The sequence below is a fragment of the Diabrotica virgifera genome, chromosome 4 (assembly GCF_917563875.1).
Source record: "Diabrotica virgifera virgifera chromosome 4, PGI_DIABVI_V3a".
Classification (NCBI taxonomy): Eukaryota; Metazoa; Arthropoda; class Insecta; order Coleoptera; family Chrysomelidae; genus Diabrotica; species Diabrotica virgifera.
In genome coordinates this window covers 59621049-59693137 of record NC_065446.1, presented here as the reverse complement: position 1 = coordinate 59693137, position 72089 = coordinate 59621049, and the positions used below count along the sequence as shown (strand labels likewise).

General features: G+C 32.7%; 1 protein-coding gene across 1 annotated transcript; it reads right to left on the bottom strand.

Annotated features, from left to right (window-relative positions):
- Window positions 1-49014: 49014 nt before the first annotated feature.
- On the bottom strand, window positions 49015-49653 carry LOC126883579 (uncharacterized). The gene has a single exon (XM_050649227.1). It carries the CDS (start codon window positions 49651-49653, stop codon window positions 49015-49017), a length of 639 nt encoding a protein of 212 aa, XP_050505184.1.
- Window positions 49654-72089: the final 22436 nt, after the last annotated feature.

Genomic DNA, 72089 nt, shown 5'->3' with positions numbered 1-72089 from the left:
AGGTTATACCATTGTAATACTAAATAGGTTTTTTGTATGTATCAAACACAAGGTATGTTGTTTGGTTGTCTATTTAATTGTCTATATTGAATCACAAATAGAACATTATTATTAATCAACCAATATGTATTTATTGACTCTTGAAAGAAAACAGATATAATGACGACTAAATATTGTCGATTTGTTCTTGTCATATTGTGGCTCAACAAAATAATAACATTTAATAGTACTTTAATTCTTTCAATTTTAATACACTTTACACAAACACAAACTTTAATACACAGAAAAGCTTTTTTTTCTTACCAATCACAACTGTAAACCGCATACCGCTAATAGGCTTAGTTTTATAGTAACTTTTGATAAAACGTTTTAGCATTATCTACCTTTTTTTATATAAAACTTTGTTTTAAAATCTAATTAATGGTTCCCTTAATAAACTGGGAAACGTATATCCATGCATAAAAACTATTAGCTAGTCTATTAATCCCTAACGGGCCAAAATTTTAGCATTCAATTTTGAAATCGATTTTGCTACCATTTTGTCAAATGTTAGTTACCGCCTTTGGGCCTAGTACTACAGTATATTTTACATCAAAATCAGAAAAGAGAAAATATTTTATTCTGTTCTTGCGCTGGCTGATGTTCAAATTGTTTAAATGCTAAGTGTATACCGCTTAATTTTATAAAAATTTAATATATTTTTATCCCACTTCTAGCTTTAAGCGTTTTTCAAACGCTATAGATGTTTTTTTTTCAGGCGTAGACTCTAGATGCATTGTCAGAATAAAAGGTTATTCCCAACATCGTACAATAGCTTCGTGTAAGCCGAGGAATATAAGCTCTACTTGTTATAAAAATTGTTGCAAAAATAGATATAATAAGGAAGGACTCCCAATCCATAGTAGATAGTTGAAGCACAGCTTTACTAGAAGGGATCAAAAGGTAAACATAACAGAATGAAATGTCTACCCGGGGGCAGTCGCGCGCACTTCTGTTACGTAAGTAGTCGCTCGATGAGAAAAAATCTAACAATACGAATTTAAATACGGATTTAAAACAAATATCTATTTTATAATATTTTTATTTACTTGTTATGTTCAAAATACCTATTTCTAACAATTCGAAAGCTAATTGATTCTCACAAAATCCCTAAATTCCACAAAAAAAAATAAAATAAAGAAAAAAAAATAAAAAGAAATAAAAAAATCCCACGCATTACTACAATCTTATTCAAGGCACTTACGAGTGTTAAGTTATGTTGCAAAATTTTTCATCGAGCTATCACGGAAAAGGATAAAATGTTAGATTTTTTCTAATGGCGCGACTGCTTCCGGGTTAAAAAAGAGATGATGATTATAATATGCAAAGGTATTAAAAAACTCAATTATTATGTCATTGTTGATACATTTAGCAATAGGAGTCCCAAATTCGTAAATAAAAATGCGAGTGAAAATTGTAATGTTTTTCCTAGCTAGACAGGTGGGGTTGAATGGGTAGGGACTTGTATATATTCAAGAGCCAATCTGGTCGGAAACAATAGACCATGTTCAAACAATAGCGACGTAATACAAAGTTTTTTGGTATGGGTAAAACGGTCCAAAACCATGTATGTAGGTATTTCGTTAATCACCGGCGGAAAGCAAATACACCCCTTGGATTAGTGTAATTAGAGTGGTCGGCTTATGAAGATTATTGACATGTGTATGTGAAAGGAGGATATTGTACAATAAGAATATACAGAGCGTCCATAAAGTAACGCGTAAATTCATTATCTCGTAAACCGGCGATTTGAAGGAAAAATCCCGAAACAGATAGATTTTTATTTTTAAATTACAATTTTTTGGCACAAATATCATACCAGTAACGGCATACGTCATCCATCTGGGCGAGATGACATTATCGATGATTTTTTTAAATGAGAATGGTCGTCATGTGATAGCTCATTGGAAAGGGTACTACATTCTCTATTCACTATTATAAACATAAATATAATTATTTATGCACTGTGTCCAATTTTTTTTAATTAACTTAATTGACACAAAAAGTTGAACGCATTCCAAACACGTGTTATATTTATTTAATTCCAAACACATTTTACTGCAATCAGAAAACAGAGAAAAATTTATTTGAAAAATGAACATTGATTTTTGTTTAACCGAAATGTTCAAACCGTCTAGAGGCAGGTGGGTGGCAGCTTTAACATTGCAATATTTATTTGTTAAATAAAAATTTTTTTCTTGTTTTCTGACAATAGTAAAACGTATTTTAAATTAAATAAAGTACGCACATCCTTCTTTTTGTCTCAATTACTTTAATTAAAAATTTTCTTTGAACATTATATTAATAATTGATCACTGAACTTTATTAATGATTATGTTATTGTTTATATTAGCAAATAGAGAATTGAATACCCTTACAAATTACGCACAAATTCGCACTGTATTTATTTGCTTCTATGAAATTATATTGGGAATAATAAATTTTTTCAAATATAAATCAGATAATAAAAATTTAAATTCTAATTCAAAAATAAATAGTTTAAAAATGTTAACCATTTGAAAATAAGGAGAAAACGTTAAATTTATCCTTAATATGAAATATTTGAGATCTATATACAAAATATAATTGATAATCTGGGGCAACGTTGACATGACGCGTTTAACACCTGTTTTGATAACGCGGGATTACAACTACACACATTTTACATACATTTGATTCAGGCCTCAGGCGTTAGCATGTCATCATAATCATCAATTAGCCCTTTGCATCCACTGCTGGATATAGGCCTCTCCTATTTCCCTACACTGTCTTCTGTCATGGGAGGTTAGAATCCAATTATCCGTTAGCATGTGGCTAATCTTTAATGGCACCCTTATAAAAGTTTTTAAAAAAGTGTGTTCGTTGAAATTAGTGTTTGTAATGTCCATAGTTTTAAAAATATTGTAAAATTCCAACCATTTTGACAAAACAATAATATACTCCATCACCAGAATTAAGAAAAAATAGACAAAATCAGTTATAACATAAGAAATAAATACATAAAAATCAACCACTATATCAGATATCCTGCAGCCGTAAATTAGTTTGACACATATTATAACAAAACAAACACACAAAATAATAAAATAATAAGATTCCCAACTTAACAACTAAGTGAACATGGTCCTGTTTTAAGAACGTGATAACATTGGATATATCTGCACATGTTAGCTTGCAACCCCCTTGTAAAACTGATATTTTATAGTATATCAGTTTTCAAGGGGGTTGCAAGCTAACATGTGCAGATATATAATTAAACGTTTATAATAACAAACAATTAAAACCCTCTTTTTTGGCCTGAGGATGGGACATAAATTATAAGCCCTGAACCGGTAGCCACTTTTTAACATCCAAATAAAAATTGTGAATATTGACTATTTTCTTTACCTAACCACTGCATTAAAATAAAGTATATTTAAAGCTTATTACCTTATATTCCGTCAGTCTACCATAGTCATTATAATCAGTTAAATGAAGTTTCTGACAATGAAACAATGAAGAAGTGTAAATTGTAACTACTACATAATTTCATTATTTTTCAAAATAATGTTACGTCTTTTTAGATTCAAGAAAATGTTAAGCCACATTTTTTTAAATCCCATTTTCAACGAAAACTTTTCGTTTATAAATTTGCAAAAGTCTGTGTGTTATTGCGTTGCCGCTCCTGCAATACTCAGAGCAGACGTATCGATGGATTCTTATGTAGTTTTGTCCTCTGAATCCAAATCTGAAAACGGCATTTCGATATCTCTAACCGTCTTCGAGATAATCGACCTCAAAATCTAAAATGTGACGTCACAATCCGGTTATCTCCTACCAGGCACTAAACGTCAGCTGAAATCTTTGATTAGGAAGTAGGCTACTTTTTTAATCTGAATTTGTTAAGCAAAGCAAATGTTATTATTTATATTTGAGTTTGACACTTCGTGAATGTCAAACTAAATTTTAAATTATTTAGCTATTAATAAAATATAAATGACATTTTATAGTGAATTTAATTATTATATAAAATAATATGTGTAATAAATGTATAAAAATACAATTTGAGTATATTTTGAAAGCAATAATACATATTATACTATATTAATAATGAATCAGTAGAAACGATTATACAGTGCGTCCATGAAGTAACGCATACATTCATTATTTCGTAAACCGGCGACTTTATGGAAAAATCCCGAAACAAGTCGATTTTTACTTTTAATTTCCGATTCTTTGGCATATACATCATACTAGTGACGTCATCCATCTAAGCGTGATGACGTAATCGATGATTTTTTTAAATGAGAATAGGGATCATGTGACAGCTCATTTGAAAGGGTATTTAATTCTCTATTCCCTAATATAAACTTTAACATCATTATTTATACAAGGTGTTCAAAAAAACATTTTTTAATTAAAATAATTGAGACAAAAAGAAGAATCTATGTAATTTATCTAATTCAAAATACGTTTTAATGTTGTCAGAAAACAGGAAAAAAATGTTTATTTGACAAATAAATATTGTTTTTCTCTTATATTCAATGTTAAAGCTGCCACCCACCTGCCTCTTGCCAGTTTGATCATTTCGTTTAAGCGGAAATCAATGTTTATTTGTCAAATAAATTTTTTTTCTGTTTTCTGACAGTAGTAAAACGCATTTTAAATTAAATAAATTACATACATTCTTCTTTTTGTCTCAAATATTTTAATTAAAAAATGTTTTTTTGAACACCCTGTATAAATATTTATGTTAATGTTTATATTAGTAAATAGAGAATTGAATACCCTTTCAAATGAGCTATCACATAACCCCTATTCTCATTTAAAAAAATCATCGATTACGTCATCACGCCCAGATGGATGACGTCACTAGTATGATATATATGTCAAAAAATCGGAAATTAAAAATAAAAATCGACCTGTTTCGGGATTTTTCCTTAAATTCGCCGGTTTACGAAATAATGAATGTATGCATTACTTTATGGACGCACTGTATTTAAATTTGGTAAATTAGATATAACTCCACTCGACCAGCGACCAGCGCACACAACTCAAAACACAAGTACGCAAATACGATTGCGTGAAGCGTGGCGCAAAGCCGTGGAATTTACGAGACTCGCTAGGTCTGTAGATCCAAGTAAAGTTGTTCATCAGTAAAAAGTATCTTTATCATGTATGTATTATTTATTTTACAATATTGGAAAATTGTTATTTAAAATGTGGTTTGGAATAAAAAAGTATGTTCTGATATATGAAATTACATCCTTCTAATGGAAAAAAATATTTGACGAATTTTCTCAAATTATGGATACCAACATCATTTTCATGTATAACTCTTGTATTTTTAATTTGACGAAGAAAAGTTATTCTTCATAAAAATCTCTTCTTGGTCCAATATTTAGGATGCAACCATCATGAATCAAATTTTATTAATTTTATACGAGGTATGTAAAAAAATATGAATTTCGAGTAAAGTATCTTTATAGTTCACAACATTTAAATTATAATGATGTACTTGCACATTAAAACATAATTTTTAATTCTAAACAAATTTTCGTAATAGCAATTTTCTATATTATGAATTTAAATAGGTATATAAACAAAGTTTTCGTTATGGTAATGCTCGCATTTTCAGCTTGTTTCTTATAAGTATGTGTATATTTCAGTAAAATAATAATTAATACTTATCCATTTTAAGAGGCTACAATAACGCATCATCAAAATGGAAAACGCGTTCCAAGATTGCGGCTTTAATTTTGAATATTTTGTCGAGATATTTGGCACACATATTCGTAATATAATAAAGAATGGCGGTACAGAGCCTAATTTCAGAAATATATTAGTATGTGGAAATTACTCTATAACAAAAGGAAATATTGAAAAAGGAGCCTGTACCGCCATTAAGAAAGACAAAAAAATACACTTTCTTCAAATAAACTTTTTTATCCCATGCCTAGATTTTGTGTCATATTGGAACTACTAAGATTTTTTATCTCTAACAGGATATCAAACATATTATAACTAAATAACCGATAGTCAACATAGAGAAATAGTCACTGTCATTTTGACAAACCCGCGTCAGGTTTCACCCTTCAGAGTTCCCAAAGCCTCATATACTTGGGTAGAGAGCTAAACAGTCAACTAGAGCACTCAAAAGAAATTAGAAGACGCGCTGAAATAACCAGGTCTGGCTTCATAAACATGCGTAAAATGCTCTGTAACCCCAAGCTATCAGTCACAATAAGATTGAAAACGCTAAAGTGTTATGCGTGGTCTCTATTACTATATGGCTGTGAGATCTGGACAATAAAACAGTATGACGTCAACAAACTGAATTCACTCGAAATGTGGATGTACCGCTGAATGCATCAGAGATTGGACCCCCACAACAGGGAATTAATTCATCAAGCCCAGAACAGAGAGAAATTTGCCATATTGATCGCCAACCTCAATACTGCAGTCCTAAGCCCAAAGGCGGTAACTGATTTTTTTATCGAAAATGAGATTTTTCTATTTCTAGGTAGAACGGGGTAGTTAGTATATATTTACAAAGTCTTTGGAGTTGTAGAAGCATTATAATTTAAATAAAATTGCAATTTTGTTAGCGGTATCTACACTTTTCAATTAAAATACTAAGCCATTTGGCGGCAAATGTTAAATACTATGGCGTTTTTACGGTATCTGCTACAGTTGACGTCCATATACCTTAGCATATTGCACTTACCGCTAATATATTTTCAAGAATGCTACGCCTACATTTAGAAATCGCCTTAGTATTACAAAGTAAATTCGGCCTAACTTAACATGATTAGATTATTGTGTTAGTTAACACTTTCGCTGCTGGCTTCTATGCATGGAGTTGCCGGGTGCGGCATTTTTTTTCTAAAAATTTTCATTTTTGGGGCTTAATAATTGCTTTAGTACTAAACTGAAGCTCATATATAGGGAGTTTAGTTGTTTTTTAGCAATGTCACGCATGCGTGTCGGGCGCACCTAGGTATAATTTTTTTGCCAAGTGCTGACTGACACGCATGTGTGTCAATATATTTTTTACTACGTTAAAGTTTATTGAAGACAATTTTAATAAAACTCAGTAAAAACAATTAGAATACAACTGTTTCAATACATTCGCACTGCTCGAATTATTTGAACGTGTGTCCGACTTGACTTCGCTAATTTGTATCCCTACTCCAGCATGCCGCATGCTCGATTGCCGAATGCCACTTCATTGGGAAATTCTGAAAGCGGCAAACATATTTTAAATACTTTGTGCCTTAGTAACACGCTAACAAGATCTGAATTATCTGCTGCATACGCTGTATTTAAAATGCTCTGTTAAATATAACTGGTCAGATGTCACGCAAGTATGTCGTCAGCACCTGACAAAATAACTCAAGGTCACGCATGCGTGACATCCGCAGTGAAAGTGTTAAAAGAGTTGTGTTAGTAAAAGAAATAATTAGAGAGGATGGCAAGAACTTTTCAAGATTATTATATCTATTGAAATTTATTTTCATTTTTGTTTACAGTACTTCAAGAATTAACCAATTATGTTGTCCTAAAAAATATGACTCTGCGCCAAGCGGATGATTTATATCTTGAATTAGGCGGTAAGAGATTTTCATATTTAAAAAATATTTCTTTTTTTTTATAGGTTTTAAAATCTTAATAATATATCCACACGCTGTCCACAAACATTTTTAGAAAAAGTGACTTAAAATATTTTATGTTTTTTAGAATATCAAGTAGATTCGAGTAAGAGTTGTGAAACACTAGGTGAAACCACTGAAGACAATATTATAGAAAGAGAACAATTTATTGTAAAGCAATGACAAGAGGTAAAAAAAGTATGTTCAGCCTATACATGCGCAAGGTTTGTTTCATACTTAAAGTTTTCTGTAATTAACCCTTTGTTGGTCGTACATGGGATTAGCAGTCCCATTGATTGCATTTTTTTTGTTTAAATACAAGCTATTATCATTGTTTAACTAAACAATATCTAGTTATCCAATGCTATTATAGATACAGGATTGTAGATTTGGTAAATCTTTAATTAATCTTTTGAGAATCCTTTACCTAAATTCGACTTTACACTGCTGATTTATCATATGATTTTGCCCATGATGAGTCGCATGACAATGCTTATGATAAAACAAAATACCTATGACACAATCATAAATATGAAAAATCACACAGTGTAAACATGTAAATTTCACTCCATGACGAAATCGTAATATATGACAAATCACATGATAAATCATGTAATGTAAAGTCGACATAAGTTTTATACAGAAATGCCGGTTTTATTCCTTTATACATTTTCTAAGCATGCGTCAGGTACCGGGATAATGATACAAAAATTGGTTTGAATATTTTAAAAATCTTATATATCCCATAATTAGGTATCTGTCGGTGTAAAAGTCAATGCGATCATATTTTAAACATAACATTTAACTAGTTTGTACAATACAACTAATAAAATGTTAAAATTGTCCCTAATTACTGTAAGTAATAGTATTTTACCGAATATAATATTGTCAAGTACCCAACACTATTGTATTCCTTATCATATTTATCTAAAATGAGATTAAAAATAACCTGCATAATATTATTAGGGTCGGTGTCGGCCATCATAAAAATCTTAAAGCTCTATAATAACATGTCGTAAAATAGGAAACCTTTGTCGCTAAGAAACAAAATAAAAATATAATAGCTGAGAAAGTGAAAAGTATGGTTAACATTCATTGTTGAAGAATTCTTTAAAACGCTTAACATCGGCACATCAGCAGATGTTTAAACAGCTGATAACAATCTGAACAGATTCTGTTTTTTCGTAGTATAAGTACGGTTTCTGGACAAATTATTAGACGCACTATAAAAGATTTGATAAAAAATGTTAATTATGAGGTTATACCATTGTAATACTAAATAGGTTTTTTGTAAGTACCAGACACAAGGTATGTTGTTTGGTTGTCTATTTAATTGTCTATATTGAATCACAAATGGAACATTATTATTAATCAACCAATATGTATTTATTGACTTTTGAAAGAAAACAGATATAACGACAACTAAATATTGTCGATTTGTTGTTGTCATATTGTGGCTCAACAAAATAATAACATTTAATAGTACTTTAATTCTTTCAATTTTAATACACTTTACACAAACACAAACTTTAATACACAGAAAAGCTTTTTTTTTCTTACCAATCACAACTGTAAACCACATACCGCTAATAAGCTTAGTTTTATAGTAATTTTTGATATAACGTTTTAGCGGTATCAACCTTTTTTTATATAAAACTTTGTTTTAAAATATAATTAATGGTTTCCTTAATAAACTGGGGCATATTTCAATGCATAAAAACTATTAGCTAGTCTATAAATCCCTAACGGGTTAAAATTTTAGCATTCAACTTTGAAATCGATTTTGCCACCATTTTGTCAAATGTTAGTTACCGCCTTTGGGCCTAGCACGGCAGAATAGAGAAGGCACTTAGGAGGAGGAGCGTCAGATTTCTAAGTGTAACTGTATCGATATATTTTCAGTGCAGTAGTGTATTATTTTAAGAATTCGTTGGTGTTGATCGATAGTGTATATTTTATAATTAATGTATTATATTTTTGTGTAATAGAACTAAGTTGTTGGACTATTTGCAGAAACTGATTATTCTTAATTGTGAGTTTTACTCATAGGTAAGTATATTTACGTAAAAATAATGTGAATTCTAATGCGAGTATATAAATTTAATAAGGAGGTATATATTTTAGGAGGATTTTTTATTCTAAAAATATTATCAGTAGTTAAAAAAAAATGGGACCACTTCATTTAAAGTTCTATTTAAAAAAAAAAAGGGTTGAAACTAGTTAGAGCTATGAACTAAATAAAATAAGACGGCTCTTGTTTCGCTTCCCAACGAAATGACTATTTATTATTGTTTTATAATTATTTCGTGCCAATACCCATGTTAACATAAAATTTTCATAAATAAATTTTTATTTTAATTTATATTTATAAATATAATTTTATTTTTATAAATATTTATTTACTTATATTAACATTGTTTTCTGTTACTTTCATTTAGCGCGCCTATGAGTATTATGTCAAAATATTGATCTTAGATAATGTCCAATATTGCCACAGTTGCCAAAGTTTCGCAGAACTTTTGAAAAATTGTATGGTACTACCTCCCGATGTTATATTGATGACGCACTACTGTGGGCTCTTAATGAACAACACATTCAAATAATGAGAGTTATTGTTGTCTAAAGTTAAATAAATATTTTTGAGATTTTTTAAAAACTTTTAACTTTAATATCTCAGCATTCTTATTTTGAGGCTTACCATGATGTTGCAATAAGACCTTTAATTATCAAATTCGAGAAAAAAACCAAAACAAAATCAGTATCCATTGCATTTATTCCGTTATCTAAATAAATTGAATTTTAGTAACTCCTGGGCCATCTAACTCCAGGGAACTATAAAAGTCACCCTCGTATCATAAATCGTAAGAAACGTAGGTACGAGAAACCCGTTAACATTTCCATTCCCTTTGTGGATGTATGAGGAAGGACTACATTCTAGAATTCTTGCCCAAAGGCAGCGAAATCAACAAGTTTGATAATTAACAAACAATTAAAACTAGCGCTCTGTTGCGTAAACATTCGGTTTTCAAAATTAGTTGCCCAACACCTCATTAAAAGGGTTTAATGTGCCATGTGGAAAAGGACAATTTTATACATCCGGCTAACAACAAAAGGTGGGTTAATTTTGTTGGGCCTAAAACCGTTGACATTGTTTGTAGCACCTTTAAAAAGAGAAAGGGCGCGTTTAATTAATTTAAAGTGTCCTTTTTTGAAACTTAATAGAAAGATTGAACATTCCGATTGTGAATTATTAAGCATAAATGGTTTATAAGAGGTTCGTCAATAATATACTCTTCATTATAATATTAGTCCAGAGGCCCGGGACTGCTTTGTGTCATTTCAAAGTCCACGATGTTTCAGAATGTATTTGACCCCCTGAATTCAAATTTTAAACTTGGTCTTAATTGTATAGCAAGTGACAGGTATTTCTTATAGGTACATTAAATTGTTAAATGATTTTGATTCGTAAACTAACAAATATATATATATCAGTATTAGAAAATGCTACTTGTCCCTTTAAAAAAAATACAAAATAATATAATTTGGTAAACCTTGATCCAATAATTAGAACCGGAGATATTGCAAAATTATGGCATTTAGGCGATTTTTCACTTATAACTCTAGGCTGAATTTTGAGTAACATAACTTTATAAACCAAGAGAAAAGGCAGGATTCCGAAAAAGTTACGGAACAAATGACCATCTACAAAGTATAAAAACCCTAATAGAGAAAATAATGGAAGACAATAAACCTCTAGTTCTAGTTTTTATCGATTTTCATAAAGCCTTTGACACAGTTGAGCTTAGCAAAATATTACAGGCGCTTAAAGAATGCAGGCTAGATTATAGGTATACAAAATTATTACACAAAATATACTTACAGGCATCAACCACTGTCAAATTACATACTAACAGTAATCGCATAAAAATAGAACAAGGGGTTCGACAAGGAGACCCAATGTCACCTAAACTTTTTAATACGGTCTTAGAACATGCTTTTAAGGTGAAGCAGTAGCGATCAACAGGTAGCCAAAACGCGTTCCAAGATTGCGGCTGTAATTTTGAATATTTTTTCGAGATATTTGGCACACTTATTCGTAATATAATAAACAATGGCGGTACAGAGCCCAATTTGAAAAATATATTAATATGTGGAAATTACTCTGTAATTAAATACAATATTAAAAAAACGAGCCTGTGCCGCCATTAAGAAGAACAAAAAAATACACTTTCTTCAAATAAACTTTTTTATCCGATGCCTAGATTTTGTGTCATTTTGGAACTACTAATGAAATAAAAAATTTTAGTAGTTCCAAAATGACACAAAATCTAGGCATCGGATAAAAAAGTTTATTTGAAGAAAGTGTATTTTTTTGTTCTTCTTAATGGCGGTACAGGCTCGTTTTTTTAATATTGTATTTAATTACAGAGTAATTTCCATATATTAATATATTTTTCAAATTGGGCTCTGTACCGCCATTCTTTATTATATTACGAATACGTGTGCCAAATATCTCGAAAAAATATTCAAAATTACAGCCGCAATCTTGGAACGCGTTTTTGCCACCTGTTGATCGCTACTGTTTCCTCTTAAAAGCTTGGATTGGATGACAAAGGGAATAAAAATAGATGGAGAATACCTAAACAACTTACACTTCGCCGATGATATAGTCATAGTAGCTGAGGATCTAGGTATGGCAAGAGAGATGGTACAAGAACTCGTTGTGGCTACAGAAAATGTAGGTTTAATTATAAACATCTCGAAAACAAAAATAATGACAAATTTGGTACCCAACCAGAACATCAGTATTGTTGGGAAGGAAATAGAACTCGTAGATAGATATAAATATTTGGGACATGAAATTACGATTGGCAGGGATAACCAGACTCATGAACTGAAGAGAAGGATAGGTCTTGGGTGGGAAACATTTGGAAAACTGAGAGAAACTTTTAAAAGTGAGTTGCCCACATGCCTAAAGAGAAAGGTATTTGATCAGTGCGTCCTCCCAGTCTTGACGTACGGATCAGAAACACTCACCTTAATAAAAGCCTCGGCTACCAAACTCAGCGCCACGCAGAGAAGAATGGAGCGGTCAATGTTAGGAATAACTCTGCGAGCCAAAATTAAAAACGAAGAAATCAGGAGAAGAACAAAGGTGACTGACGTCATCGAGAGGATAGCCAGGTTGAAGTGGAGATGGGCAGGACACATAGCCAGAATGACAGATGGACGATGGATGAAGAGGTTATTGGAATGGAGGCCAAGAGAAGGCAAGAGAAGCGTCGGTCGACCGCCTACAAGATAGACTGACGACTTAAGAAAGGTAAATAAAAACTGGATGAGAGCGGCGCAGGATAGATGGGGTTGGAAACGCGGGGAGGAGGCCTATGTTCAGCAGTGCACTTTTGAGGCTGGATGATGATGAAGATGATAACTTTATAATAGCTCAGATTGAAGGAAAAACTGTCAGCACTAAAACTAAACCTTAAGGCCATGGGTACATAATTCGCAAATATTTTACGGCTATCCCTACGTTTATGTAAACATAACTAGAATTTCATTCTACTTGAAAATATCATCATTTACTTAAAGAGATGGCTTTTGAGTGTACTTGGATAACTGTTATTTGATAATATTTTGGATTTTGATATTGGATAATTTTTTCACTAACTAGGAATTCAGTGATTGTAATAATTTATATGTACAACAAAAACTAATACTCAATCGAGAAAAGAGGAAAAGTGTTAAAGTGATTTTTTAATAATATATTGTTACTATGGAACGCTTACAATTTTGAACATCTTTAACAACAAAATACTTGGATCACAGAATATATTATCCTGATGTATTCTCTTCCAAAAATACTACACAATAAACAACTTTTTATTAAGTTCACGTCTTAAATCAATTATTTATCAAATACACTATACAGGGTGATTGATTAGTAGGTTAAAGCTCAATACCTCCGCTATAGTAATAGATATCAATAAAAGTTAATAACAAAAATTTTAGCCACTATTGAGCTTCATATTACAAAATTAGTTAGAATGTTACAGGGTGTTCGATAACACAGTGGCAGACCTAACATATGTTTTTTTAAAGGGAACACCCTATATTTTATTTTATATTCGAAATTCTGTTAACTTCTCCATCACAAAAATATAAAGATTTCTAATGTTATACAGGGCATTTACAAAGTTATAACCAATTTTGTATGAAAATCGTAACAAGTTCAACTCCCTGTATAAATAAAAATAAGCACAACAGCGATGGTCTATTAATGCCATATTTTTTTATTTATTGTCAAAATTTTTAAGAATTAATGATATTGCTAATTTTCTTTATATCAAATACAGCGTGAGTCAAAACGCAAGTACATTATTTTCTCAGTAATGTTAAATGGAACACCGTATATTTTATATCATTATTGAAAAGTAACATTAACGTACTTTAATTTTTATATAACATTCCCTATGCCCAAATTTATTATTGTTCGAGATAGTTTCATTTTTCAGAGCCAATTATTTTAGGTGTTTAAATTTATCTAAATTTTAAGTAAGCCATGACTGAATTGACAATTGAAGATTACCGATTATCAATCCGGTAATCAATGTAACACTGTAGCAAATGAAGAAATAAAAATAATTTATTAGTAATACATTTTACAAACAAAAACACAACCACTATATGCAACATTTTTGAAACAATTAAAAACTATCTTTTGATGTAAATGCAACAAATAAAAATAAATTTGTAATAAATTTTACAAAAAAACACACAAACACAAAATACAATATTTTGTGAAGACAATTAAACACTATTTTTGTATGTAAATGTAACAATGTAACAAATAAAGAACGAAACATAATTTATCAGTAATACATTTTGCAAAAAAAGCATGTTTGAAAAAATTAGAAGCTACTTTTAATAAAATATTTTTAATATTTAATTACATAAGGTGTTCAAAATTATCTCCTAACACATTTATGTAAGCCTAAAAACGATCATTGAATGATCTATTTACTCTACGGGGCATTTGTAAATTAACACATCGAAATACACTTCGTATTCTATTTTTCATCTCATCCCTTGTTGTTGGAGGTATTTTATAAACTTCATTATTAGAGTGCCAAAAAACTCAGTCCAGTTTATTAAATTCTTGTGATTTGAGTGGCCACGCTACTGGTCCATTGAAAAATGAAAATATCTCGAAAACTAATAAATTTAGACATAGGGAATGTTTTCCAAAAATTTTAGTACGGTAATGGTACTTTTCAATAGTGATATAAAATACAGGGTGTTCCATTTAAAATTACTGAGAAAATAATGTACTTGCGTTTTGACTCACCCTGTATTTGATATAAAGAAAATTAGCAATATCGACCATTCTTGAAAATTTTGACAAACCATTGTTGTTTTGCTTATTTTTATTTATACAGGAAGTTGAACTTGTTACGATTTTCATATAAAATTGGTTATAACTTTGTAAATACCCTTATAACATAACAAACCTCAAACCTTTATATTTTTGTGATGGAGAAATTAACAGGATTTCGAATTTAAAATAAAATATAGGGTGTTCCATTTAAAAAACAAAAGTTTGGTCTGCCACTGTGTTATCAAACACCGTGTAACATTCTAACTAATTTTGTAATGTGAAGCTCAAAGGTGGCTAACATTTTGTTATTAACTTTTATTGCTATCTATTACTATAGTGGGGCTATTGAGCTTTACCCTACTAATCAATCACCCTGTATGTATATCAATATTATTTAATCAACAACTCAAAATATTCCCGATGCCATGTCAAATATTTAAATTTGTCACTGATTGTCACTGTCTGACTGACAATATGCTGACAATATTCTATTCGACTCAGTACGTGGTAAGACAAAGATAGATTTAGAAAATATTACCACAGACATAGTGTCCATTTTTTTCGAATCCTGAAAAAACTAATAAATACTTTTAAAAATTTAAACGCAGAATGAAAGACTAAATTATTACCGAGGGCAGAAAGTCCCCTAGAATAAATAAAAATTTATTTTGAATGAGATATTTGAAATTAAAAATCACACAAAATCGTTTCTTAGTTTTTCACTTCTGTAACTTATTAAAATAAATATTATAGAAGTTCTCAGGGACTTTCGCACCTCACTAATAACGTAATCTTTCATTCTGCGTTTAAATTTTTCAAAAATACTTATTGGTTTTCTCAGGATTCGAAAAAAATGAATCCTTATTTGAATAGCATTGCAGCCGAAAATACGTACCCATCCCTTTAATTATATTCGAAATATCATTTATAATAAAGTAATAACAATTATAAGCGCATTTTTTTCATTAAAAAAGACATATAATTTATTTATAAGGTTTGTTATTTAATATTATATTATTAATATTATATTTATATGGGATTGAGCTACAAATGTTGATGTAATCAAAATTACATTTTTTATTAACTGCTGTTTTGATTTTTTGACGTTTGACGTTTTGATTTCCACTCCGGTAGTCTTTCTCAAAATGAAAAAGAAAATAAGCTTGAAAAAGGTTTTAATGTGGCATGTGGAAGAGGACAATTTTATACGTCCGGCTTACAACCAAAAGTAGGTTAAATTTTGTTGGGCTTAAAACTGTTGCCATTGATTATAGTACTTTTAACCCTTAAACACTAACCTGCGGGATCCTATACCGCACCGAAAATATATTCTGTTTTAAAACGTGATTTATAAGATTCCTAAAACACCATCTGTGTACCTTCAAGTGATGTGTATGTACCTGTTACCAACTGTTGCAGTTCACGTTTGGTTTAGTCTTTGAGCTACGTTTACGTAGAGTTTTCTTGTGGTATCACGTACCGCAGATCAGAGAGAGAGAGAGAGAGAGAGAGAGAGAGAGAGAGAGAGAGAGAGAGAGAGAGAGAGAGAGAGAGAGAGAGAGAGAGAGAGAGAGAGAGAGAGAGAGAGAGAGAGAGAGAGAGAGAGAGAGAGAGAGAATCTTGAGTTAAGTAGCTGACAGGTTTGTCAAATATATGTGTCTACCAAAGAAATTACAAACAATTTTTAAATGTATCTATATCTATTGTTACATTTCGTTTAAATTAAATTATTGAAATACATATAAAAACACTCAATATATATTTTATACGTCCGTTGCACTTTAAATCTTAGCTAATGCAGTAATTTATAAAATTGCGGTATATGTTAATGCGTGGAAAATATTTTACGTAATATTAATCCACTTGCATTCGGAACGCTGAAATTTAATTCCAAATTTTGCTGGACTGTAGAATTACAATTAGAGGTAATCACATGAACTTGCAATCACATGGTTTTGGTTGAATGTATATTTTATCCAATTAAAAACCACAGTTGCTTTGATTTGAATATTACTGCTAATTTATGGTCCTAACTTATGACAAAAATATTAATACAAACTTAATATGTACGTGCCCTGAATAGCACATATTAAATAATTAGTAAGGTATTACTACTATAAATATTAAATATATACCCCAAAGAGTTATTTACACAAGCACCTGAAAACTGTATAGAAAGGAAAGGTAAATGATAAAAATATAATTAACATCCGTTATGCTGACGATACAGTTATTATCGCTGAAAGGAAGAAAGACCTGCGTATATTTTACTACTAAACACAATTTGTGATGCTGGGAAAGAGTTTGGTTTGACAATAAACATAACGAAAACAAAAATCATGGTTATCAGTATCAGGGGCAAAGTCATTAAAAGAATCCCGAGAAAAAATGAAGATATTGAGCAAGTGGACAAAAGGAAATACTTAGGAGTCTGGATTACGGAAGATATAAATCCAAAATCAGAAATTCGATCAATAATAGAGCAATCAAGAGTAGCCTTATTGAAGATTAGGAAATTTCTGAGTATTAACCAAAGACTCAGTCTGCAACAGTGGCGTACTGAGCATGGTTCCGCAGGTTCCGCGGAACCAGGGCCCGGGCCCCGCAGGGGCCCGCTCAAATACGCTTTTTGTTTCTTTTTTTTTTTCTAATTTGATGGGGACATTTTGAACTTCACAAGTAAAAACTAGGAAATATAACTGCCTAATAAATTTTTTATTTTTGTGTAGTTACTTATAAATAGAGCCTGGATTATATGCAAAATGCATGTGCATAAACATGCAGCATATTTGTGGGTTTCTTTATAAATGCATATGCATATTTACTTGATAAGGGGAATATTGCGGCATATTTTGATGTATTAGAAAATATTGCATAAATAGAATAGTTTCCTATTATTTAGACAATACTTTCTTGAAAATATTCATAGCAGGTATATTCTTGGGGTATCTACTATAAATAACTTTATTCCAAATGTATCTACTAAATGGCTTTATACAAGTTTTATTGTTTGGGAAAACCCATCTGGAACTGTTTAGCAGTAGAATAGGGCCAACAGGTAAATAGATAGGTATAGTAAATTCGTTTTTAAATCCTCTTTACGGCAAAATGTCCTTAAAATGTCAACAATTTTTAGTGGAGAATTCAGTTCAGAATGAACCGTCCTATATAAAATCGAATTTTGACATAATTGTAAATTCTATTATAAAACTAGAGAGTCAAAGATACAAAGATAGAAGGAGAACCTTAGAGATAGCATTTGCAAATAAATCTTGTAGGGACAATTGAAAAAAAAAATTAAAGATAAATTTAGTGACGTTTTAAACAGAAATTAAGGCTGTCATATGTTATAGATTTATTCTTTAAGAGGAAACAGTAGCGATCAACAGATAGCTAAAACGCGTTCCAAGATTGCGGCTGTAATTTTGAATATTTTTTCGAGATATTTGGCACACGTATTCGTAATATAATAAAGAATGGCGGTACAGAGCCCAATTTGAAAAATATATTAATATGTGGAAATTACTCTGTAATTAACTACAATATTAAAAAAACGAGCCTGTACCGCCATTAAGAAGAACAAAAAAATACACTTTCTTCAAATAAACTTTTTTATCCGATGCCTAGATTTTGTGTCATTTTGGAACTACTAATGAAATAAAAATTTTTAGTAGTTGCAAAATGACACAAAATCTAGGCATCGGATAAAAAAGTTTATTTGAAGAAAGTATATTTTTATGTTCTTCTTAATGGCGTTACAGGCTCGTTTTTTAATACTGTATTTAATTACAGAGTAATTTCCACATATTAATATATTTTTCAAATTGGGCTATGTACCGCCATTCTTTATTATGGTAGGGGAGCCCAAACGGGGATTTTTGCAGTAACTCGAGCGCGTTAGATTATCATATGGAGAGAAACCTGGTACCCTGCAGATGTACCTCTACCATATATTGGCTCTTAACACAGGGGCGCCCGTTAAGGGGGGCTCGAAAAAAAATCTAGCCTTAAAAAAACTCGAAATTGTCAGATTAAGATAAGGTAAGTTAAGTGCATGCAAAAGAGTGTATATTTCAAAAATCTGACGATTTGAGCTGGGCGTAAGGAAATGGGTGAGTCCCAAAATTTCACAAGAAAAAAGCAAATATTTCGCGAAATGAATGACAGATCGAAAAACTAAAAGATATGTGCTCAATATTTTTTAAAAATCTATCGAATAATATCAAACACTACTTCCCACGGAAAGGGGTGGGGGTAAATTTAATATTTTAAATAGAAATCCCGCGTTATTTCGCGAAATGAACATCAGATCGAAAAACTGTAAAATACACTTATTCAATATTTTTGAAAAATCTATCGAATGGTATTAAATACGACCCCCCCCCCCGAGGTGGGTTGGGGGTTACTTTAAAATCTTAAATAGGAGCCCCCATTTTTTATTTCAGATTTGGATTCCTTACGTAAAAATAAGTAACTTTTATTCGAAACATTTTTTTTAATTATTGATAGATGGCGTTATAATCCGAAAAAACGATTGTTGGAAATGGAAAATTTAATTAAAAAATGGCAAGCGCCCACTAAAATGGAAAACTTTACTTAACTTTTTTTGGTTTAAGGACCTACTCTTCATAACCCAATAGGTCCCCAGAGCGCTCGAGTTACTGCACATTTAGCATACTTTGCTCCCCTACCATTATATTACGAATACGTGTGCCAAATATCTCGAAAAAATATTTAAAATTACAGCCGCAATCTTGGAACGCGTTTTTGCTACTTGTTGATCGCTACTGTTTCCTCTTAACAATATCCTTGTAACAATCCCTATTGTTGCTAGACAGGCAAGTTGTCATTGTACACCGGGTGTACCAATTATACTGTGATTTTTTTCTAAAAGTTCGGATCACCCTGCGGAATATACTTCATCTTCTTCTTCTTGCAGTACCGTCTCCTATCGTAGGTTGGCTACCATCACAGCAATCTTAACTTTTTTGGCTCCAGTTCTGAACAATTGTATTGAACTGCACCCGTACTTACCACTCCCTTAAATTTCGCAACCAGGAAATCCTCCTACGTCTGACATTTCTTTTTCCCGAGAGTTTCCCTTATATTATGAGTCTTAGCAGGGACTACTTTTCCTCTCTCATTATGTTCCATTCCAGTTTTCTCGTTTTTGTTATTTTTGTTTTTTGGTTCATTCGCTTATGTTCTATAATAAAAGAGATATGTCCTTTTATACATATTACAAATGAGGTTTGCTAGTTGGTCTTTAATAACAATATCATTCCAAATCTCGAGAGCTGCTGTTTCTACATCTAGTAAGGTTCTAGGATGTGGCAAACGCTGTCATAGTCTTCTGCCAATTATGTCCCACAAATGTTCGAACGAAAATCCGAAGATTTACATGTTGTAAATTTTCGGTTACAGTTCGAGCAAAGTCAGGTCTTGCAGTATCGTGCATTAGCAAAAAATTGTTACTAATATAAGGAGCCGATAGCATGGTAGCTAAGTTCTTCGCTATGTAAGGTGACTGCTTGAACGCACTCATTGCGGATCAAATTCCTTGTAGCGCGTTCCATTTTCACCACACAACAAAAAAAAATTACGGACATAAATAATACCTACATCTACTAATTTTTACAGCAAACCAGGCACTTTCTGACTGTTAACAATTTGATATTTACCAAATTGTTAATTTATTATAGCCTACTTTAGGCCTGTTTATTAAACTAAGCAAAAATAAGAATTTATTGACGAAAAACCTGACTAGTTGTTAAAATATTTAACTTTATTATTTTTTAATAAAAGCGAATGAATTAAAAAACAACATGTTATGAAAACGTGATGCTATAGTTGGGTTTTAATTTTAGTATTTTATAAATACTAGAATTCTCCACAGGGTGTTGCGAATTTTGAGAGAAAAACACCATTTTGAGAGAGTAAAATGATTTCCACTCTATTTTTTTATGGTGTCGAAGGCTGGACTGTTAATGTTGACTTAACGAGAATGCTGGTAGATTTTGAGATGTAGCTTTTTAGGAAAATTTTGAAAATACCACGGACCGATCATATTATGAACGAAATGGTGTTGCACAGAATGGGAAGAGACAGAGAACTTTTGACTATCATTACAAGGCGAAAGACAGCATATTAGGGGCACATACCTAGAAATGAAAAGTACGAGTTATTTCAGCTGATTAGGAAGGGTAAAATCGAATAAAAGGAAGGTCTTGGTCAGTGGCAGCTCGTGATTTTTACAATAGGGGAGGCTATACCTAACTGTAAAATATCTAGACAAATTGGCACTAGCAAAAAAAATCCGCCAAAAAAAATCTAATTTAAGGCCCCATTTTTTTGACCATTTTTTATTTACATTTTATTATATCATAATTCACAATTTCATAATATCATTTTAAAAATAGTTAGTCTAATTGTAAAAGTGTATTACCAAAGTTTGTGTCGTTTATTTGTTAACAATTCTATGTCTGTAAGTAGATACGCATATCAAAAAAAATACAGATTTGAAGTTTTGCAGTCCATACAGGTTGAAGTTTCACATTTTTTAATATACTCAACTAAATTTTTTTAATTCTAAAAGCGGCCTACTGCGAATCCAAAAACACGGTAAATTACCGTTATTTTGGTTTGCATTACAGATATCGGAAAAAGTTATTTGAACAAGTTGTTCCAAATATTAATCTAATCCCACATACCAAATTTCATCACACAATTCGCACTTTTAGTTTTTTTATTATTTATAGTCAGGATCCTAAAATCGCAGAGGAGGCTGCTGGCCGATTAGCCGCCCTTGTCCAATCTCCGAGCAGCGTGTGCGTTAAGCGATAATGCAGTTTATTACTTTTAAAATTCTCAGTCACAAAAAGAGGTAGCATTGAAAGGGTTGGTAAAGGTGGTTTTTGCATGATATTACAAGTTTTACTTGTCAATAGCTCACTCAATTTTTGCCGTAAAAAAATTTTTGCAAACCAAGTTCTTGTGAATTAAATAAGCAATAACTTCATATTTAAATATTTCTTCGAATCTCTGATGCTAATCTTTCTATTCTGAAGAAAAGGGCATTTTTTACCAAACTACAAAAACTCGTTATTGGCTTTTAACTCAATTTTTTTAAAACTAATCATTCTAAGCCGATCAAACTTCTAGAACCTATTACCAATACATAAATCAAGAAAACCAAATCAGGTCAATGACAAATTTTAGTGGGGTGGTGATTAGGGGGTTGTTTACGATCACTTTTTTGCTGAAAAAATAGCGACTGACATTCTTTTCAGTAAGTATGTCACTTAATTTTTTTAGCTAGAGGTTTTTTTTTATTTCTGGAGGTACATATTTTTAAATACTTTAAATTAGTTTCAACAAGTAATCCTCGAAAAATGCATAGTTTCCGGTCTTTTGACTTTGAAACTACAATATTTAGCATGTGACGAAGAAAAGCCAACATATAATAAAGTATAATAGCTCGATTACTATTAGTCTTAAAGAAAATAAAAAAAAACTGTTTTGTTTATTTTTTCAAAAGGTACATTTTTGTTAAGTAAAGTTGTTTTGATAAAACGAAAACTTATTGAAGTATTAGCACAAAACTGATTAAAAACATTGATTTTTTCGATATAAAACTAACAATTTCATAGCGAATAAATCGAAAACTATATAATGTTTTAACCACCTCTTCCGGTCAAAATATAATAAAAATTTCCACCCCCGAGATGGGGCGGCCACCACCCCCATGGTAAAAGTGCCTTTTGGCATGATATATATTTTGATCCTTGGACATAATATAAGATTTATACATAATACAGAGTGTAACCAGGGTGCACCTAAAAAAAGTTACAGCCCTTTGAACTTACAAAATAAAAATCGATTTTTTTCAATAGATAACACTGTTTGAGATTTCTTATTGAAAACGGACATTTGACATTCCTATGATAGGAACATCTGAAAAAAAATTATAGTGAAATTTGTGTACCCCATAAATATTTTATGGGAGTATTGTTCCCTTAACCCCCCCCCCCCAAAACTTTTGTGTACGTTCCAATTAAATTATCATTGTGGCACAATTAGTTAAACACAATGTTTTTAAAACTTTTTTGCATCTTAGTACTTTTTCGAAAAGTTAGTTTTTTTTGAGATATTTTGAATATTTTGTCAAATCCACCACATATTTGTGTACTGTTAAGTACGATTTTAGAGGCTTGGTAATAATATGAAAATTTATTTATAAATAACAGTTTGAGGTATACTTTGAACCATATTAAAAAAGAAGCCACATCTCGATAAAAGGTGCCTTATCTAAAAAGTACTAAGAGGCAAAAAGTTTTAAAAACACTATGTTGAACTAATGGTACAGCAATAATAATTTAGTTGGAACGTACACAGACATTTGGAGGGTTTAAAGGCACAAAACCCCCATAAAATTTTTGTGTAAACATATTAAAAAAGGAGCCGCATCTCGATTAAAATTGGTTTATCGAAAAAGTAATAAGAGGCAAAAAAGTTTTAAAAACATTGTGTTTAACCAATGGTACTACGAAAATAATTTAATTGGGACGCACATAAATTAGAGGGGGGGGGGGTTTAATGGAACAAAACCCCCATAAAATTTTTATGGGCTGCACAAATTTCAATATAATTTCTTTTTAGGATATTCATGCCATAAGAATGCCACATGTCCATTTTCATTAAAAAATCTCTAATAGTTTTCGATATATCGGAAAAAATCGATTTTCATTTTGTAACTTCAAAGGGCTGTAACTTTTTTTGTGTGCATATTTTACTAAGGTAAGTTAGGTGCAATCGAACTATTTTGTTCCCAGAATATGCGATTTAATTTACGACCTGTATTTTTGTTACACCCTGTATATTTGAGCTAATGTTCTGATTTAATTCGTTTACATTGAATTGTGATAGACGTGCAAACAACTATAGGACTGATGTTATAAAATAACACATAAATTCCTATTATTATAGAATACTGATTGCTACTAAAATATACTAATGCTACTAAAAAATAAATAAAACTAAGGGTAGAATTTTATTTTCATCGATTCCCATTCCATTACAAGCGATGTTTATGTGTTTGTGTGGGATAAAAGCAAAGACTGAATGCCGAGAGAAAATAAATCATGTTATTATTTTTACTTTTACCTCGACGATTCTGACCAAAAAAAGAAACTTGGTTAATATCTTTTCAACATTTGAGTGGTTTTACAGAAGAGTCTGATTTATTGACAAGATGCTCCAGAGTATTGTTAGAATATGAACCACGAAATAGCACATACTCTTAATCATACACATTACTATTAATCGACACTATTTATATGTAGTATTTCTTTTGTTTATACATATTTACTGTTTTTCAGGAGCGTAGCTACCGCCGTATAAGCCGTATGAATTATACGGGGCCCCCGACATTTCGAAACAAGAATTCAATTTATAAAAAATTGAGAAAATTATCGAAAACAAATAATAACTTTAAAACCAAGTTATATCATTGTCAATAAAATGTTAGCATTGAAAAATACTTACGAAGGCCAATCTAATGATATCTAAGCATATATTCGCGAAAAGAAAAAACTGCGCCTTAACACGTTCGGTGACCATCTTGAACAAGCGCCACTTGGCTTGTACCATGTACTTAACCCATTAGCGCTCAGCGTCCTCGTTTGCGGATGGTTTGTTTAGGTGGGGATAAAACAATTTTTGGGTGAATATTTTGTGATTGCCTACCTCAATGGTTTAGTAGAAGCACTACCGTAGGCATAAGTCTATGTATTCGTGCTTTATTTTTATTTTACGAAATACTAGCCCAAGGCGAAAAGTACGATTTTTAAGTTTACTGAAATATAATTTCATCGGTGTGCATAAGTTTTTTGTATACAAAGGTGAGTTCTAAAAATTTGTATTTTTTATTAGGTTAGATCTACAATTTGCACAAAAAATACAAATATGACTACCTAGTAAAGAAAATGTTAAAAGAATTATAAGAGTATTATGTGTCCTCAAATGAGGACGATGGGCAAATTCATATATTTTGTGTAAATAGTCTTCATTGGCATTTTTAGTAACTAATTATTTTCTTCGATTCTAGGATGAAACAAAAATATTTATTACAGAAAACCAAACTGCAAAGTGTCCTACCACATGATAAAAATACCTAGAACAGAAGCCTTGAGGTGCATATGACTGGCGCTTTGACAACAACAATACAGTAAATGTGTTTCTGTTTGAACCAATTATGATACGGGTTTTCTCACCAACCAAGTTCAACAATGTAGTAAAAAAGAAAAAAATAGAAAGTAGAAGTTTCCCAACTATACGCTATTTCCAATATATGGGTGGCGAGGATCACCATGACTGGTTGTAAAAAAACACCATATATCTGAAAGAGGAAAAAAATGTTATTGGTGTCTTATTACACAAAAATAGATATATATGTCCTAATCATACGCAAGGGAAAAGTATAGTGCGTGCTATACAATATGATACACAAGGGAAAAATATATCCATCAAGGAATTTAGGCCACAAGTAGCTTATTCAAATTTAAAAATTGGACATGACGTAAGAATAAACAAAGGTCGTCCATTAAGTCTTCCAAGTACATCAAGAAGCAATATTTTTGAAGACATTAGATATGATAGTAAAAACCACATTGTAGCAAAACGGGAAAAACAACGAATATGTCAAAATCAAAAGTGTACGTCAAAACCGCAAACATATTGCCAGAAATGTAATGTAAAGCTTTGCGTGTCGATTTGTTTTAGTCCTGTCGCCAGGGGGGGTACAACGGCCTCCTTAATTCAGATGGACTTATCCAAGTTTTTTTTATGTATTTTGACCCGTAGAACACGAATTTTTTGGGTAACAGTTGATCCGGATGTCGATAAGTTTGTTATAAAAAAGAACTTGAAGAATTACATAACAGCGATTTTTCGCAAAACGAAACATTTTTTTGTATTTTTTGGGTAATTCTCAGCAAAAAAATTGTCTTACGAGTTTTTCAGTAGGATGCACAGTTTTCGAGATAAACGCGGTTCAACTTTCAAAAAATCGAAAAAGTGCAATTTTTGAACCCGAATAACTTTTAATTAAAAAATAAAATATCCATTCTGCTTACTGCATGTGAAAGCTCAAGTCAAATTCTATCGGTTTTGATTATTTGCATTGCTAAAAATTAAGTTTTTATTTGTTAAACAGAGCTATAAACACACAGTGTTTCCCGTGCCCAATGCATGCGTTTTAATGTACGTAATCTACGTAGAAATTGTATGTATGCGCGCCTAATCGTTCGATTTCAAATGAGAAATGCATTGAAAACATCATTCAATCACTATGTGTTTATAGCTTTTGTTTAACAATAAAAAAAATTAATTTTTAGCAATGAAAATAAACAAAACCGATAGAATTTGACTTGAACTTTCAAATGCGGTAAGCAGAATTGCTATTTTATTTTTCAAACAAAAGTTATTCGGGTTCAAAAATTGAAATTTTTCGACTTTTTGAAAGTTCAACCGCGTTTATGTCGAAAACTATGCATCCTACGAAAAACTTGTAAAAACATGTTTTGCTTAGAATGATTCAAACAATACAAAAAAATGTTTTGTTTTGCGAAAAATCGCTGTTATATGATTCCTCAAGTTCTTTGTTTATAACAATCTTATCGACATCCGGATCGACTGTGACCCAAAAAATTCGTATTCTACGGGTCAAAATACATAAGAAACTTGGGTAAGTCAATCTGAATTAAGGAGGCCGTTGTACCCCCACTGGCGACAGGACTTTTTTGAACAATTTCATAAAAAAATAAGATTTATATAAACATTTTTTTACTCCATAGTATATAGTATGAATATAATTTGAAAAACTACTAAATAAACTTATTTTGCTAAACTAAATTCTGTCATTAATTTCAGAGTAATTGAGCCCAGCGTATATTATATATACGAAACAATATATTACGAAACAAAAAATTACGTTAAAAATGCAAAAAAAAATAATTTGCGCGTTAATGGGTTAAATCGTTCATTTAGTAACACAGTACTACTGACGCCACTTGCGTCATCGGTATCTTTGATAAAACCTTCGTGACGCTACTCGTACGTCATGGGCATTGAACGTGTAAAGCTTAGCAGACTTTACTGGTTACTACGTAAACTAAAACGACACTCATCTTAGCCGAAAATATTGGCGATTTTTAGAGGCTGGTGACCAGAATAGCAGAGTCTAATGTGGGCTCGAATGCAACCTAACAATGAACGTCAAGACGACTCAAAGGAATAACAAGAATCTTTTTATCAAGGGATCCAATGTCGAACGAGTCGACCAATATGCAAATATTGAACCAACGACCAACTCCACAGGTGCTTACTTCCAGGAAATCAAAATCAAAACAGAAAAGGCTAGAGCAAATTTTAACAAAATGAGGAAAGTGCTCTGCACAAGAGATGAACTTGAATGAAGCTTTAACCCTTAACCCTTAAACGCCCAAGGGTGGGTAAAAAATGTCCACCTAATGCGTATTCCCTTGTAACATATTTATTACGTGTTTAAACATTTTCCAAAAATTATTTATTGTTAAAAAGACAGCCTTGTATCGAATGTTAAATTGGTTCTACCGATATTTTTGAAAATAAAAGTAATATCTTGAGTTAAATATGGGTGGGCATAAAAAGTACAACTTTGGTAAAACTTGTTACTAAAGGTTTCTATATAATTTCTGGTTGGTAGGAACATAATCCATATAATTATCGACGTATAATTACATAATCGACATAATTATCCACCAATGACGAGGCTTAAAGGAAGAATGTGGAGAAAATCGACACATCTGAATTACTGGCTTTTACTGGTATGTTAATTTTGATATACATTGTAATTTTGTTGTAAGGTTTGTAAATTGTTTATATTAATGTTTTAGATGATGCTGTATTTATTAAGCATAAGATTCTTAAGTTTAATCAATTTCCAACAACTCTCAATAAATATATTAGCTATTTTCGAGGTGGACATTTTTTACCCACCCTTGGGCGTACATGGAACCTAAAAAAGGTTGGGCGTTTAAGGGTTAAACGCCCAAGGGTGCGTAAAAATGTACACCTAATGCGTATTCCCTTTAATTTAAAAAAAAATTTAAAATTAAAAAAAAATTATCTATTGTTAAAAAGACAGCCCTTTATCGAATGTTAATTTGGTTCTACCGATATTTTTGAAAGTAAAAATAGCATCTTGAGTTAAATATAGATGGGCATAAAAAGTACACCCTTGGTAAAACTTGTTATGGGCCATTCCACGAACATACGCCTCTTTTGGATTACTTCGACAACGAATTTTTAGTGTGCAACATAAGAAGTACGAAAGTAAATGGCGTTAATAATTATTCCAATAAACAACAATGTAATTTGCAATTTACTTTCGTTCTTCTTATTTTGCACAGTAAAATATTCGTTGTCGAAGTAATCCAAAACAGGCGTATGTTCGTGGAATAGGGTATACTAAAGGTTTCTATATAATTTCTCGTTGGTAGAAAGATAATTCATATAATTTTCGACGTATAATTACATAATCTACATAACTATCCGCCAATGAGGAGGTTGAAAGTAAGAATGTGGAGAAAATCGACAAATCTGAATTACTGGCTTTTACTGGTATGTTAATAATTTTGATGTACATTGTAATTTTGTTGTAAGGTTTGTAAATTGTTTATATTAATTTTTTAGAAGGTTCTGTGTTTATTAACAATAAGGCTCTTAAGTTTAATCCATTTCCAACAACTCTCAATAAATATATTAGCTTTTTTCGAGGTGGACATTCTTTATCCACCCTTGGGCGTACATGGAACCTATAAAAGGTTGGGCGTTTAAGGGTTAATGACAAAACTGGAATCATTTGAGCTATAGGTCTACAGAAGAATTCTGAAAATATCGTGGGCAGAATACGTTACAAATAAAGAGGCTCTGAGAAAGGTGACTAAAGCAATGGAAATCTTAAATACCATCAAAACAAGAAAATTAAAATATGTCGGACATATTACACGTGGAGAGAGATACAACTTGCTCAAATTTATTATGCAGGGAAATATTCAAAGATAAAAAAGAAGCATAAGGAGGCGCAGAACATCGTGACTGCGCAACCTGAGAGAATGGTACGGATGTACATGAAATGAGCTTTTCAGGGCAGTCGTCTCTAAAGTCCGAATAGCTATGATGATTACCGACCTCTGTCGCGTAGACAGCACTTAAAGAAAAAGAAGGTAGGTAAACTAGGTTACAACTATCTTTATATAACAAGGAATTAGTATAGAGGTTTCCAAAGTCCTACGTGTCATTACACATGCACGATGATATATTATACCCAATCAGTTCACTACGCCTGACCTTAAATGCTCCCAAACATATGCTCTCGGCTTGAAAACCTTCCTATCTTTCAACGAACCATATGAGGCCATTACCGAATCGAAGACTACAATGATGACAAACTCCCAGTGATATTTCAACAAGATTTCTAAACTAAAAATATAACTCTACTAGAGTTATTTTTTTAATTTTGTGTAGATTCAAAATTTACAAATATTTTTAGTTAAAATTAAAATATAATAAGAAATTGTCATGGGGCAATTTCTTACATTTTACTTGTAAAATAATTACACAATTTACTTATTGTAATATTATTGCAGATTTTAAATAAATGGGAAGTTAATAGTATATTATTCAACGAGCATGTAATGATGGCTATTACTTACGATGATGAAGTTTGCGACACGAGCCGTAGGCCAGTGTCGTAATTCGTCACAGTGAGTAATAGCCTTTACATGCGAGTAGAATACTATACTTTTTCTACGACTTTTTTTATTTTAATTAGTAAAATATATAATCGTCAACTACTCGAGATATAATTTATAATAATTTACAAAAATACCTAAATGCGTACCCCTAGTACGTGGCTAAATAATTGGTTGCATACTATTACCAAATTCTTATTTATTGTAAAAATACAACAAGAAATATTCAATCCAAGTTCTATTAGTTTCCGAAAAATTATAAACATTTTGTACCTACTGTCAGTGAATCTAATAAATAGGAAATGGCTATTGTCGGTGGACGTATTACGTATTTCATATGGTTATAATGTTTATTTACATTTAACTATATATACCTAATATAATAATATAACAATATATATTATGTTATAACATATTTAACACAATATAACTTGAAAAATAAACACAATATTATATTAGTTATAAATTAAAATTAACACAAACAAATTGCGCTAATGTCACTGTCACTAAAATAAATGATAAACGTCAAAATTTTTAGTAAAAAATATATAAACGTCAAAAATATACTGACATTGTTACAGTTAAAATTCCTTTAAAAATTTTTCGAAGGATTCCTTTAAAATAAGGATTAGGCTAAAATAATAACTATTGTTTATTACAAATATAATTTTAAGGTAGAGAATAATAATAAATAATCATTATATTTTTCATTTACTCATTTTATTTTTTACCGTGATTTTTTACCTACTGCTTTCCATGTGATAGGGTAATGTCTGTCTGTGGATCGCATGCTTCATTATTTTCTCCTTATATTCTTCTTGTACGACGCTATACGGTATGGTATAAATGTCTGGAATAAATTCGATATTTCGTAAGCCGGCAACTTTAAGGAAAAATCCTGAAATAGGTCGAGTTTTATTTTTAAATTATAATTTTTTGTCATACATATCATACTGGTGACGTCATCCATCTGGGCGTGATGACGTAATCGAGGATTCTTTTAAATTAACGTAGGAGTCGTGTGCTAGCTCATTTGAAAAGTTATTTAATTTTCTATTCAGTAATATAAACATTAACATAATTATTTTTAGAGGGTGTCTCAAAATTATTTTTTAATTAAATAATTGACACAAAAAAGAGTATATGTAATTTATTTAATTCAAAATACATTCTACTGCTGTCAGAAAACAGAAAAAAATATTTATCGGTCAAATGAACATTGTTTTTCGCTTCAGTTAAAGCTAGGTACCACCCATTTGCCTGTTGGCAGATTGAACATTGAATTTAAGCAAAAAGCAATGTTTATTTTTTAATTAAATATTTTTTTTTTGTTTTTTGACAGCCCTATAATGTATTTTTAATAAAATAAACTGCATAAATTTTTCTTTTTGTGTCAATTAATTTAATTAAAAAAAAATTTGGATAACCTGTATAAATAATTATGTTAGAGTTTACATTACCGAATAGAGAATTAAATAACCTTTCCTATAAGCACACGACCCCTTTAATCATTTAAAAAAATCGTCGATTAGGTCATCAGGCCCAGATGGATGACGACACCAGTATGATATATATGTCAAAAAATCATAATTTAATAATAAAAATCGACCTGTTTCAGCATTTTTTCTTAAAGTTGCCGGCTTACGAAATATTGAATTTCTTCCAGACATTTGCACCATACTGTATATTTTGTCTCTTGCATATTTAAAGTTTTAAGGACTTTGTTTTTATTTAGATTTTTTATCTATGTCTAGATTATTTAGTTTTCATCCTGATTTCTCCTCGTTCTTGTATTCTATTAAATTAAAAAGCAGTGAAATTTTGATTTTTTTGTAAGTAATAAGATAATACTAAAACGGTCCTGGTAAAGGGAGAGTGAGGTCGATTTGAATCTGCTCCGCAATTTAGCTTCAAAATTACTGAGGTATTGCGAACAGATAAATCACCAAAGTCTTACAACGTGTAAATAAGTGAATTAAGTAATTTAGAGTGTAAACTAAACAAGAATTTTAAAAGTAAGATCCAACCATTATTAACCTAACCTAGTTTTAATAAAAATATATTTTAAATTACTAACAGTAAAACAATAATTATCATTAAGTTTTTGGCACTGATAAGAGGTCACGGTCCGCTGGGGCGACTAGCCGTTGCTTCTTTTCGCAGTGTTAATGACTAATAGATAAATTCAAGTTTTTTGCACCTATCGAAAAATGCAGAGTCGAAATATTATTGTTGATTTAAATAAATAACCGATAATTAAACAATTTTTAAATAATTTTAAAAGTAAAATAAAAATTTAAAAATTAAATAATTAATAAATAAAATAACAATAATATTAATACATAGTAATAAGTAAATACAGAATTAGGTCTCTAAATAAAAACACAATGAGTGAGCATAGAAGCGAAACTGGAAGCGAGGTAGAAACAGACGAAGAAACTAAACGGAAGAGAACGGAAGGAAACGATGACAGTTTTGAAAGAAGTAAAAAAGCAAAGAGAACACAACAGAAAAATGAAGCAGACAAAGATACAAATGCAGTCGTGATTAGAATGATGAAAGGACTTATAGAGAAAAATGAAGAAATAATCAATGAAATAAAACAGGTCAGGAATTAATGGAAATGAGGCAAGAGAATCAGAACTTGAAAAGAGAAGTAAAGCAACTACAGGAAAGAATCGAATACATAGAAAAATACAGTAAGAAGAAAAACCTGATAATATCAGGATTAAAAATGGACACAAAAGACGATAAAAACATTAGAGAAGAAATGGAAAATTTCCTAGTTAGAGAACTGCAAGTTAAAGTGAAATTAAGGAACGCCACAAAAATTGGAAAGAATCTCTGTGTTATAGAAACGGAAACAATGACTGAAAAAATGGAGATATTGAAAAACAAGAGAAAGTTAAAAAACCACAACGAACGCATTTACATAAACAGTGACCTAACGATGAAAGAAAAAGAAATACAGAAACAATTAAGCAAGGTGGCGAAAGAAGAAAGAGAAAAAGGAAAAATGGCAAGAATTGGATACAAAAAGTTAATAGTAGATGGTAGAGAATGGAGATGGGATGAAGAGAAGGAGCAGCTATACGAAATAAAAAAAGGAGAAGCTGCACCAGGGGGGTCAAAAAGTAAAAAATAATAATCAACATGAGAAAAATGGTAGCGACATGGCTACAATAAGGACGATGAATTCGGAGAAAGGAAAAGAAGATAAAAAAGGAAATAAACAAATTGAAAATGTACTGAAAGTGGGCACATGGAATGTAAGAGGGATCTACGATGAAGGAGCATTAAGAAATTTAGATAAAATAATGGCCTTGCAAGAGACCAAGCAACTAGGAAGTGAGATAGTAAAAGTTGGGAAAAGTAACCTTTTTAAAATCGGTGGGCCAAATAGATACCTGGGGACTGGTTTTATAGTATCAGACAGAATAAGACGAGTAGTAACTGACTTCCAAGCAATATCAGAAAGACTGTGCTATTTAAGATTTCGCGGGAAGTATAGAAAAATTAGCATAATTAATTCACATGCTCCTACAGAAGAGAAAGACATGAAAACAAAAAATGAGTTCTATGAACAACTCGGTGAGCTAATTGGGAAAATACCAAAATATGATATAAAAATAATTGTGGGAGATATGAATGCGAAAGTAGGAAGAGAAGAAATTTATATGAATATAACAGGAGGTAAAAGCCTACATAAAGAAAGTAATGACAATGGCAAAAAACTAATAGAACTTTCAATGCAACATAACCTTAAGGTAGTAAGTACACAATTTGATCATAAAGATATACACAAAATAACCTGGATCTCTCCTGATGGAAAAACGAGAAATTAAATAGAACATGTCCTCATTGAAAGAAAACACAACAAATCTGTGACTGATTGTAGAAGTTACAGAGGAGCAGACGCGGATAGCGATCATATATTGACAATAGTCAAACTTAAGCAAGAAATTCCCAAGCTAAGAAGAAAAGGGACACAACGGAAAAATACCAATTAGAGCTACTCCAAGATAAAGAGGTAGCAAAAAGAACAGAGGAAGAGATAAACAAGAGATTGGAAAGAATCACGACCTGGAACCTAGAAGAGGAATGGGAACAAATACAAGCAGCTGTGATAGAAGCGGCAGACCTTAGCATTGGGAAGGAAGAAAAAGAAAATAGAGAACAATGGTTTGATGAGGACTGCAAAAGAATTCTAGAGCAGAGAAACAACGCAAAAATGGAAAATATTAGAAACAACACAGAAAAAAGTAACGAGTATTATAAAGAAAAGAGAAGAGAAGCTAAGCGATTATGTAGGCAAAAGAAGAGAAAAGCACTGGAAAAGCAACTAGAAATAATAGAAGATAACTATGTCCAAAAAGAAGTTAAAAATTTTTATCAAGGAGTAAAAAAAAACACGAGGGACTCAAAATAAATGCACAATGTTTTGCAGAAATAAAGATGGTATGTTGCTGGGACACAAGACAGAAAAATTTAATAGATGGGCAGAATACTTTGGAGAATTATTAAACGATAAAGCCCAAACAGAAACAGAAATGCAACAGCGAGGGCAAGAAATCGAACAACACCAAATACAAGAAGCGGAACCACAACAAACACAAGCACCGACAGAAAGGGAGATAATAACAGTAATAAAGGACCTAAAAAATAATAAAAGTGCCGGAGAAAGCGGAGTTCCAGCAGAGATATTAAAGGTAGGAGGAAATATACTGCAGCAAAAAATAGCTGGACTTATAAACAAAATATGGGACAACGAAAAAATGCCGGAGCAATGGAACACAGCACTCATCTGCCCAATTCACAGGAAAGGTGATAAGACCATATGTGAAAATTACAGAGGAATCGCACTGTTAGAAGTGGTGTATAAGGTATTAGCAAAAATTATAAGAACTAGATTGAAAGCTTATGAATCAGAGATAATAGGAGAATACCAGGCTGGTTTCAGACAGGGAAGAGGAACAACCGATCAAATTTTTTTGCTAAAGTTATTGCAAAACAATAGTTATGAACAAAATCTAGGCTTACATATGCTCTTTATCGATTTTAAACAGGCTTACGACTCAATCTCACGAAACGGGCTATAGGAAACAATGAGAGCACTAGGAATATCAGAGAAACTGATACGATTAGTTAAAATGACGTTAACCAACACAGTCAATAAAGTCATGATAGAAGGCAGTTTTTCAAATCAGTTTAACGTCAACAGAGGATTAAAACAAGGGGACCCCCTGTCAACAGACTTATTCAATCTAGTACTAGAAAATATAATTAGAGGAGCCAATATCCAGACAAGCGGCACGATTCTTAACAGAAGACAACAGTGTATAGGTTTTGCAGATGACTTGGTGTTTCTGACGCGTTCAAGAATAGAACTTCAAAAAATGTTCAAGCAATTTGAAGAAGAAGCAAAAAAATATGGCCTGACTATAAATCAAGGAAAAACCAAGTATATGGAAATGAGAGGAGAAAATGCTGAAGAAAATAAGTGGATTACTCTAAGGACAAATGACAAAGATTATAAATTTGAGAAGGTAACTGAATTTGAGTACCTTGGAATCACAGTTACAAATAGAGGAGATGAAGAGAGAGATAGATAAACGGTTGTTAAAAGGTAGCAAAGCAGTAGGTTCATTAAACGCACTGTTGAAGGCAAAAAACGTGTCCAGGGCAGCCAAGATCCGAGCGTATGAAGCAATAGTGAGACCAACAGTGCTGTATGCATGTGAAACTTGGACAATGAACCAGAAAGTAGAAAAGAAGCTAGAGATTTGGGAGAGAAAAATATTGAGAAAAGCTTTTGGTGGTATAAATGAGGATAACGGGGAATGGCGCAGAAGAACAAACCAGGAGCTAATGGAGATGTATAATAAACCTAAAATAACTCAGAAAATCAAGGCACAGAGAGTTAGATGGTTGGGCCATGTTTTACGAATGCCACAAGAAAGAAACGTCCTAAGAGTTTTATCAGCAGGAGAAAAAGGGAAGAAAATAAGAGGGAGACCACCAAGGGAGTGGTTTGATGCCGTCCGGACTGACCTAGAAGAAATGGGTACAAGAGACTGGAGAGGACAAGTACAGGACCGCAAAAAGTGGAAGAAATTAGTCAAGACTATCGAAGCCAAGGGCCTCTAAGGCCTGTAGGGCTGTTATATATATAAGATAATACTTACTTACTTAGTCATAAGCCTTTCTACCTTTAGGTGTAAGACTGGTAGAGTTAGTTTGGCATTATAGCCTCCATGCTTTCCGATCTTGTGTTTCTTGAGTTTCTTTTACTTTCCAATGTCAATCCTTGACTGCTAGTACTTTTCCTTGATCCAAACTTGTACATGTTGCCAGACAACCAATAACTCAGGGAATTAGAATACCCAGTAAATCTTATAATTTTCCGAGTTTGTTTGTTTATTTTCTTGAAAAACCTTCATACGATTGAGTTGTGCCCATGAGAACTTTTTATCAGGATGCTTCAAAGATTATTTCCCAAAGTATGAACAAAATCCACTGGGACCTAATTTCCATAAAGTTTGTGCGAGTTACTTTTGACAGCTCTTTGAACTAAAAAATAAATCAATACCCGTTGTCATTTATAAACAAGTAATTAGGCGAGGAAACGACGCATTACACCTAGAAATTTTGTACAGTAGGATGAATCGTCATGCAGCTTTTTGCATTCCATTCAGGAGATTGTGATTCAGGAAATTTTGTAAATTAAATTGATCTCCGGCAGATGACAATTTCCATAAGAAAAATGCATTTAAAGAGCATCTCGAAGAGATGGAAAATTAAAAATTGATAACTCTGATATAGATGGAAATACTGAATTCAATTTTTAAATACGGGGGCTTTGGAGGTTGCTAAACACGAATTTCATTTCGGAAATGGGCTCCAAGATACCTGGTGCCCAGAGTAGAACTCGTTGCCTGGAGTTTTATGTTAAAATCATTCAAAATCAATCGATAACTATTACTCAGGGGTTTTGGGAGTCGCTGGGCACGAACTTCATGTCTCGATGACATCGACAGAGAGGAACTCATCGCCTGGAGTTTTTGGTTATAATCATTCAACATCAGTCAATAACTGTTTTCGAGGTCGCTGAGCACGAATTTCATGTCGGCGATGATCTCGAAAGTATCGGGTGCCTATGGTGGAAATCGTCGCCAGGAGTTTTATGTTATAATCAAAATCAGTCAATATACATTATTCGGGGGGTTTTGGTGGCCGCTGAGCACGAATTTCATGATGGCGATGGTCTCCGTAGTACCTGGTGCCGCTGGTTGAAGTCGTCGCCAGGAGTTTTATGTTAAAGTCATTTAAAATCAGTCAATAACTATTACTTGGGGGTTTGGGGCCGCTGAGTACGAATTTCATGTCAGCAATTGTTCTTCAAGCTACCTGGTGCCCAGGGTGAAACTCGTCGCCTATAATTTTATGGTATAATCATTTAAAATCAATCAATAACCATTACTCGGGGTTTTGGGAGACGCTGAATATGAATTTTTCATTACTAAACCATGTAACTCGGTGAATATCGTCGTCAAAAATTCGTGCATAGCGACCAGCAAAGCCCTTAACTAATGGTTATTTACTGATTTTGAATAGTTATAATATAAAACACCGGGCGATGAGTTCCGCCCTGGGCATCAGGTAGCTCGGAGACCATCGCTGTCATTTAATTCGTGCTAAAAGACCACCAAAACCTCCCGAGTAATGATAACTGACTGATTTTGAATGACTATAACTTAAAACTCCAGGCGAAGAGTTTCACTCTGAGCACAAGGTAACTTGAAGACCATCGTCGACATAAAATTCGTGCTCAGTCACCCACAAAACCCATCGAGTAATGGTTATTGACTGATTTTGAATGATTATAACATAATACTCCAGGCGGCGGGTTCCACCCTGGGCACCAGGTAACTTGAAGACCGTTGCCGATATGAAATTCGTGCTCAGCGTCCCCCAAAACCCATTGAGTAATGTATATTGACTGATTTTGAAAGATTATAACATAAAATTTCAGGAGACGACTTCCAACCTGGGCATCAGACACATCAGAGACCATCGCCGTAATGAAATTCTTGCTCAGCGGCCCCCAAAACCCCCCGAGTAACGGTTATTAACTGACTTTAAATGATTATAACAGAACACTCCAGGCGACTAGTTCCACCATTGGCACCAGGTACCACGAAGACCATCGCCGTCATGAAATTCGTACTTAACGACCACCACAACTCCCGAGTAATGGTTGTGGACTGATTTTGATCATAACATAAAAAACCAGGCGACAAGTTCCACCATAGGCACGAGATACCTATGAGATCATCGCCGAGATGAAATTCGTGTTCAACGACCTCCAAAACCCCCGAGAATAAAAATTGAACTCATTTCTGTTAGTATTTCCTTAGTTCTAAATGTTTAATTTTCCATCTCTTCGAGATGCAATTTAAATGCATTTTTCTTATGAAAATTTAATCTTCCGGAGATCAATTTAGTTCACAAACTTTCCAGGCACTCTCCTGAATCGAATGCAAAAAAAGTTGCATGATGATGCATCTTACTGCACAAAATTCCTAGGTTTTGGGCTTTTTAGTGCTTCGTTGCGTCGCCTAATTTTACAAGATTGAAGAAAAGAAATGAGAAAACACTACAATCATTCCAGAGACTCCTACAAGAAGTTATTCACAACTTGAAAAAGAGAAAGGTCAAAAGCTCTCATCCTACTTAACAAAGAAAACTGTGTAGCAAACCCATCAGCAGGCTTTGGTTACTTATACTGAAAGCAGAAGTCAACAATATGAATATACTAACAATAGCCGAATGAAGAGCAGACCGTCAAAAATTTCATACTTAATACACATGCAACACACAACACAAGTCATACCCAATTCAATAAAAGCCTGAAAAATTTTATTTAATTTTTTAATTAAATTAATCACCTAAATTGGTTCTAAAGAATATTGCCAAATTTGAATTTGATAAGGGAGTTCATTTTAATTTAAAATTTGATTTTTTCAATAGTAGGGGAGCAAAGTATGCTGAATGTGCAGTCACTCGAGCGTGATGGGATCTATTGGGTTGTAAATAGTAGGTCCTAAAACCAAAAAATGTTAAGTAAAGTTTTCCGTTTTAGTGGGCACTTGCCAATTTTTAATTTAATTTTCCATTTCCAACAATCGTGTTTTCCGATTATAACGCCATCTATCCATAATTCGAAAAAATGTTTCAAATAAAAGTTACTTATTTTTACGTAAGTAATCCGAATCTGCAATAAAAAATGGCACAAATTAAGTTAATATTATTTAAAATTTCTAATTCTAAATTTCTTTATTAATTAAATTCTCTTTGCTCGTATTTAAGATTTTAAAGTAACCCCCACCCAACCTCCGTGGGGGTCGTGTTTGATGCCATTCGATAGATTTGTTAAAAATATTGAATAAGTGTATTTTACAGTTTTTCGACTTGATGTTCATTTCGCGAAATATCGCGGTATCCGTATGTAAAATATTAAATTTACCCCCCACTCCTCTCCGTGGGAAGTCGTGTTTCGTACCATTCGATAGATTTTTAAAAAATATTGAGCATATATTTTTTAGTTTCTCGATCTGTCATTCATTTCAATTTTTAACTTATTATATTTTTATTTGACGTTAATATCATTCTAGATATCCTCATATTTTGAAATAAAAAAAATTCCCTATATTTTAAGAATAAACAATATATTCTGAAGTTGATGTTTAGTAAAATACCGTGTATAATGTGTAATTCCAAGCAGTTTTACGCTAATGACGTCGACTTTGCAAAGTAACAAGACACTTACTCAACATACACACTACACATGACACTATTACTCATGTTGTGACTGGGTGAATAACAAAAAGTCCATGCCATAAAAAAAATAAAAAATAAAAAAAAACTTCATGTTTTTGTTAATTGTCATTTTTGACATTTTTGACCTGGGGTCATTTTTCCCCCCCTTGGTCATCCGTGTAACAAAAAAAGGTTGGTCATCGGAAGGCTAACTACTGGACGTTTCGATTTCCACTTCGGAAATCGTCCTCAACATTAAAATAGAAATTAGTTTTGAGAATTCTGGGAAAAATGTCATACCATGATTTTTTAGGTTATGTGTACTTGTACTTTTCAAACAACTGAAATTATGGTCTCGATCTTATATGGACTGTAGCAATATGTGGTTAAAAAACATGGTTTTAAATAATGTTACAATCGAACCCGCTTATTGGAATAGCCTTCGTGCCAAGCCAAAATATTCTGATAACCGGGATATTCTAATAACCGATTAATAATGGCTACTAGAAACGCTTCGGGTCCTAAAATTTCTATTCCTTAAACCAGGATATTCCTTTAACAGGTATTCTAATAAGCTCGTTCGACAAAATTGCCCTAGAGGTATCAAATTTTGTGTTTATGTTTTTGTGTGATCTGTATCGATTGTTGTGGTAGGGGAGTCCAAGCGGAGATTTTGCAGTTACTCGAGCGCGTTAGATTATCATATGGGGAGGAACCTGGTAGCCTGCAGATGTACCTCTACCATATATTGGCTCTTAACACAGGGGAGTTGGTTAAGGGGGACCCGAAAAAAAAACTATCCTTAAAAAAACTCGAAATTGTAGATTAAGATAAGGTAAGTTAAGTACATGCAAGAGAGCATATATTTCAAAAATCTGACGATTTGGTCCGGGTCCAAGGAAATGGGTGAGTTTCAAAATTTCACAAGAAAAAAGCGAATATTTCGTGAAATGAATGACAGATCGAGAAACTAAAAAATATATGCTCAATATTTTTTAAAAATCTATCGAATGGTACCAAACACGACTTCCCACGGAGAGGAGTGGGGGGTAAATTTAATATTTTACATACGGATCCCGCGATATTTCGCGAAATGAACATCAAGTCGAAAAACTGTAAAATACACTTATTCAATATTTTTAACAAATCTATCGAATGGCATCAAGCACGACCCCCCACGGAGGTTGGGTGGGGGTTACTTTAAAATCTTAAATACGGGCAAAGAGAATTTAATTATTAAAGAAATTTAGAATTAGAAATTTTAAATAATATTAACTTAATTTGTGCCATTTTTTATTGCAGATTTGGATTACTTACGTAAAAATAAGTAACTTTTATTTGAAACATTTTTTCGAATTATGGATAGATAATTCGAAATATATAAATATATAATCGGAAAACACGATTGTTGGAAATGGAAAATTAAATTAAAAAATGGCAAGCGCCCACTAAAATGGAAAATTTTACTTAACTTTTTTTGGTTTTAGGACCTACTATTTACAACCCAATAGGTCCCCATCAAGCTCGAGTGACTGCACATTCAGCATACTTTGCTCCGCTACTATTGAAAAAATCAAATTTTAAATTAAAATGAACTCCCTTATCAAATTCAAATATGGCAATATTCTTTAGAACCAATTTAGGTGTTTAATTTAATTAAAAAATGAAATAAAATTTTTCAGGGTTTTATTGAATTGGGTATGACTTGTGTTGTGTGTTGCATGTGTATTGAGTATGAGCTTTTTGACGGTCTGCTCTTTATTCGGCTATGGTTAGTATATTCATTTGTTGACTTCTGCTTTCAGTATAAGTAACCAAAGCCTGCTGATGGGTTTGCTACACAGTTTTCTTTGTTAAGTAGGATGAGAGCTTTTGACCTTTCTCTTTTTCAAGTTGTGAATAACTTCTTGTAGGAGTCTCTGGAATGATTGTAGTGTTTTCTCATTCCTTTTCTTCAATCTTGTAAAATTAGGCGACGCAACGAAGCACTAAAAAGCCCAAAACCTAGGAATTTTGTGCAGTAAGATGAATCGTCATGCAACTTTTTTGCATTCGATTCAGGAGTGTGCCTGGAAAGTTTGTGAACTAAATTAATCTCCGGGAGATTAAATTTTCATAAGAAAAATGCATTTAAATTGTATCTCGAAGAGATGGAAAATTAAACATTTAGAACTAAGGAAATACTAACGGAAATGAGTTCAATTTTTATTCTCGGGGGTTTTGGAGGTCGTTGAACACGAATTTCATCTCGGCGATGATCTCATAGGTATCTCGTGCCTATGGTGGAACTTGTCGCCTGGTGTTTTATGTTATGATCAAATTCAGTCCATAACCATTACTCGGTAGTTGTGGTGGTCGTTAAGCACGAATTTCATGACTGCGATGGCCTTCATGGTAACTGGTGCCAATAGTGGAACTAGTCGCCTGGAGTGTTCTGTTATAATCATTTAAAGTCAGTTAATAACCGTTACTCGGGGGGTTTTGGGGGCCGCTGAGCAACAATTTCATTACGGCGATGGTCTTTGATGTGTCTGATGCCCAGGTTGGAAGTCGTCTCCTGAAATTTTATGTTATAATCTTTCAAAATCAGTCAATATACATTACTCAATGGGTTTTGGGGGACGCTGAGCACGAATTTCATATCGACAACGGTCTTCAAGTTACCTGGTGCCCAGGGTGGATCCCGTCGCCTGGAGTATTATGTTATAATCATTCAAAATCTGTCATATACCATTACTCGAGGGGTTTTGTGGGTGACTGAGCACGAATTTTATGTCGACGATGGTCTTGAAGTTACCTTGTGCTCAGAGTGAAACTCTTCGCCTGGAGTTTTAAGTTATAGTAATTCAAAATCAGTAAATAACCATTACTTAAGGGTTTTCCTGGTCGCTATGCACGAATTTTTGACGACGATATTCACCGAGTTACATGGTTTACTAATGAAAAATTCATATTCAGCGTCTCCCAAAACCCCGAGTAATGGTTATTAATTGATTTTGAATAATTGTACCATAAAATTACAAGCGACGAGTTTCACCTGGGCACCAGGTACCTTGGAGAACAATTGCTGACCTGAAATTCGTACTCAGCGGCCCCCAAAGTCCCAAGTAATAGTTATTGACTGATTTTAAATGATTTTAACATAAAACTCCTGGCGACGAGTTCAACCAGGGGCACCAGGTACTACGGAGACCATCGCCGTCATGAAATTCGTGCTCAGCGACCACCAAAACCCCCCGAATATTGTATATTGTCTGATTTTGATTATAACATAAAACACCTGGCGACGATTTCCACCATAGGCACCCGATACTTTCGAGATCATCGCCAACATTCGTGCTCAGCGACCTCGAAAACAGTTATTGACTGATGTTGAATGATTATAACCAAAAACTCCAGGCGATGAGTTCCTCTCTGTCGATGTCATCGAGTTATGAAACTCGTGCCCCGCGACCCCCAAAACCCCTGAGTAATAGTTATCGATTGATTTTGAATGATTTTAACATAAAACTCCAGGCAACTAGTTCCACTCTGGGCACCAGGTACCTTGGAGCCCATTGCTGAAATGAAATTCGTGTTTAGCAACCTCCAAAACCCCCGTATATAAAAATTGAATTCAGTATTTCCATCTATATCAGAGTTATCAATTTTTAATTTTCCACCTCTTCGAGATGCACTTTAAATGCATTTTTCTTATGGAAATTGTCATCTGCCGGAGATCAATTTAGTTCACAAAATTTCCTGAATCACATTCTCCTGAATGGAATGCAAAAAGCTGCATGACGATTCTTTCTACTGCACAAAATTCCTAGGTGTAATGCATCGTTTCCTCGCCTAATTACTTGTTTATAAATGACAACGGGTATTGATTTATTTTTTAGTTCAAAGAGCTGAATAAGACTAATAGGCCTGGATCCCGCGTCCCAAAACAAGTTTATTAATAGCAATCTGAAAAGTAACTCGCACAAACTTTATGGAAATTAGGTCCCAGTGGATTTTGTTCATACTTTGGGAAAATAATCTTTGAAGCATCCTGATAAAAAGTTCTCATGGGCACAACTCAATCGTATGAAGGTTTTTCAAGAAAACAAACAAACAAACAAACTCGGAAAATTATAAGATTTACTGGGTATTCTAATTCCCTGAGTCACTGGTTGTCTGGCAACATGTACAAGTTTGGATCAAGGAAAAGTACTAGCAGTCTAGGATTTTTTCCTGACTATCCAATGGCGACCTTTACTTTGACCTTAACCTTCAACGGACGTCATCTTCTAGAGTTTCGAGGGTTTTTGGCATTAAATTGATATAAACAGATTAATCAGGGGTTTTTGGGATCGCTAAACATGAATATGCCATCAAAGTTGACCTCCGGAGGACGTGGTGGACAGGGCCACTGCAAGGGACGTCATCTTCTAGAGTTTCGATGGTTTTCGGTATTTATTTGATGCAAATGAATTATAGGAGGGTTTTTTGAGGTCGCTAAATACGAATATGCCACCAGAAGCGTCTCCCGGAGCACCTGGTTTCCAAGGTCAATGAAAGGGGCTCCTGGAGTTTCGAGAGCCTTTGGTACTACATTATTGCAAAAGGATTAGTTATAGGTTGTTGGGGTTGCTGAACACAATTGCGTGATCAGCACAGAGATAGGAGCACCTGGTGGCTGAGACAGGTTACTTTCTGGAGTTAAAATTCTAAGAGTAATCCATTTGATTCCTCCATTTGATTTCTCCTAAACACCAGAAGATAACCTGTCTTAGGCACCAGGTGCTACTGTCTCTGTACTGATCACGCATTCGTGTTCAGCATCCCCAAAAACCTATAACTAATCCGTTTGCATTAAAGACCCTCGAAAATCCAGGAGCCCCTTCCATTGACCTTGGAAACCAGGTTCTCCGGGAGTCGGTTCTGGCGGCATATTCGTGTTTGGCGACATCAAAAAACCCTCTAGTAATTCATTTGCATCAATTAAATGCCGAAAAACCATCGAAAGTCTAGAAGATGACGTCTCTTGCAGTGGCCCTGGCCACTACGTCTTCTGGAAGGCAATTCTGATGACATATTCGTGTTTATCCATCCCAAAAACCCATCAGTAATCTGTTTATATGAATTTAATGCCAAGAACCCTCGAAACTCTAGAAGATGACGTCCGTTGAAGGTCAAGGACAAAATACAGGTCGCTATTGGATAGCCAGGAAAAAATCCTAGACTACTAGTACTTTTCCTTATATTTTGGCCCAGAACCTGCTCTAGGAGTACCTAAAACAATAATTAGGGGACAAGTCAGGGAATGGGTCAAAAACAAACACAAAGAATACTGGGGGAACGTACCTGGTCAGCGACACGGGAGGCCCTTAATAAGGGAACCCTCAAAACGGAGAGCTGAGGAACTAATAAAATTACATAGGAGTCAGCTCCGCATAATTACAGGTCTTCTCACGGGTCACTGTGCCCTAAAAGGACACCTGAATAGAATTGGGCTGTACGAAGGGAACCTTAACTGCAGACTGTGCAATAGGGGAACTGAAACAGCACATCATGTACTGTACGAGTGTGAGGCTTTGGATCAGAAAAGGCAGGCTATTTATGGACAACCAAAATTAAGTCCAGCAGAATATGCCACCCAACCCATGCTAGGGATGTACAATTTGGTACGTGGAACCAAGCTTGTGGATTGGGTGACATAAAAGGTAGGATGGTTGGCACAATAAGCCCATGAGGCTGCAGTGCCATCGGAGACATATGTCAGACGACCTCCAAAAAAAAAAAAAAAAAAAAAAAAAAAAAAGTACTTTTCCTTGATCCAAACTTCTACATTTTGCCAGATAACCAGTGACTCAGGGAATTGGAATAACCAGTAAATCTTATAATTTTCCGAGTTAGTGCCTCTATATCTTAAAAATCCTTCATACGATTGAGTTGTGCCCATGAGAACTTTTTATCAGGATGCTTCAAAGAGTATTTTCCCAAAGTATGAACGAAATCCACTGGGAACTAATTTCCATAAGGTTTGTGCGGGTACATTGTTAATAGCTTAATGGTGTCTAGTCGGACAAACTTTGATGTACGGGAATACTGGAACAGGGGAAGTTTTAATTGTTGAACAGGTTACAGTTTTCGAACGTCAGGCTACGAAAACGTCCCATATATTTTGTCGGAGACAACTTCCAATTGATTTGTTACCATTTCATTAAACTGTCATGCAAAAATCAGACTGCTATTTACCACCAATATAATTCCTGTCATTTGACATGTTCTACGTTACAAAATTAAAATCACGTTCCACAATTAAAACTTCCCCTGTTCCAGTGTTCCCGTGCATCAAAGTTTGTGCAACTAGACCCCGTTAAACTATTATCAAACTTTCAGCTTGCTATTAATCAATTTTTTTTGGTACGCGGGATCCAGGCGTATAAACAAAGACGACCTTTCTAATTAATTATTTACAAATACTGTATAGACATAGACTGTCGTAAATAATTCCTCAACAGAGACATTAAAATCAGACAACAAAAATAATTAATTAAAAATAAATACAATACCTTCATTATTCGGCCAAAGATTTCGATACCAAATTTTCATTATCATATTAATTGCTTGATTTTAATTATTATCACAATACGCTTCAGCACCCTGGTTGCGTTCCCGCTTTGACGCATCACTTTTGTATCTTGGAAGTTTTGAAAGCAAAAAAATAAGTAAAAAATATGAATAGAAAAGCCTGGGGCAAATTTAAGCCAGTTCGTAATTAAGTTTGCGTTATAGTTAAAATTTCTTTTGGAACTAAATTAACAAAAAATTGTGTGGAAACCTAAGTAGATATTATATAAAATAGTTATGAAATAATTATTGGTAAAATTAAACGAAGTCGATTATCACGACATAACAAATGCATATCTGAATCGTAAATTTGTTTTCACCCATTTTGAAAAAATGTGAAAACAGAATTATCCACGTCTGTCTGTCTGTCTGTGAACACAACTAGTCCAGAGAAATAAGATTTTTCTCGTGATACATCCCCCTCCAGGCCGAAACCAAAATTTTTGAGTAGTATGAACATCTATATTAATAACCTTTATGTTTCCTGCTGCCGATTTTGATGATATACATAGTTATAAACAAATGAAGATCAAAAAACGGTAAATTTTCGCTATTTTCGTCTATAACCAAGAAGTTAAGCATTTTAAACAAATTTGAGAGTAAGAAACTCATAAATCGTCTAAAAAATTTCAATATGAATTTATAACGGACGTATATCCCCATTCGTCCGTTACGGACTCTCCAGGCCTCTTCAGTGGGGTAACATGAACACTAGGGTGGATCGAAAAATCGAAATTTCGAAAACTGTTTTGGAATAGTGCGCAAAAGTTGCCAATCAATATTACAAACATAATCTTTATTTGAGTTTTTTCAAAAAAATTTCATCTTCTGCCCTCTACCGGGGGTTGAAAAAATAGAAAAAATAAAAAATTCGAACTTATGATTTTAATTGAAAAGTTAAGTAATAAGTACATGTTATTATTATAAAAATGATATCCAATTGAAATATTTTCAAAATACAGTAAAACCTGTCAGTAACGGCCACTAAAAATAAAAGAACTATTGGCCGATATAGAAAGGTGGCCGGTAGTGCCAGTTTTTGTAGTCTACATATAATTGGTTTGGAAAATTTTTAAACTGGCCGTTAGTACAGGTGGCTGATTTTGGCAGGTGGTCGGTAACATAGGTTTTACTGTATGTCATATTTATTCTTCTACCCACTTCCTACCCTCCCCCTTAATTTTGATTATTTATTGTTTATAGTCTTTTTTGGATTCAAATTTTGGCATATCTTTACGCGAATCAATTTTTGCATTGACAAAAGTGTCTCTTTTTTGTTACCCAATAACCGATGAGGATGCTTCAGTTACGAGCTTTAGGATTCTCTCTACAGATTGGGTGTGACAAGGAAATGTAGCGATGTCAATGATTTTCTCAGGAGATCCGGAAAGAATATTTTTCAAATCTTCTACTTTCAAACCTTGAAGCAATGGAGGGCAAGTTATTTGATTGTTTTGCCAGTCAATAAGATCAATATAGTCATCTGCTTCAAAATTAATTTGTGGTATAATAAAAGGTCGGATATTAGATGAATCATCATTATTGGCCTTAGTTTTTGCATTGAGAATGCGACGAAGAACAAGCTCTATTATATGCGGGCGAGTGTCATGCAGCATGCATAGCAGAAGATTTTCCGGATGTACAAAATAGGCATTTCTTTGAATCACAGGATCTATAACACTTTTAAAATTTTGTTCTAAGTATCTACTACGCTTAATTGTTTGTTACACATGCTTTGCACCATTCACACATGATGAATTGCATTTGATCTGAAACCATAAAGGAGCATAAACCGTAACAATAAATTTGGCCAGTTTCTTTAATTCTGATGTTGGATTTTCAGTACTGACATAAAGACGTAGAATGCGATTCGCCAACGTTAGCCATCGAGAATGACTCAGCTTTCCAGGGCTTCGGTTTAATAAATCGACAGAACATTCCCCTGTAGAAATTGCGACACAAATTTAAAACAAATATTTCTGATCGGCACTTAAGTCAATTAAATCTACTTCTGGTAACTCACAGTCAATAATGTCATAGTTTACAACCGGCATATTTTCGCACTGCAATATTTGTTTTCCTATAGTTCCTGCAAAAGCTCTTGGACCTTGAGTTTGACCGTCAAGATTTTGGAAAAGATACCTTAAAGGCAATTCATTTGCGTGAAGCTGACACACAAATCTTTGTAAATGGCGACCTAACTTTAACTCTAGTTGAGAAATAACACCAGTTTTTCTTCCCGTATTTACTACAGTTCCATCACATCCTACTACCACTAGTTCTTCTAGATTATACCTATAACTCTCTAAAAAGTTCACAATAATTTGACAAATGCTTAGGGTCGATCCAGAAAGGGGTACATGTGTGACCTAAAAATATGGAGCCTGGCTCTTGAACTAATGAAACATGCTCTTCGAGTGCGGTTCTTCTGTGGAGCTTGCCTTCAAGATTTTCGATAACGAAGGTTTTATCTTTTCTTCCGTAAAATATATGGCCTTCAAAGTTCAGGGGGAGTTTTGCATAAAACCTTTTCTTGATTGGTCTCTTGCTCTTCTCAGTTTGTTTCTGTCTGTTTGTTGCTAACAATTCCAAGGTCGTGTAGCACTGCAGTTGCCACAGCTGCTGCAGATCTATCCGATATCCATAGCGGTCACAGACTTTGGCCAAGGTAGGAAGTTTAAAATAATTTTGTGAACACTGCATTTCTGTACTGATATTGGCATGGGAAGTGGAAGGCAATTCAGGATCTATTTCTGGATCAGTTTCTAGCTTTCGCTTTCTTGATGTTATTGCAGCTTTCGTGTTGAATGGATTGTTTTAGCTGTTTTCTTTGCATCTCTTTTTCCACTCTTCTTGCCTTATTTGTCAACTTTAAGGTTTCTTTTAAATCGATATTTCCGTTAATCATTTTTCTAGGTCCTCTTTGATCTAGTAAAAACTCCCGTTCATTTTTAGGTACCTTTTTTCCCTTGTCGCAAGAACATTGTTCAAGAATTTCGCATTTGCAAGCGCTGATATCAAACAGACGAGTGTTCTCAGTTTGAAATTCCTGGACACATATACTGTAACTATCATTTTTCTTAACTTCCGGATACCTCAAAAGTTTTAAGTACTTGTCGTGATGAGTTTTTATTAATTGTAAAACACGTTTTCTTGTTATGGTAAGAATTGAAGCTTTCTGCCACACACTTAAAATTTTGTCAGACAGTATGTTAGATATCTCAAAAACCGTTGGTTCCTTCCCCGAGTTTGGAGATTTTAAATTATACCTTGTCCATAAATAATACTGTAAAACATGAGCTTTTAAAGGAAGTACGTTACCTTTAAAATCTGCAGGAACACCAGCTAATGGACACTCAATGTATTGCCTAGTATAACGTATCTTTGAAGAACTCATATTTTATGGCACGATCGCCGAAATCCACAAAACTGTTCAATTTTCACGACTAATTGCAAATTTAAGTGCGCCACGTGCGGATTTATAAACATTACTGAAGTCCAAAGTCCCAGCACCCCGCACCCCGAAGATTGGACTAATAGACTAAACAAACCAGGGCCGCCAGGACCGGGCTTCTGTTAATAATGCCAAAAAAATTTTTTTTTTTCGTTTTTCAAAAGCCTGTAGAGGACAGATGATGTAATTTTATCCAAAAGTCGTATAGTAATAATGCTTTCTTATTGTCGTTACTAAAGGTAAATTTTGGTGGGTATTCCAATTCAATGTGTTAATTTTTTTTATTTTGTGATTATTACTCCATTTTTTTTTTTTCGATTTTCAAAGGCCGGTAGAGGGCAGAAGATATAATTTTATCAAAAAGTTGTAAAAACACATTTTTATTGTCGTTACTAAAGGTAACTTTTGGTGGGTATTCCAAATCAATATGTCAATTTTTTTAAAATTTTGCGATAATCGATCCACCCTAATGAATAGGGATGGGAAAAACCTACCGGTTTAAACCTAAAACCGTTTTTTTACTTCGCAATAACCGGTTTTACCGGTTGTTTTTTTTTGTCCCGGTTATAACCGGTTTTTTCTTTTTAAAGTAAAAACCGGTTATTAGGTTTTTACGGTGATTAGGATTAGGTTAGGTATTATTTTGGATCCCAATCATAATTATTATTCTCAAGTAATTATTCCAAACAAAACCGTAATTCAAATTTTATTTTATTTTATAAAATACAGAAAAAAACTGAAAGTGCAATCTCACATCAGCCAGAAACAATTATTAAGTTATATTATAATATTTCCTTGAAAAGGTAATTGTAATTATAATATTGAAATAAGAAGTGATCTGGTTGAATTAGACGCAAACATCTATTTTTCACACTTAACTCTTGACATTGAAAGTGGGTTAATGACTTTTTCTGATTACCAAAAATAATGCTCTGACTATGAATATCAAATTACTGATTACAAATACGAATCCCCAATAATTTCGCTACGTTTTCAAAACGATACACTCGTACAGGAAGTATTAAATGAGTTAAAATGTACCTATTCTACAAATATACAAACGTGTTAAAAGTAATACATGTTCTTTCGATAGTACTAATCTTGATCATATTGATATCGAGTCGAATGGAGTATCGCAAACTAAAGTGTATTGTAAATGTAACTTTGTAACCTATTGGATTAAAAAACCGAAAACCGGTTTTTCCAAAAACCGGTTTTTTTGTCGGTTATAACCGCCAGGTTAAACCGTAAGCAAAAAAAAACCGGTATAACCGAAAACCGGTGTTTTGTCAAAAACCGCCATCCCTACTAATGAACACCTCTGAATCGAAACGAAACCAAGCATCCTATTTAATAGGGGAGTGCATTTAGATTTTCACTTCGGAAAAAATCAAACAAGATAAAACTTTCTGTAATTTCATTAAGAAATATTTAATAAACAACATATCAAAAAGTTCTACTCGAGAAGTGGGTGCTTCATTTTTTATTAAACAAATGAACTACGCAATTAGATGTTTTTTTTAAATAACTCCGAAAATATAATTTTTAGAAAAAAACTGACTTCACCATTGAAAAACTCCGAAAATTATACAAAAAAAACCTTATACAAAGATTTTTCTCAAATTAAATCTCTAGCTTCTGTAATTTTTTATTTATAACGCTAAAGTCACCCTTCTCACACACATTGGCGCACTGTAAACTAGCGTTGGAAGAAGTGCACGGTTGAGTTTTTTTAATGTAATTCTTTAACTAATGGATCAAAAGAAATTTTACAAATTGGACATGAAAGAAGATGAAATAAGCTATCTTATGGTTGTAATAAAAGGAAATAAAATGTATGGACATAAGTACGGTGTGGGTGGAAAATGAGCCTTACATGAATTTTGTTTAAAAATGATTTAAAAATGTGTAACCAATACAATTGTACTCATAAATCTCTAAAATTTGCACAACTTACCTCTCAATAACCTTACTAAACGATATTTTGTTTAAAAAAAAATCTCAAAAATTTAATTCAAATAATACGATGTCTCAAAAAATGTAATTTTTGAAAACTTCGTAGTTTTACAGAATTCCCACCATTTTAAGACGGTATTACTCAAGTTTGAATACATCTAATACAATTTTTTTGATATGTTTTTAAAGTTTAGGATGTAATCTTAAAAAAACATTAAATTGTTATAGTTTAAAAATGAAATAAACAATTTCTTTTTGAGAAAAATAAGAAAGATAACAAAAATGTAATACAAAAACCGAAAATAACCAGCTGAAAAATGTATATACAGAGTGATCAAAACTTTTTGCTGTAAAACTTACCTAAAATACATTTAATAATAAGCTTCAACAATAATAAATGTTCAACAAAAAAAAATTTTTTTAGCTCATACAGTATGTCTGCGTAACTTGGAACCTATTGATAACTTTTTTAATATCAGTTTTACTAAAAAAAGTTATTCTTTATAAAATACTCTGCATCGTATATAACATAAAATGCAACCATCAAATATCAAATTTTGTTAATTTTGTACGAGGTATGTAAAAAAATATGAATTTCACTCAAGAGTAAAGTACCTTTATATTTCACAATATCGAAAATTTTTATAAAGAAAAGTTGTTTGGAATTAAACTATGTTCCAATATGTAATTATATCCTTCTAATCGAAAATTTGTTTTTTTTAATATTGTTTCAAATTAATTATACACATCATTAAATTTTCACATATTATTTATGATAACTGTTTTATTATTAATTTTATGAAGAAAGTTATTCGTCATAAATAGCTGTACATGGTCTAACACTTAATTTGCAAATATAAAATATTATATTTTATCAATATTATACGAGGTATGTAAAAAAATTATATTTCGCGCAATAAATATGTACCTTTATAGTTCACAATATTTCGATTAGAAGAGTGTAATTGCATATTGACACATCGTTTTTAATTCTGAACAACTTTCCATAATAACAATTTTCAGTATTATGAAAAATATAGGTATTTTACTCATAACTGAAATTTGTTTGATTGGATTCTACTTCTTTTTCATTTAAATATCCGCCATTTTGGATCCGCCATTTTGAAATTTAAAATTTTTAATCTTTAATTCAGATTCAACAACCTGTTAAAAATAAAGACAATAAATGTTTTAGAAAAATGTTCTTTTTAGAAAATCCGTATTTTGGATCCGCCATTTTATAGTTTATAATGTTAACATTTAAGTTAGGTTTATCAAAGCTCTCAAAAATAATTATATGTAGAAATACATATATTTTGTAAAGAAATTATTATTTTACAACTATTTTTTAAGTTAGCCGCCATTTTGGATCTGCCATTTTATAATTTAAATTATCAAAATTTGATTCAGGTTTAGCAACCTCTCAAAAATATCCACATATATATAAACAAACACGTTTTATAAAAAAAATTCGGATTTAACAACTACTTTTTAAGGATTTTTAGGAAAAAATCCGCCATTTTGAATTTGCAAATTGTAATGTCAGATTCTGGTTCAGCATAATCAAAACTAAAATAAAAACATTTTTATCAAAATAAAATGTTGAATTCACCCATATTCGTAACATTATTTATACAAAACAATTGTTATTGTTTAAACAATTAATAAACAATTAGCGGCGAAATGTGTGAGTAGAACTTTTTACTTTAACATATTTATAAACTAACAAAAACAGTTTTAGAAAAATATAACCTTGTTTGATTTTTTCCGAAACATTGTATATTTTCGTTCTAATTGCACTCCCCTATAAGCAGACTTACGGAAATAATTATGTACTGGACGCTACAGCGTCCGATACGAAGAATTATTTTTATAATTCTGCTTAAATAGGCAGCTTGGTTTCGTTTCGAATTAGAGGTGTTCATGTTACCCCACTGAAGAGGCCTGGAGATACCGAAACGGACGTATGGGGATGGTGGATCATCTCTGAACTGAAATGAAAGATAGGCTGTTTTTAATTGTTTATTTTACTCATATTTTGAGTACACGGAATCAACTTCGTTGGAATTTTTCCTAGACGAATAGACAGAATGTGACTGCATATTATATAGTCCCTTCCGTCTCCTTTATTCGTCGTCTTCTAGCCTTATAAATTGTAAAAGGTAGAGATTAAGGATGTAACCAGAAAGTGGTTCCACGAGAATTTTCAATAGTAGGTAATACCCAGTGGCGGCTGGTGACTCAAAAATTTGGTAGTTCTGCAGTATTTTTTGGTTTTTTTTAATTCAATATCTTTTAATCGTTGTATTTTACAACGAGGCTTTTAGTTTGATATTTTACACCATATATTTATTCATTATATATCTATTAAAAAATAATAAAGAACTTACCGATTTTCTTCTTTTCAAATTGAAGATAAATCCAATTATATCAAAAATAGCAATGGTACATTATGGCACACTAGTAATTGTTTTATAGTTTATGTTTTTAGTAGAATTTTATCGATAAATACGCGAAAATAAGGAATGCAAACGAAAAAACACTACAAACAAAATCGCCACAACAATAATTGCATTATAGGGTCTTACGAAGTAACTACACACAGAGCCAAATATGTTATTTTTTTTATAAATAAGCTCGATTCGTCGATTTTTTTTTAAAGCAAACTTGTCTATAACTTTTTCATTAAAGTTTGGTATTTCTTTTATAAGTGTTTTTTCTACTGACAACATGGTTCATGCTACAAGTCGGTCTTCAGTCATGGAATTTCTCAAGAATGTTTTAATCCGTTTTAAACTCGAAAAGCACCTTTCAGCTTCTGCGGTACTCATGGGCACTGTAATTAAAATTTGAAGCAATTTTACAGTTTCTTGAAAAGGCTCTGTTAAATTATTTTCAATTAAAAATTTTAAAAAAGGTATTGCCCCATTAATGTCTCTACAGTCTTTTCTAAAATAAATAACAGATAATTCAGTCTTCAAGCGCTCCCTATCTAAATTTGGATATGACGCGCAAGTCAGGCTTAAATTATCATCTGGGAAATTAGCACAATAATTATCAAATTGCTCAGGATAAAGCAATGAAGTTGCAAGTAGGTGATTTTTAAAAGCAAATCTATCATTTGCACAATTTATGATTATATCACAAACTTCGATAGATGCTCTCCGATGATCTACTGGACTGTTATCCTTCCGTAACCTTTTAGTTGGTAATGGTTCAACGCATAAACTAGAACCTTGGTCAATGGTATCATCTATTGAATTTCTAACTGAATTCATGTATCTTTCGAAATCTGTCACCTTTTTATTGATTTCCAAAGGATCCGTTTTAGTCTTTTGAAGGGCATTATACAAAACGTCTACTTGTGGCATTATGCGATGGAAAAATGTTAACTAAAAAACAAAATTTTGATCCACTAGTATTCTTCGAATGGAAGACGCTGAACTACAGACAGCTGCCTTATCAAACGATTCTTCTATTTCTTCCATACATTCGATAAAAGAAGATCGATGTTCAAACACAATATTAACAGTTCGAATATTGAAGTTCCAGCGAGTTGGAGCGCCATGAGGAATTTTCTTTTTGACGATTTTATCTAAAACTGCCACTCGTTGTGGCGAATTTTTAAAAAAGGTAGGGATTTCATTTAAATTTCCAAAAAAAAGTCTAACTTGAGAGTTTTCGGAGCAAGCCTTAGACATTATTAAATTTAATTGATGCGCGTAACAGTGTACAAAATGAGCAAATGGATATTTTTCTTTGATTCTGGCTTGAACTCCTGCGTGCTGTCCACACATGACCGCTGCCCCATCATAACTCTGAGCAATTAGTTTATTATTTGAGTTTTTCAGGATAGGATCCAAAACACCCAAAATGTTTTTGCTTAAAGTATCTGCATTTAATTTTGAAGGTACCAAATATGTCCAAAATCGTTCTACCGGTGCTCCATTTCGACACTATCTAAATACTAAAACCATTTGTGATTTTGCTGAAATGTCTGTAGTCTCGTCGACCATGACAGCTAGATATGGAGATTCCCGAATTTCCTCCAAAATTTTATCCTGGCATAATTCCAACATGCAGTCCAAAATATCATTTTGAATTTCTTTAGAAATGCCCTTAAAAACCGTCGATTCTTCCAAGTGTTGTGCTAAAGTTCTATCCAATTCAGCAGTAAAATTTATGAGGCCGCGAAAAATTCCAGGATTGTCGGATGTTTGTGTCTCGTCGTGTCCCCGAAGCTCCAATTCGACAACACTACAAAATTTTATGCAGTCTATAATTTTTGAGAGAACATACCTATTTTTTTACAGCTTCATTGAATTTTTGAATATTTATCCAGTATGCAGAATCTAACTGTTCTTTAATATTCACGGAGCCTAATAAAGCATATTCCATTTGATTATGCAAATGATGCTTAGAAGTTTCGTGCTTTTTTATTTTATCACTTAAATGTACTAAGTCTGTTACACCAACTTGCGTCCATGACTTATCACCTCCAAAGAGTACACAAGGAAAACAGAAAAGAGCGTTTTTTCTGTTGCAGCCACATATCCAAATATTTCTCGTATAAATATCGCAATTAAATTGCCGTTTGTAATTTTTCCCTCGGCTTGATCCTTCTTTTTCGATTTTAATATCCGGCAAAGGACGTCCTTTGCATTTTAATTCTAGTTTTTCGTCATAAGAATATTTAAAGAATCTCTTAACATTAATCAAATTATAAATAACATCCATCCTGAACAGCACTTTTATTCTCATATACTTAATATAAATACCGAATTACGTGCAGGACAACTTATTTTAACAGTCGTCGCGTCGCGATCACCGATTATTTAAAATTACAATAAACGTAGGTTTGTACACACTAGTTCGAACTGCGACAAATGCAGCTCAAATATTGCTTTCAGTCGTCGCCTGAAAAGTGTAGGCGACGGTTGAGCGGGTGTTATCGGGAATATCTTTAACAGTTCACAGCTCGGAGTAGCACCGGTCCGGTCAAATAAGTGGGACTTGCTATCGCCATGAGATGCGACGGACGACAGATTAAAATAAAGGCGGCCATGCACGAAAACCATCTAAATGAATTTAGATTTTATAAGTAGTGATATTTTTTATTTAATTTTCAAAGTAATTTTGTTTGGATTATTTTGGTGGTTCTGCAGCTCCGCAGCACTTATATACCAACCGCCACTGGTAATACCACTAGTGATTCAATTTTCGCGATAAGTCTGTCGATTTACTTTTAAACGAAACTGAGTTGCTTGAAAACACCATGAGTCCGTAGGACGAGTGGTGTTTTCTTTAAGCAACTCAGTTGACTTTAGAAATAAAAGACAGACTTATAAAATAAATTAAATCACGAGTGGTATTTTATTAGACTATTTCACGAACAAAGTGATAGGTCAAAAATTCAGTAGAATGAGAGGAAGGAATTTAATAATAATACATTTGATCTAGGTAACCCAAATCTACCCATTTTTTGAATAATTCACAATTAAACAAACTGGAACATGAAGTAAAAACCACTTCTATGTAAAAGGTATATTTACTAAAAATTTTTAGAATCCCAATGGATTCAATAAAATGAGTTCATCAGAACGTTTTCAAACCTATCGGTCCATCATCAGTGATCTAAAATCAAATAAGTAATCCCACTATTAAAATTAAAAAGATGGTTGAAATTGTGAAAGTTAAAAAATGTGGTTATGATTACTTACTTGAATACTTGCAAAATAGCCCCAGAACCAAACAATGGTTGTGATTATAAATAAATCTACATTATGTTGAAATAAATTTAAAATGGGAACATGGTGAAACTCTACCCGAGGACCCAATCAACCATCTTCGGTCAAAGATGACTACTAAGTGTCAAAGCTATGTAAGGAAATGCTTGATGTGACATTGACAGTTAAGGAAGAAGGTAGTCGATTTTCTAGGAATTTTAAAAAACAAAGTCATGATCCAGAAGAAGATATGTTAAAGCTTTAAATATCTGAAATTGTCTGTTAATTAAATCTATTGTTGTTTAAAATTAAAAGATAATGTGTTTTACAAAATAAAATTATTTTAACTGTAGGTAACTACAAATTGACTGTATCAAATAAAATTAACCTGATCAAAAAATTACAATATGATAAAGTGAGCTGATTAGTAGTAATAACAGAAATAAAATTAAATAAGTGGTGTTATAGAAGAAGTTTTAAATTTTGAAAAGGGATATTATTATATCAAGAAATTTATAAGTCCACAGCATGTGTATTGATGGTTGTATAGGTAGTAGGGAAATTATTGTTTGGATGTAGGTGAAAATTAAAAAATTTTATATAGATTGGAGTTAGGATTAAGTCAATCTGATAGTAGAAAATGTGATTCAGGAATGCAATTCTTATGGAAAAATTTTAATGAAATTGAGAAAATTCTTGTGACAAACTGGTGAATATGTAATTGATAATAAATAATTGTAGGAAAAACAGGTTGCCCAGTTGATACAAACTAAAATTTAATTAGTATAGAAAACAATAGGTGTAATGAATGAAATATAATTAATAAAACAAAATTAAGAGAATGAATATTGTTATAATTTGATTAAAGAATGACTGAGTTTAACTGTGATTAAAGAAATGAAGTGATGAAATGTTAGATGTGAAGATAAAAAATATATTTGGAAAAGGTCAAAGACAAAAAGCAAAGGAGTGTGATGTAGGATCAAAGCATAGGTGAAATGAGTGAAAGAGAAAGATTGGAGAGTTGGGTATGAGGGTTGAACTGAATGAAGAAAAGAAATGAAAGAAGTGTGAAAAGAGGGTATGGTAAATTAATTAGGTTTTGATTAAGAGGAGTTTATGTGGTTAGTAATGATTAGTATGTGTAAGGAGTTTGGAGCCAGTAAGGGAACGAAGAAGATAGTTGACAGTGGGTAAATAGGATGAAGAAGATAGCAGATAGGATAGGAAAAGGGAAGGTATAACAAAGTAATAGGAATTATGAAAATAATTGACGGTGAATGGGGACAAAATTGCGGTTAAGGGATGTTTGTCGGTTAACACAATTGGGATTTTTCTTTAGGTCTTTGACAATTTCCAAATCCTCGTATAAGTCTAAACGGAGTGTATTTTTTTGTTGAATGTTGTGTATCAACTGGACCCCATCAGGAATCTTAAGTTCGTGTTTATTGACTTTTAAATGGTGTGAAAAAGCTGAAGTGGTATCTCTCTTACTGTGTTCTGCCGATCGGGTGGAAAGAGATCTATAAGTTCTACCAATGTAGGTAGCATCGCAGTCTGAACAAGAGAGTCTGTATACCCCACTACGGCTCATGTAATGGATAGGGTCTTTGGTGTTAGTTAAGCTTTTATTGAGGGTGTTATTGACTTTAAATGAGATTTTGATGTTATCACAAGAATTAGAAATGATTTGTTTGACTCTTTCAGATAATTTGGAGTTATTAAACGGTAAGGAGGCATAAATTGGAGTAGTTGTGGAAGATGATGAGAAAGCGGATTGTTGAAGTAACTTAAGTTCTCTTTTCTGTTGAAGTTTAAGGATGATGTCTGGGTCATAACCATTGTTAACTGCAATTTGTTTGATGATGTTCAGTTCTTTGTTAAATTCAGTTGTAGATAGAGGAATAGAGTTTAATCTATATATAAAGCTACGAAATGCAGAAAGTTTATGTGAAAGAGGATGGTTAGAAGTGGAATGGATAACGTGATCAGTCTGTGTAGGTTTACGGTAGATACCAAAGTTGAAGTGGTCATCTAGTCTGGTAATAGATATGTCCAAGAAGTTAATGGAGTTAGAAGATTCTAGTTCCATGGTAAAAGTGATTTTAGGATGGATTAGATTGATTTTATGAAGTAAGTTGTGAGCTGAGTCGGAGTTACCAGATATGAGGACTAAAATGTCATCTACATAACGAAACCAATGTAATATCTCTGGATTTTTTGTGATATGATTGGATTCTAAATGATCCATAAAGACATCAGCTAAGAAAGGGGATAAGCAACTTCCCATTGCTAAACCATCTGGTTGTTGATAAAAGTTGTAGAGTTGTAAAAAAGTTGTAAAAGTTGCTTATCCCCTTTCTTAGCTGATGTCTTTATGGATCATTTAGAATCCAATCATATCACAAAAAATCCAGAGATATTACATTGGTTTCGTTATGTAGATGACATTTTAGTCCTCATATCTGGTAACTCCGACTCAGCTCACAACTTACTTCATAAAATCAATCTAATCCATCCTAAAATCACTTTTACCATGGAACTAGAATCTTCTAACTCCATTAACTTCTTGGACATATCTATTACCAGACTAGATGACCACTTCAACTTTGGTATCTACCGTAAACCTACACAGACTGATCACGTTATCCATTCCACTTCTAACCATCCTCTTTCACATAAACTTTCTGCATTTCGTAGCTTTATATATAGATTAAACTCTATTCCTCTATCTACAACTGAATTTAACAAAGAACTGAACATCATCAAACAAATTGCAGTTAACAATGGTTATGACCCAGACATCATCCTTAAACTTCAACAGAAAAGAGAACTTAAGTTACTTCAACAATCCGCTTTCTCATCATCTTCCACAACTACTCCAATTTATGCCTCCTTACCGTTTAATAACTCCAAATTATCTGAAAGAGTCAAACAAATCATTTCTAATTCTTGTGATAACATCAAAATCTCATTTAAAGTCAATAACACCCTCAATAAAAGCTTAACTAACACCAAAGACCCTATCCATTACATGAGCCGTAGTGGGGTATACAGACTCTCTTGTTCAGACTGCGATGCTACCTACATTGGTAGAACTTATAGATCTCTTTCCACCCGATCGGCAGAACACAGTAAGAGAGATACCACTTCAGCTTTTTCACACCATTTAAAAGTCAATAAACACGAACTTAAGATTCCTGATGGGGTCCAGTTGATACACAACATTCAACAAAAAAAATACACTCCGTTTAGACTTATACGAGGATTTGGAAATTGTCAAAGACCTAAAGAAAAGTCCCAATTGTGTTAACCGACAAACATCCCTTAACCGCAATTTTGTCCCCATTCACCGTCAATTATTTTCATAATTCCTATTACTTTGTTATACCTTCCCTTTTCCTATCCTATCTGCTATCTTCTTCATCCTATTTACCCACTGTCAACTATCTTCTTCGTTCCCTTACTGGCTCCAAACTCCTTACACATACTAATCATTACTAACCACATAAACTCCTCTTAATCAAAACCTAATTAATTTACCATACCCTCTTTTCACACTTCTTTCATTTCTTTTCTTCATTCAGTTCAACCCTCATACCCAACTCTCCAATCTTTCTCTTTCACTCATTTCACCTATGCTTTGATCCTACATCACACTCCTTTGCTTTTTGTCTTTGACCTTTTCCAAATATATTTTTTATCTTCACATCTAACATTTCATCACTTCATTTCTTTAATCACAGTTAAACTCAGTCATTCTTTAATCAAATTATAACAATATTCATTCTCTTAATTTTGTTTTATTAATTATATTTCATTCATTACACCTATTGTTTTCTATACTAATTAAATTTTAGTTTGTATCAACTGGGCAACCTGTTTTTCCTACAATTATTTATTATCAATTACATATTCACCAGTTTGTCACAAGAATTTTCTCAATTTCATTAAAATTTTTCCATAAGAATTGCATTCCTGAATCACATTTTCTACTATCAGATTGACTTTATCCTAACTCCAATCTATATAAAATTTTTTAATTTTCACCTACATCCAAACAATAATTTCCCTACTACCTATACAACCATCAATACACATGCTGTGGACTTATAAATTTCTTGATATAATAATATCCCTTTTCAAAATTTAAAACTTCTTCTATAACACCACTTATTTAATTTTATTTCTGTTATTACTACTAATCAGCTCACTTTATCATATTGTAATTTTTTGATCAGGTTAATTTTATTTGATACAGTCAATTTGTAGTTACCTACAGTTAAAATAATTTTATTTTGTAAAACACATTATCTTTTAATTTTAAACAACAATAGATTTAATTAACAGACAATTTCAGATATTTAAAGCTTTAACATATCTTCTTCTGGATCATGACTTTGTTTTTTAAAATTCCTAGAAAATCGACTACCTTCTTCCTTAACTGTCAATGTCACATCAAGCATTTCCTTACATAGCTTTGACACTTAGTAGTCATCTTTGACCGAAGATGGTTGATTGGGTCCTCGGGTAGAGTTTCACCATGTTCCCAGAGGTTTAATCCTTTAACATCGGCGTTTAGCCATTTTAAATTTATTTCAACATAATGTAGATTTATTTATAATCACAACCATTGTTTGGTTCTGGGGCTATTTTGCAAGTATTCAAGTAAGTAATCATAACCACATTTTTTAACTTTCACAATTTCAACCATCTTTTTAATTTTAATAGTGGGATTACTTATTTGATTTTAGATCACTGATGATGGACCGATAGGTTTGAAAACGTTCTGATGAACTCATTTTATTGAATCCATTGGGATTCTAAAAATTTTTAGTAAATATACCTTTTACATAGAAGTGGTTTTTACTTCATGTTCCAGTTTGTTTAACTATAAGGTATACAGCCAATCCAGGGAACTACCCCTTTTTAATTCACAATTAGTCATAATTATGAAATATTTATTATAACTATAAATAATTTGTTATAATTATTTTTTACCTATAACAATAAATAATTTGTACACGAAAGAAATACATTATTCTCGACTATAATTATTATAAACGGTGCAATTGTAAAATTTTGAATAGTATGACCGTTATTAGGTGGATACAATGTATTGTTGCTATTATTACTTGATGTACTTGGAGTATTCCTAAAAGTATTCACTATGTTCTGATGATGTTCGGCACTAAGATGTAAATACGGTTTCATCGAGTTCGAACTTCAATGTCCAGTAATTTTCATAGCTTGTTGTTCACTAACGCCAGATTGTAGTAACTGACTAACTGCAGTGGCACGATTAGAGTGATTCGTTATTTTCACTTTTTTAGTGTCTAATCCTATCTTTTCTGCAGACATTTTTGTCCATTTGGATATTGTATTAATACCAATAGGACAATTCTTGTACCAATTACTATTATTATATTTATTCCACTTGCCACTCACAGTCAGAAAAAGTCTATCATTGGTAATAGTTTCCCTTTTCGATATAAGTTTCCGGTATAATCTCACAGGACACATTTCAGGATTCTTCAAATTTTGAGTAAGCCATTTATTATCTGCACAGTTTTTATCACCACCTTGGCGGGTTTTGGAGAATATCGGGTTATATGCAATTCTGTTTGTTAAACAGCCTGTGTTGTTAGTCTCTTCTTTGAAGAAATGTAACATGGAAAAACTTGCTTCGGTACCTCTCACATATTTTTATATTGATCAGAAGTCATAGCGACAGAACTCATTTTCCTTTTATCGGGTACAGTTTGCAACAATTTTCTCTTACTATCACGAGCCGCTCTCGTTTCCTTGAAGGTTATACCTTTGAAGGGATCAACATGTCTCTGATACACACAGAAATATTTTTCTTGTACCAATTTTGCAGTAGTGTTCCATATGGTTTTAACAACACTCTCCTTGTAATCACTACCATCAATTTTTCGCATGTTGAAGGCCCAGTCTTTTAGAATGAATGCTAGTTTTTCGTTGTTATTTTCTGCATCTAATTTGTAGTTGCGATTCACACAGAACATCATAAATTGTCTCCATATATAAGATTTAGATTTGCTTGTGTTACTCGGTATATTTTCTTCAATGTTTTGGTTTATAACTTCGTTTGAAGTACCACCGAAACGACTCATTTTATATACTACAATAATTTTTTTGGCAAACGTCAAACTTTGCTTTGCGATCGGTATCCATAGTTACGTCGTTGAAAACACGAAGCTGATAGACCAATCAGAATTGAAAGACAGTTGGTGTTTTCACTAGTAATACCACTAGAGGTCAAATTATTTCAGGAAATTTTTTTGAGATCATCAATATTTTGAAAATTTCCCGAGTCGCAGACGAGGGAAATTTTCTAAAAATATTCATGATCAAAAAAAAATTTCCGGATATTAATTTGACTTCGCGTGGTATTCGGTAAGAAAATTCCACACCAAATTTGCATTTGAAAATCCAAAGCTGCATGAACAGATTAATAGCGCGCCATAGCTTTGTCAGCAATTATTTAGGCTTTCAAATTCGTAATTTCTACTCATTGTAGTTGCATGGGAATACCATTTCAAGATAGAAAATAGTATATTCTTCAATTTTACATAAGTTTTGAGTAACTACAAGTGATAGAAAATTATTTTTTGGCGTTTTATTTTAAATTATGTAAACAAATAAAAACCAGTCTGTCAAAAATATTCTGTTATTGTAAACGTCAAAAAATTTCCACTATAATTCGCTGTTGGGTACCCCACGAGCAAAGAATTTCCGATAAAATGCCTCCGTTGCCATGGTGATCTGTCAAAATAACGTATTTTGATTGGTTCAAAATTACAGGTGTGGAATTTTCGCGATAACACAAGCTGTCTTTGGTTTGTGATTGGTCAGATTATGTGAAAATTTTAAGATGAGTGAAATAGTCAAATTTATTGTTTAGATCACGGACTTCTCATTTCTCTCTAAATTTTTTAAATATTTGAAAAGTTACATATGCCTATGACTAAATGAATCATGATTAAAAAATCCGATATTAAATCAAGTTGCCTTGTTCAATATTCATTAAAATGAAATACATCTACTACTTATCTTCTATCAATCTAAAGCTATAACAAAATATTGTAAAATTTTGCATATTTTCAACGCCTTTGAACGGTACTGAAATCTAAACTCTAAAGTAGACCACTATTATTACTTTGGGTGTCCACCCAAGAAGTTTTTAAATATCATACCGGGTGTCCATTATATTTTCCCCCATTTTAACTGCCTATAAACGGCTTAAAATAGAAATATGCGGTTTTCGCTGAAATGTTTTATTTTAGTAAAAGTTTTGTCTGAATGGACTGAATTTTTTATATCGCTTTCAAATACGAAGAGAAAAATGGCGGATTTTTTAAAAAAACGTTGACTTTTTTTTAATTAAATACCCAGTATATTTTTCTGAAAATTGAAAGAAAGGTCATTCTCCTATCCATCGATATAAAGTGTTTCAAAATCGGTTGTCAAATCACTGAGTAATTAATTTTTAAAATGAGCGGTGCAACGTGGATATCACATACCTAAATAACATAACTAAGCAAAATGATATTATGTTATGTGATTTCCACATTGCATCTTTCATTTTAAAAATTATTTGCTCAGTCATTTGACAATCGATTTTAAATATTTAATATCGCTGGATAGGCAAATGGCCGTTTTTTCAAGCTACAAAAAAATATACTGAGTGTTTCAATAAAAAAGGTCAACAACGTTTTTTCTTTCCAAAAATCCGCCATTTTTTCTTTAAAAGCGACATACAAAATGGTCATTAACCTAAAAACTTGAAAAAACGGTCATTTCCCTATCCAACGATATAAATTTTTTTAAAATCGGTGGTCAAATGACTGAGCAATTAATTTTTAAAATGAGAGATGCAATGTGGAAATCACATAACATAATATCAATTTGCTTAGTTATGTTATTTAGGTATGTGATATCCACGTTGCACCTCTCATTTTAAAAATTAATTCCTCAGTGATTTGACAACCGATTTTGAAAAACTGTATATCGCTAGATAGGTGAATGACCGTTCTTTCAATTTACAAAAAATATACTGGGTGTTCCATTAAAAAAAAGTCAACAACGTTTTTTTAAAAAATCCGCCATTTTTCTTTTCGTATTTGAAAGGAATATAAAAAATTCAGTCCATTCATACAAAACTTTTACTAAAATAAAACATTTCAGCCGAAACCGCATATTTCTGTCTTGAGCCGTTTAGAAATTATAGGCAGTTAAAATGGGGGAAAATATAAGTGGACACCCGGTATAATAGTAAGATTTTGAAGCTGTTTTCCTGTGGTATCTTCTTCTTTATGTACGACGTCCTTTCAGAAATTTGGTTACGATTATAATATCTAGATTTTATTCACTGCCACCCTAAATAGCATGCTTCAGATTTAGCCATACGGCTAACATCCCTCTAAGGGGAAAATTGACTCATCCCAGGTACCTGCCGTATCAAAAGTATTGAGCTCTGGTGGGACTCTTTCCATATTATCAAGCCCTAGGTGACTTGGTGTGCAGGTGTATCTCCCAAAAATTTTCGTACATTTCTAATGGCCGTTGCAGGCAGTACAGCTTTCTGCATGGTCTTATAAAGATCTTCATTGATACCCAGCTTTTTTATACTTTAGAGGAGGGTCTTCGGAATGACTCCAGTAGTAAGTAGACATAATAATCGGTATTTTCTGGGTACTTTACATTCTCCATTGTCACCGTATTTGAATTTCCAGGTCTCTGTACAGAAGTAAAAATCAAGCATGGAGTTCGACAAGGCTGTATATTGTCAACAATGTTGTTTAATCTTTACGCTGAAACAATCTTAAATGATGTGTTGGAAAACGCAAAAGAGGGAATACTCATTAATGGTATGCTTATGAACTATATCAGATACGCAGATGACACCTTGATACTGACAGGATCAATTGAATATCTTCAAGCGTTATTGAACCGAATGGTGGCATTCTGCGCGATATATGGACTCAAACTCAACGCAAGAGGAACAAAGTTTATGGTTGTTAGTAAACAGGCAGCCGTAAATAATAAAAGCTCTAACGTAACAATCGGTAATGACTCAATTGAACGAGTAAGTAATATTGTATATCTGGGTACTCATATTAATGAAAGCTGAAACCCTAGTACAGAAATAAAAAGTAGAATTGCCAAAGCAAGGACAAGTTTGATGAAATTTAAGAAAACCCTGTGCAGTCATGATCTAAATTTGGAACTGCATAAGAATGGTTCGATGTTATATATTCCCAGTACTACTTTACGGGGTTGAAGCATGGACCCTGACAGAATCGCTTTTAAAAAACCTAGAAGCATTTGAGATGTGGGTCTACCGCCGTATTCTGAAGATCAGTTGGGTAGAAAGAGTCACAAACGAAAGGGTTTTACAACGTTTGAATAAAAGTTGTGAAGTAGTGAACACGGATAAAAGGCGCAAATTAAAATACTTTGGTCATATAATGCGTCACCCAGAAAAATATGACATACTTCACCTTGTCATGCAAGGTAAAATAATGGGAAAAAGAAGCATGGGCCGCTGTACAACTCCTTGGCTCAAAAGCCTACGCCAATGGTTTGGGAAATCTAGCACTGAACTATTTCGTGCGGCTGTAAATAAGACAATGATTGTTAATATGCTGGGCAACATGAGAGCCAACGATTGACAAACGGTCTCGGCACCTTAAGAAGAAGAAGTACTTGGCGACCTTTTCAGTAAATTTATTACATAGATTGTTGTTGTTAGGAATCGCCACATCAATAAGTGTTGTTTGTCTCGTTCATTTATTGACTAATACGATATCTGGTCTATTATGTGCCACTGTTTGGTCTGTGAGCACAGTGCGGTCCCAGTATAGCTTATAGTTGTCATTTTCAAACATACTCTCAGGAACGTATTGACAATATGGGAGATGATCCGTTTGCAGAAGTCCTAGTTTGATAGCTATCTCGTGATGAAGGATCTTTCCAACTGAGTCATGTCGTTCCTTGTATTCAGTTGCAGCAAATGCCTGACAGCCCCCGGTAATATGTTGGATGGTTTCATGGGCTTGACATCCATATTGGCATCTGTCGTTTTGAATCTGAGCGTCTTTGACGATAATATTTCAGGAAATTTCTGGTTGGTATAACCTGATCCTGAATGGCCCGTAATGAACCTTCCGTTTGGGGGAACATCTTTCCTGATATCAACCAGTAGTTTGACGCTATATTGTCGACATAATCTTGGCTGACCTCATTGAAATGTCGCCCGTGCAGATATTTACCCATCCAGGTTCGAACTTTTGAAGTTATATTTTGTAACCTCGGAAACCTTTTTTTGGATGGTGCTAGAAAGGTCACCAATCGAGACACTGCGACGGCAGCCAGATGGTAGGGGGAAAGCGAGTCGTGGGTTCGAAACTAGCTTTTGGAACGTGGAAGGGAGTCAATAGAAGAAATAGGTAAAGATAAGACAAGAGAAGGTAGATTAGAGAAGAGAGAGAGACAGATAAAAAGAAAAATGGGTAAAATTACTTAAGATAAGAGAAGAGATACAGGGCGCCACTTAACTTTTTGGGGTTGCAAGGGGAAAATTAAGAAACCTTAGAAACGAAAACAGGTAGGTAAGGAAAGAAAATGAGGTTCTGAGACCAAATACAAGAAATGATATAGACAGTTAATTAGTAAATATTTAGCGGTAATTCCTTATCAGGGAATTTATTATGAGTAGATAGATAAAACTAGTGAAATAAATAAAAAACAATATATTAAACACATGATCCACCAGAAGGGTGAGTAAAAAAAACACAAGAAATAAAGAGAAAAAAAAATATACACCAATCAAAACTGCACCAACAATTAGGGCCGGTTGTTCGAACGCTAATAAAGAAGTTGATTATTATCAATCATTTATTGTAATCAATTTTCTTGATGGGAATCAAATCGCAACATGAAAAATACATGTAAAACACTAATCAGTTATTGATTGTAGGTAAAACAGTAATTAAAATATAGCCGCAGCTCTTAAAGTTATTAAAAATTGCTTATTATTATTATTGATTTGTAAGTAAAAACAATAAATTAACATCAGAAAGAGTTTAGTTATGTTTTATTTTAAATTAAAAGCAAAATAATAAAATAAATCAGTCAACATAACCTCAAAATGCGACATCTGTCAGAAGTACGCTTAATCAAATATAATTGTAATTAAATATTTGATAATGATCAGTTTTGATTAGCGTTCGAACAACCGGCCCTTAATGTGTTGTGGTGTACAGTTAGAAATAAACAATAATTATGATAGAATAAATAAAAGTATCATATTATAACAAAAACATGCACATTAAAAACACAGTAAAGAGAGCCTGGTTATGAATTATAAAAACAAATCAAGCATCTATAATGAGAAATCTCTCTGTACTGGTTTAGGGCTTATCTCGAGATAACTGATATGGTAAACTTAATGATTGATAGAAAATATAAAGTACAAGGATATAATAAAATTAAATGCAAAGCATACAAAGTTAACAAACGTTTACTGTTCAAAAATCAAAAACCACCCCGCACTTGGTTTTATAAACAAAAAGCCAATCGCTCAGCTATTAATGAATTAGTGAATGTTTGTACTTAGTTTTGATAATGAAAAGTTTTATTAATGAATAAAAGATTCTATTGATGAAATCGCTGATGAGATTCATCGGAGGTTAGCCTTAACCACAGATGAAAATATATGTTTGAGGTAGATAGCCCATAGATTGCTCTATTTTTGGAAATAGCTGTAGGTAGTATAATTAAGACACTTACAGTTACTCTGCCTCTTAATTTGCACTGAATTTACTTTAACTAGTAAGCAAGCACTGAAGTTATTTGGTAATTTGAATCTAAGCGGATGTTAGATCCAATTACAGATACGATAAGAGAGTGAATATCACTCAGATAAGATATATTGTAGATAAGGTAGATGGTAGATTAGATATACGGTACTCACACGTCTATACTTCCAGCCATTCAGCCGCCAAGTCCTTTTCGCAATATTTGCGATGTTTTTTCTCTAAAAAAGGTGGGAGTATGTACCCTCTCAAAAAAAGTTATATTTCTTAAAAAGAACTGACCTATTTGCGTTTTTAGGTAAAGTAACCGCACATCATACAGACACCGCAAAATAAGTCAAAATACCTAACGGTTGTTTTCAGAAGGGAATGTTATTCAGCCAAGATGGCTCCTTTGAAATATAACTTAAACGGAAAGTGACCATAAAACATTGCAATACCATACCGCTTTGAATAGTATGGAATACCTAACGGAATTTTAGTAGTGAAATCCTTGGGAGGTTTATATACGAAACAGATAACAATAGCGAGAACCATGTAAAATAAGGGACTTTGAGTTTATTTCCAAAACATTATGTTTTGGCAAAGCTGCAATAAAAAAAATGGCCTCTTTTATATTAACAGACTCAGTTATTTGCGTTTGTCATACCGACAACGAATTTGCCAGTACCGTTATGATAGTAAATTTAGCCAAGGGTAGTTATTTACTGAAACGGCCATAGGCGTACCCCTAATGAGTACTAGTGGGTTTAAAATTTAATCCAACGGGTAAGTTAATTATTAACTAATGCTATTATATAAAAAAATGTTACAACTTCTTTACGATGGAGAGTGAAATTTTATAATGCCGGGTGCATGCGCACACAGACAGTATGTATTTCGTTGCTAATCTTTCAAGATAAGTATGTATCAGCGCTGTCAGCGCAAATAAGTCATATTATATCATATAAAAGGACATATTAGTGTTCTTAGTAAATGTATTATTTATTATAATTTTTGTGTTTTTGGATTTGTCTTCCTCGGGAATAAGATATTTAATAATAATAGTAAGTATATTTAAAGTATTTTTGTATACTTTACTTGGTCTATTAAATTTGTCAGTATGTATGAGAAATCTTGTAATCTGTCAAAGCAAAAGGAATATAGCTCAGTGGTAGAGCGTGTGACCGGAGATCAAGAGGTCCCGGGTTCAAATCCCGGACGATTCATATTCTTTTTTTTATGTTTTTGGTATCGTTTAAATAAATTTTTTTTAAAGTGGTAGATAAAAAAAGATAGTTTAATATTTAAATAAAATACAAATAACCTGTTAAGTATATTAATTTCGTTGAAATCATAATAATAAAAGTATAACTTCTTACTTGCGTACAAAGTACACACACATTCTTTTTCGTCCTTAGTAAGGATGTTTATACGCATTCCTGGTTCCCTCAGTTTGATCGGTGTTGTGTCATTTACTGTGCAGATAGAGCGATGTAGAGTAGATGTCTCAGCCTGCATCTGAAAATAAGTTCTTAAATTAGCAATTTGTTTATCTACTTGCTCACCTATATCCATAAGTCCTCTTCCTCCTAAATTCGGTGGTAACATGGTAGTGGTTCCATTATAGCATGCTTTATATTTATTATTATGATTACATGTCCAAAGTAATCCAGCTTTCTGTTCTTGATACTTTTTATAATTTCAGTAGTCTTGCTGACACGTTCTAGTATTGTGGAGTTTCTAATCTTCTCTACTAAAGAAATTTTTAAAATTCTTTTATAGCACTACATTTCGAAAGCCACAGCCACAAGATGATTTAGATTAATTTTATTCCAAGTCCAACACTCATCACCATAAAGCAAGACCGAGAACATAAACTTTATACCTTGGCATCCTTCGAAAAGCGGCTCTGACCTGTTCAATAGGGTGCATCGAAAAAGGCGAAAAAAAAATTTTTTTTTGCGATGGAAAAGTAATACCTTACAAAAGTTGCCCAATCAACTGTTAAGTATTTTGGTAAAATTTTTTCGAAATTGGAAAATATCTTCTGTCCCCCAAGACCCCAAGACAAATAAAAATTTTGAAGAAATGTTAACAAACGAAAAAAAAATTTATTTCGAAACGAAAATGTAATAGCTCACAAACGTTGCCTAACACACTATTTAGTATTTTAGTAAATTGCGTTGAAATAAAAAAATATTTTCTGCCCCCACGGCAACTAAAAATTAGAAAAAATACATTAATATTCGAATTTCTTTTGTAAGGGAAATGTAATAGCTTATAGAACTTGAATAAATAAATTCGATTTAAATTGGAAAATATTTTCTGGTTTCACAAGGCTATTAAAAATTTAACTTAAGAAAAGTATACTAAAACATTCTTTTTATAACAAAATAGCCTAACTTATCCGTCTCCCTGACGTCACCCAAGTTTTTTAATACTAAAATAAATATAAAGCAAAGTACAAAATTAGGTATATAAATATTACAAAAAAATATGGTAAAAGCATTCTATTCGAAGATGTCTTCCGATTTAGCATTAAAGTGGGGCATAGTTTTTCTGGAATCAATTCGAGTTTTTATAAATCCATCCGTCGAATACGCTCCACAAACTGCTAGAGAAGCTTGTGTCACTAGCTTGACACATCGTTCTACACCTTGTTTGTGGCAGTGTTATTTCTCAATCTCAATGTTAAAAGGGTCTAAGTTATGGTTCTTAATAAAATCTCGCAGATTGCCACTCGAAAATCTAGAGATAAAGGTGGTTCTGTAAGGTGATCTTCTTGTTAGTTAATTAGCTCAAGGTAGTCGTTTGAATCAAAATTGTTATAGGAGAAAATTTGAAGACCCTCACGTTTTTTGATTTGGTCACT

Bases quoted from the DNA above. Each gene is read 5' to 3' on its own strand.
- LOC126883579 (XM_050649227.1), bottom strand. From the start codon at position 49,653: ATGAGTTCTTCAAAGATACGTTATACTAGGCAATACATTGAGTGTCCA.